Source organism: Oncorhynchus clarkii, unplaced genomic scaffold (assembly GCF_045791955.1).
Source record: "Oncorhynchus clarkii lewisi isolate Uvic-CL-2024 unplaced genomic scaffold, UVic_Ocla_1.0 unplaced_contig_8866_pilon_pilon, whole genome shotgun sequence".
NCBI classification, from domain to species: Eukaryota; Metazoa; Chordata; class Actinopteri; order Salmoniformes; family Salmonidae; genus Oncorhynchus; species Oncorhynchus clarkii.
Genome location: NW_027261151.1, coordinates 410 through 70328, shown reverse-complemented (window position 1 = coordinate 70328; position 69919 = coordinate 410). Strand labels below are relative to the sequence as shown.

At 44.1% G+C, this 69919-nt stretch overlaps 6 protein-coding genes across 9 annotated transcripts; 4 read left to right on the top strand and 2 right to left on the bottom strand.

The window, feature by feature from the left end:
* Window positions 1-5346: 5346 nt before the first annotated feature.
* LOC139405481 (uncharacterized) lies at window positions 5347-11940 on the bottom strand. The gene is made up of 7 exons (XM_071147813.1): window positions 11777-11940; window positions 8796-9116; window positions 8630-8674; window positions 8474-8476; window positions 8119-8247; window positions 7487-7536; window positions 5347-5748 (listed from the first exon to the last, which is right to left on the bottom strand). Exons 1-7 carry the CDS (start codon window positions 11856-11858, stop codon window positions 5347-5349), a joined length of 1032 nt encoding a protein of 343 aa, XP_071003914.1. The 5' UTR covers window positions 11859-11940.
* Window positions 11941-14648: 2708 nt separating this feature from the next.
* LOC139405475 (splicing factor U2AF 35 kDa subunit-like) lies at window positions 14649-25282 on the top strand. The gene is made up of 8 exons (XM_071147806.1): window positions 14649-14698; window positions 15314-15401; window positions 19617-19683; window positions 21462-21511; window positions 22841-22939; window positions 23135-23268; window positions 23914-24006; window positions 25036-25282. Exons 1-8 carry the CDS (start codon window positions 14655-14657, stop codon window positions 25196-25198), a joined length of 738 nt encoding a protein of 245 aa, XP_071003907.1. The 5' UTR covers window positions 14649-14654; the 3' UTR covers window positions 25199-25282.
* Window positions 25283-27032: 1750 nt separating this feature from the next.
* On the top strand, window positions 27033-46546 carry LOC139405478 (cystathionine beta-synthase-like). Of its 4 annotated transcripts, none has more exons than XR_011633880.1 (16): window positions 27089-27171; window positions 32747-33049; window positions 34163-34269; window positions 35116-35250; window positions 35370-35449; window positions 35575-35779; window positions 36287-36378; window positions 37010-37135; window positions 37243-37327; window positions 37599-37704; window positions 38631-38708; window positions 40297-40431; window positions 40813-40921; window positions 41255-41339; window positions 43469-43849; window positions 44757-45563. XR_011633880.1 is itself a non-coding variant. In XM_071147809.1 (15 exons), the coding sequence occupies exons 2-15, from the start codon at window positions 32754-32756 to the stop codon at window positions 43594-43596; spliced, it is 1767 nt and encodes a 588-aa protein (XP_071003910.1). In that variant the 5' UTR covers window positions 27033-27171; window positions 32747-32753; the 3' UTR covers window positions 43597-46546. The 4 variants fall into 4 exon arrangements, 2 of the variants coding, with proteins under 2 accessions (XP_071003910.1, XP_071003911.1); XR_011633881.1 differs by lacking the exon at window positions 27089-27171 and adding an exon at window positions 28539-28770 and having other exon boundaries at window positions 44757-45560; XM_071147809.1 differs by having other exon boundaries at window positions 27033-27171; window positions 43469-46546.
* Window positions 46547-50520: 3974 nt separating this feature from the next.
* On the top strand, window positions 50521-53676 carry LOC139405479 (ATP synthase subunit a-like; the record flags this gene model as incomplete). Its single annotated transcript, XM_071147811.1, has 6 exons — window positions 50521-50545; window positions 50602-50832; window positions 51048-51091; window positions 51363-51667; window positions 51712-51949; window positions 53575-53676. Coding segments are annotated over 6 exons (945 nt in total), but the record flags the coding sequence as incomplete, so codon positions are not given.
* Window positions 53677-53766: 90 nt separating this feature from the next.
* On the top strand, window positions 53767-57279 carry LOC139405476 (alpha-crystallin A chain-like). Its single transcript, XM_071147807.1, has 3 exons — window positions 53767-54170; window positions 55471-55593; window positions 56996-57279. Exons 1-3 carry the CDS (start codon window positions 53973-53975, stop codon window positions 57206-57208), a joined length of 534 nt encoding a protein of 177 aa, XP_071003908.1. The 5' UTR covers window positions 53767-53972; the 3' UTR covers window positions 57209-57279.
* A 5508-nt stretch (window positions 57280-62787) lies between these two features.
* Window positions 62788-65967, bottom strand: LOC139405474 (uncharacterized). Its single transcript, XM_071147804.1, has 5 exons — window positions 65883-65967; window positions 64769-65110; window positions 64225-64432; window positions 63849-63991; window positions 62788-63365 (listed from the first exon to the last, which is right to left on the bottom strand). Exons 2-5 carry the CDS (start codon window positions 65001-65003, stop codon window positions 62788-62790), a joined length of 1164 nt encoding a protein of 387 aa, XP_071003905.1. The 5' UTR covers window positions 65004-65110; window positions 65883-65967.
* Window positions 65968-69919: the final 3952 nt, after the last annotated feature.

Here is a 69919-nt window from a genome sequence, read left to right as displayed (position 1 = left end):
GGGTGTGTGGGTGAATGGGCAAAATTCCAACAAAATGTACCATCTGACTGCACCTCCGGATTCTAATCTGTCTAAATAAAGCTTTGGAAAAAATAGGTAGAACTCCACAAACAATATTCTCCATAGGTCCTTTTCATCAATCAATATTTAAGATTATAAACCATTTGCATTTATAAACTATTAATTGTATGAGAAAAACAGTTGTGTTTTGATGCTGCCTTTTACATGCACTGAAACCACAAAAAGTGTTTTTACAACAATCTCTTAAAAAAAACACCAAGTCATGTTGATGAACCACTTTGGGTCGTTCAAAGTACTTCCTTTCTGTTTTAAAACACATTCTGCGTATTAAAACACTTTCATTGGGTTTACATTCAAACACCTTCCAAACACCAGATCTCAGTTTAGCTGCACTATTTTCCATGGTTTCGTTACACAATCATGCACAGTGTTGAGGCTTTCTATTTTTACAGTGAAGTAGAATGGAGGAACCAAAAGCCGCAGACACTCGGCCCTCCGTGGAATGAGTTTGACACCTGAGCTGTACTGTAAAACAACACAGTCTCAATCCCACCATGTCAGGTGTTCTTCACGACACGGTGGTCAGCCCTGTGTTTCCTGTTCAAGGCCCTGTGTCTTTGTGATGGTTAGGAGATCACAATCACATATAGTAAAGCACACACTCATGCAATCATATAAACCCTCACATCTACTAAATGTGGTTACTTGGAAGTCGGGGGAACGTACGTTTTTGGTTTCCCATTTCTTCTGCGAAGGAAGCCATACATTTCCTGACCAGTAAAACAGAAAACTTTCTGGGAATGTTCATTTTTAGCTTGCAGGGAGGTTCTGAGAACGTTTACTATGGTTCCCTGAATGTTTTGGAATTAATCCACTGCGCCACCAAGATGGAGCTAGCGTTCACAAAACCGTCCATTTTGGTCTATTCAAACAGACCCCATTTTAAAGGAAACAAGCACCCATTGCGGTCAACACACCTGAACACACTTAACAAGATAGAGTACAGAGAGAGTTCTGTTGATGTTGAGAATGGAATGTACATGTTTTTAAATAACATTCTTAGAATGTAACTAATGTTTCCTTGTGCTTTTTATGGAAAGTTTTCTTCGTGTTCTGAGAACATGACTTTAAAGGAAAGATTCACCCATTTTGAATGTTCTGTTGTTTTTGTGTATCTGAGTGATGCTCTATCGATTCCCTGGGTCATTTCATGTGTATCTGAGTTCTGCCAGTATGATGTAGCATTGTGTTAAAGGGTCTCTGGAAGTTAATAGGAATATGACTTTTAGATTGTTAAAATGTCTGTCATACATGTCAGATTCTAATACTGGCCGATGCCATAACACGGAAGGTAGTCTTCTCTCAAATGAGCCATTGATCATATTTTCGCGATATTCCTACCTCGAGAAATGTGTAATTGAACAGAGGGCCTAACACATTTCTCCTATTTGTCTGCCTCTTCAGTCCAGGGTGCATTGCATGGTGTCGTTGTGAATGTCAGACTCCACTCTGTGAGGCATATCAATCTGCAGGTTAAACATGGTGAGATTGTAGACTCCTAAATTGATATTGCATTTTGTTTAGGCAATTATAAAGCTAACTACCTTCTTCACATGCTGATATTGACTTTGGTAGTATTGTGTGTAGCTACGTTTGCTAGCTAGCTACTGGCCAGCAAGCCCATAGAAAGAGCATTGCATTGTGGGTTTTTTAGTCGTCTTGAGCTGCAACAGATTTCCACAATGATTTTCACGTTGCTACCAACCTTATTACAATGACAAAATAAAATAAAATTCACAATATTGTTCTCACATATTAGTGTTATGCAACACTGTAAATTATAGGAATGAGTGGTTTTGGGTGGATTTTTCCTTTAAATAGAAACATGAGGAAACCTGCAGGAAACATTACGCTGAAGTTCTTAGAACATTGTGTGCTAGCTGGGTATCCTGCACCATTCCCAGAACATTGTGGGAAGGTCGTGTGCAAAATAACCATAGGAGAACCACGCTCTCACCAAGGTCTAAGAAATATATGGTTCTCAGAACATTATGTGCTAGCTGGGATAACACATGCACACACACATACAGGAACAGTAGATCAGGCATGAACACACACACACACACACACACTGAAAGCTTCTCACTGCATCACAGGATATGTAACCGTGTGCTGCAACATGTGGGGGTTTTGGTTTGTGTAGCACAGGAAACCTCCTAATCACATCCCAGCACAAGAGGTAAACTGCAAAACACCCTGCACAACGACAGTAACACCTCAACTAAACCCAAGGCCAGGGGATTGTCATCACTCACAGTGATTTCACTGAAACTGGTTGATTACAGTAAGGAATGGAGAAGAGTAATATTGCAGTGAAAATTATACTATAGTAAATCAAATCTGATTATTTGTTTAAATAGGAAACACGCAATCACAGAAAAATGCATTAAACAAAACAATCAATCACAGTTACATTCACAGTCAACTGATTTCCACCTAATTACAGTGCAGTGGAATATTTCATGTAGGCCTCAAGAATCAACCTCTGTAAGAAAGTTGTACCTAAAAGGCCATAGTTAAAACTGACATTATCATTGGTGGAAGTTCAAAGTTCGATGCAGCCAGCTGATCGATTTCTGTAATACCAAGAATGAGTATCTGCAGCCCAATATGGCAACCGAAGTATGGGAGAGTGGGTGTATGGATTATTAGCTAATTGGGCAGATTTGTTGCTACTGAATACCGCTTTACGTGGCTGATTGGGCTACAAGAAGAGTCGATAAGACGGACCAGTGCACCGGGGTGGTATCGACATGCCTGCCAAAGTCCTTCCTACTGGGTATCATGCAGTGGAGGCTCCTCAGAGGAGGAAGGGGAGGAACATCTTCCTCAGTGAATTTCATAAAAATGTAAATAGCAAAATATTTTTAAGAAGTTAGCCTTTTTACATAAAACAAATAATTGATTAAAACACACTGTTTTGCAGTGTTGGTCTACAGTAGCCTAAACAGCACCATGGTGTAGCTTTCATTCATAGTCTAGGTTGAGGAAACCTCATGATGGGTATAGGGAAAATTTGACTATCATGTAGTAGCCTAAACCTATCACTGTTACATTGAACTGGGTGAATGGAATATGAATGACAGTCATCCAATATGCTGTAATAGAAATAAGGCCATTCTCATCCCTCATCGGGGCTCCCGAGTGGCACAGCGGTCTAAGGCACTGCATCTCTGTGCTTGAGGCGTCACCACAGACACCCTGGTTCAATTCCAGGCTGTATCACAACTGGAGGTGATTGGGAGTCCCATAGGGAGGTGCACAATAGGCCCAGCGTCATCCGGTTTTGGCCGGTGCAGGCCATCACTGCAAATCAGAATTTGTTCTTAACTGACTTGCCAGGTTAAATAAAGGTTCAAATAATAAGAATCTTCAATGGCACCGATTGCCACTGGTATCGTGGTCATGTTGCAGGCGGCAGCTAACGTGGCAATGTTTTCTCTCAAATTATTTTATTTAAAAGAGGGCAGCAGCCTACACAAGAAGTAACTAATATTGATAACCATCTAGATGTCACCTTGATACATACAGTACATACAGTCTACTACTCAATGGGGAGGACACGCATGAAAAACAAGAACACCGGGACCCAGTACCGTTCGCTCTCGTATGACAGGCACTACTGTCCAGCAACGGTGTGGGAAGTAGCTATCTAGTAGCCAATATCAGAGTGACAGTCACAGTAATATATCAGGGTGACAGTCACAGTAATATATCAGGGTGACAGTCACAGTAATATATCAGGATGACAGTCACAGTAATATATCAGGATGACAGTCACAGTAATATATCAGAGTGACAGTCACAGTAATATATCAGAGTGACAGTCACAGTAATATATCAGAGTGACAGTCACAGTAATATATCAGTGTGACAGTCACAGTAATATATCAGTGTGACAGTCACAGTAATATATCAGGGTGACAGTCACAGTAATATATCAGGGTGACAGTCACAGTAATATATCAGAGTGACAGTCACAGTAATATATCAGAGTGACAGTCACAGTAATATATCAGGGTGACAGTCACAGTAATATATCAGGGTGACAGTCACAGTAATATATCAGGGTGACAGTCACAGTAATATATCAGGGTGACAGTCACAGTAATATATCAGAGTGACAGTCACAGTAATATATCAGTGTGACAGTCACAGTAATATATCAGTGTGACAGTCACAGTAATATATCAGGGTGACAGTCACAGTAATATATCAGGGTGACAGTCACAGTAATATATCAGGGTGACAGTCACAGTAATATATCAGGGTGACAGTCACAGTAATAAATCAGGGTGACAGTCACAGTAATATATCAGAGTGACAGTCACAGTAATAAATCAGGGTGGCAGTCACAGTAATATATCAGGGTGACAGTCACAGTAATATATCAGGGTGACAGTCACAATAATATATCAGGGTGACAGTCACAGTCACAGTAATATATCAGGGTGACAGTCACAGTAATATATCAGGGTGACAGTCACAGTAGGAACATGCGTACAACCCATAAAGCAACAGTACACCCATCATCAATACTTCAAATTTTGTATTTAATATTTATTTAACTAGGCAAGTCAGTTAAGAACGCATTCTTATTTACAATGATGGCCTAGGAACAGTGGGTTAACTGCCTTGTTCAGGGGCAGAACAACAGATTTTGACCTTGTCAGCTCTGGGATTTGATCTAGCAACCTTTCGGTTACTGACCCAGCGCAAGGCTAGCTGCCGCCCCAATGAACAATCTTCAGTTTTAAACCGGAAAATGTACAATTATTCATGTAATTCTAACACTCAGACTCATCCTCTGGCTTAAAAACAGATGTCCCAACTCTCGCAGTATGGTAGCTCAATGTGAGGTACACTCATAGAAAAAAGGGTTCCAAAAGGGTTTTACGGCTGTCCCCATAGGAGTACCCTTTTTGGTTCTAGGTAGAACTCTTTTGGATTCCATGCAGACCCCTCTGTGGAAAGGGTTCTTCATGGAACCCAGAAGGGTTCTACCTGGAACCAAAGGGGGTTCTTCAAAGGGTTCTCTTATGAGGACAGCCAAATAACCCTTTTTGGTTGATGACAGCACCTAGTTGTGTCACAGTCTGGTTGAGTGTCCACACACCCACTACTTCCCTTTTGACACACCCATTCGCCCATACTCCGGTCGACACTTTGGGACGCAGCGACCCCCTTCTCGTAATCAGGGAGAAACAAAGACCAGTAGGACTCTGGCCCTCTGGGAAGCGGAGTTTTACTTCCTGGTTCCAGGGCTCAGGACACTCGTATGGCTGCGTACTCTGAGCCCTCTACCCGAGGCTGTGCAGGGTGCGCAGTGGCTCGAGGCTTTACCTGATGGTTTAGCGCTGCGTACATGATATCACTCTCTTCCTCTTTCTCCTTCCCGTTGCTATAGGTATTGTCCGTGTCCACCGGGACAGCTACCTGATTGGCTGCAGCTTGGCCGGGTGCCGGATGAGTGCGACGTGGGCCCCTGGCAGGTGCGTTGTCATAGATACAGTCCGGCGGTGGGGTGGGCTGGGCTTGTGCCTGGGCTTGGGGCCGGGGCTGGGCTTGGAGCCGGTCCTGGGATTGGTGGGATCGGATGCTTCCTCTGTGGTGGGATTGTGGGTTGGGTCGTGGGAATGCTTGCTGGGTCATTGGTATAGCCATATACTGCAACAACAAGTAAGCTACTTTAATACTCTGTGTATTTGCAACCCCCACCCTTGATTATAGAGGGCCACACCTGTGTCATGAAGTTGCCCTGTTGGGTGAGGTTTATGACCCCCCCATAAATACCTTTCCCCCTTTTCTCTCCCCTCTACAGAATGGACTCTTGGAAAGCCCTTTGTTAACGTAGAGAGAGTATGGTAACATCAAAAGGTTGGGGAATTTAACAATATTTCTGTAATCCAACCAGTTGAAAGTACTTAAAGAACATGATGTCAGATCAGTTGTTGTCTGGGACATTATTACTGATGACAGGACAACATAAATTGTATCTTGAAAGTCTACACATTCTCGTCTAGACATTAGATTCACATGGAATTGTTGTGCAATTTAAATGTTTAAATATGAAACTGTGTGTGAGAATATTAAATGTAATTTTAGCCTTCTAAATGAGAGAATTGTTTTCAAGTAATTTTATTCTCACTCAGTGGCCACGCTTAAGTGAACAGACATTGGTTGGAGAGGGATGAAACACGCCCTTCTCTTCCCCAGTATAAAGCCCCCGTGACCTAATTCATGTCAGACTAAGCAAACCCCAGTGTGAGCTGTGGTTGCGAATGGCTGAATATTCCCTCTACATAACGAAATTTACATGACAAGATCATGTGGAGGTGACGATCACCACGCTGGAAGGAGGAATTTCGACTAGACCAGCCAGAATACAGCACGAGCTGATTATGGCAACTTGGTATGAACTTTGAACTCCTATTCACTATAGAATAAGTGAGAAATTCTGTACATCAACTTATCAGCTGCAGCTGTAAACGTACGTGGCCTAGGAAAGGACAGACGATCTCCTGAGAACGACAGGCTACTTCAAAGTATCCGCTCTACAACACTACAACCAGAAAGATTCTTCAAAGGACAATGGCGATATCTGCTGGGCAAACCAGTCTTCCATCTTCAAACCATCTATCGAAGCGCAGCTCAGTGTAAATATATATCTTGCATTTTCAATTTCCGAATGGATGATTATTAGAATGCATAGGATTCTATATTTACGGTAGCATAGCTTCTCAAGGTCCGATAGAGACCCAATCCCCTTTGTCCCTCAGTTATCCCGCTCTTTCATTCAAACCCAACCCCCTTTCTTTGGGTAACCAGCCGTCATATCGGTTTCATCCGCTAGGGACTTTTGCTTTTATGACATGATTAGTAATCAATGTATGATCTATCCTGTGTAAATGTAATTCTGTGTGATTATTTAGGTATTTAGTAAATAAATAATTAAGTCAAATTTTGCATTGCTGATTCAACTTGTTAGCCAGGGTTCGTGCAGATAACCAAGAATTTTACGACATTCAGATGAGACTAAATAAGGTGATGATTAACAATTGACTGCTGTTGATTATAAAAGATCTTCAGATCTTTAAGAGTTTATTCGGAAAAGAGCAACTCTATAAACACTCTTCCGTGGTGCCCCAGGTTATTAACGAGTTAATTGTTGCATGGTTTAATTCAATCACGTAATCAAACGTTAGGTAATCGATTTGATAAAATAGCCTGTCATATAATTGAATCAGTCAGAGACACAACACCTGGGACTGACAGACAAGGAGTACACCAAAAGACTCCACCATGTTACATACTGTAAACACATTAAAGACCATCCAGAATCTGTACTAATAGTACTAATACAGGACTAAATGAAAGTTAGATGTGTAGTGTATATCTGTTTGACCTGGTTCTCTGTTTGGTCCTCTTTCCTTGACTTCCTGGCCGGACAGGCACCTGCAATTTCAAGGGAATCATGAACAAAACATTGAAATGAAAAGTCATATCCCAGAAATAAATGTCTGTATTAATGTACTATGGTCCTCATTAGTCTGTATTAATGTACTATGGTCATCATTCGTCTGTATTAATGTACTATGGTCATTATTAGTCTGTGTTAATGTGCTATGGTCATCATTAGTCTGTATTAATCTACTATGGCCATCATTAGTCTGTGTTAATGTACTATGGTCATCATTAGTCTGTACTAATGTACAATGGTCATCATTAGTCTGTACTAATATGCTATGGTCATCATTAGTCTGTATTAATGTGCTATGGTCATCATTAGTCTGTATTAATGTGCTATGGTCATCATTAGTCTGTATTAATGTGCTATGGTAATCATTAGTCTGTATTAATGTGCTATGGTCATCATTAGTCTGTATTAATGTGCTATGGTCATCATTAGTCTGTATTAATGTGCTATGGTCATCATTAGTCTGTATTAATGTGCTATGGTCATCATTAGCCTGTATTAATGTGCTATGGTCATCATTAGTCTGTATTAATGTGCTATGGTAATTGTGAGCATCTTACTTTTACAACCACGCAATGAGAGCATGGATATGGTTATCACCACGATGACAAACACCACAATCCCAGCCGAGGAGTAAACATAAGGCCACACCCACTCCAGGAAGCTGTCACTCTGACTCGCTGTACTGTCTATAAGAGAAAGAGGCCTGATTTCCACTATGAACAGGCAGGAAATGTCCCCCCACCCCACATTTGAATTCATAAAAGCTATTGGCCAAAAAATATACAAATACAGGAAATTAGTTAACAGCAAAATAATTCTGGCTAATTACACACATGCAGACACACACATGTTTTACATCAAAATGACGCTCCTGAATAGGAGGTTTGACTCAACATGGTTACTAGTTTTAACTGGCTGTTAGGGTGTTACTGGTTACCACAGTGTTTCAGAGCTAGGTGTGACATAGCATTGTGTTGTGGTGTGCCTTGAAGTACATTCATACTGCAGCACCTTTATGTTCAGTGTGCAATGCATGCTAAGCTATGAAGAGTCAAAATCTCCTCTTACTTGTTTCATTGTTCTGATATAAATCTGTGGTGTCTTCAATTCTCTCTGAAATACATAACAATTGACACCCATCACAGGGGGTTTGCTTCTACGAATGGGAAAAATAACTAAATGTTTGACTGATTAAACATTTCAAACTGAGAAAATGTATTAATAGATTGCTCACCTGAGACGATAACATTGATAGAATGACCCACAGCCGTGTGTAATTTACACCTGTATAGACCAGCATCACCTCTGGATATGTTTTTGAAAGTCAGAAATGAGATCCATGTAGTGTTTGTCAAATTTGTCAACTGTGTTTGAATGAGAGTTGTTGTGTTGACAGTTAGGCATATGTTTGACTCATCAAACTTACACCATGATGGTGTTGGTGAGTTAGAACAGAAATCAACAGAACAGTTCATCTTCAGTTTTTTCCCAGTTGAAGCTCTCCATACTGTGTTCCGTGTCACTCTAATCTCTGGGAAACAATCAGAATCTTGACCTGCAAAGAATTAAACTGAAGTCAGTCGCTGCCTGACCAATAGGTCCCCATAAGATCACCCATCACCTCTATATCAAATCATACCGTCACAGGTGTCGTTGGAAGTAGACCAAAGTGCAGCGTGGTGAGCGTATATTTTATTTTTTAAATGTCTCCAACAAACCAAGCAACAACCGTGAAGCTTATAGGGCTAAGTGTCACAAACAAAGTTAACTACCAACACTGAAGGAGGGAAAAAGGGCTACCTAAGTATGATTCCCAATCAGAGAGAACGATAGACAGCTGTCCCTGATTGAGAACCATACCCGGACAAAACATAGAAATAAAGGAACATAGAAAACAAAACATAGAAGGCCCACATCACACCCTGACCTAACCAAATAGAGAAATAAAACGGCTCTCTAAGGTCAGGGGGTGACACATACACACACACAAAAAATACTAATATTGCAACAATGGCTACAGGGACAGGCCTCAATCTTTCTTTAGCTGGATCCTAGTTGGTTGAAAATAAGATTTTTACTAAGATGAGAGGTGATTAAAGATTGCAGACAGGTGAAGGAGATTTTCCCCTTCATCAGAATTTCCCCTTGGTATCAGTGACAGTGACATGTTCATGACTAATAGAAGGGGGATACACACAGAGAGATAAAAAAAAAAGACAAAACACATTTCACATCCTAAAGAGTTGGAACTCAATTAGCATAAAACAATGGGACTACAGCTTCTAGGGAACTGAGATTCAACCCCACCTGCACTTATTCAGTGCTGCATCCTGTCTCAGACTAAATAGGACCACCTCATCATACCATGGGGGAACTAAAAGACTTTCAGACTTCATAATCGTCACTAAGGAACTGAGTATATCCAAAATGGTCTCAGTTTAACTCAGTATAACTGACCATCAATGACATTCTGAATGTCAATTAGTGGCATGGAGTGTCAGACTTCCCAGTATCAATGAGAGGACAGTAGAGGTGACAACACGATAGCATCATGTACAACTTTACTGTAGGCCTACCACACAATGGCACACAACTCGATTATACCTTCCAACCACACAGGAAAACCACAGTAGGGCTATAATAAAGATGCACTATGCAGAAATCGTTCCGCTCTTTCCTGGTTGCTAAAATTCTAATAGTTTGTCTAATTTCAGTTTATGTGACAAAAAAAGCAAGTATAGTGTAGAGAATTATTGTACCATCTAAACCGCTATGAAATATATTTTCCATAACCAAAAAGATTGTATTTTCAGCTGTTTGAAACTGGCGTACAAAACCGAAAGTACAAAAAATGAAACTTAAAAATGGGGAGTATAGAAATACCCCCCAAAGAACAAATCTATCGCTTATTAGACTTGCTTTCAATGAGAGTGACAGATCTATAACTCACATTTCTATGTGAATTTTGTTGGGTCGCCCAAAAAGTGACATATCACAGCTTTAAAAGAGACCACAGGTATGTTCACACAGAGAGATCTGACAGATATAGTATGACTCATTGTGATTAATAAAAAGCTACTGAGGAAAAATAGGGCCTGTATTTTCATAATTATCAAGTTATAATAAGTTAATATAACAGTGGACAGCAGGTAGTCTATGTCTTGTTTTGCACGCTTTGTACAAAATAATACAATGCAGTACTACAGGATATTTCTTAACGTAGCTCTTTATTAGCTAGCTACAACTGGCATGTTCACGTATCGCCAACCAGGATCAACTGACCATCACCTAACCAACTAGGTGGTCTTAACCAATCATAGCACAGTATGATACGACGGTAAAATGCATTCAATTGTAATTCAGTATGTCTACACATATGAATATTACAGTCTAGCAGCTAAGAGCGTTGGGCCAGTAACTGAAAGGTTGCTAGTTCAAATCCCAGAGCCGACTAGGTAAAATAATTTGTCGATGTGTCCTTGAGCAAGGCACCTTTCCCTAATTGCTCCTGTTAGTAGCTCTGGATAAGAGCATCTGCTAAATCACAAAAAAAAGTATAATATAAATTAACTCATGAATGTTGTTGTTGAAATCATATAAATTAAAATACATGACACTAGTATTGGTATAACTGAGATGTGCCAAAAAAACTATTCCAGCTGGGTATCAGTAAGCAACAAAATCTCTGTAATGTGTAATTATAAAATATTGATGTTGTTGATGGATTCAAAATGCCATTTTGTGAAATGTGGAGTATTTGCCATTCAGCGGAAACAAAATGGAAGCCAGAAGAGCGATTTGTTTCAACAACAACAACTGGAAAACAGGGAGAAGAACATGAACAACATAAATTATTCATCTTTAGGGAAGAAGATCGGGAAGAAATTAAGATGACTTTGAACAAATGTTCCTACCCCGCTAATCTATTATTTTAAGTCCCTTTATCTTTTTCTACAACAGGATATATTTTTTTCTGTCATCGAGCTCTCACACACAAATAAAAAAAAAAGTGTTTTTTTTTGCCAGGATGACAAAAACTGGAAGTCTTGAATGTGAGGATGACATTTCAGATATTTACAAAAATGTTCACTCAAAGAGAGTTGTTCTTTTATTTACCAGCAACACTTCTCTTACTGTGTGTTGAAACTGAACCAACCACAATACGCTGTAGTTTAATCACATACAAAACGTTTTTTTCCCCTGGGTCTAACTTACCATTGGCATCCCGGTGGAAGAGAAGCACAGCCAGGATGGTGAGAGGTAGGCTGGTCCAGGACCAGCAGTCACGGGGCCCCATGGTGACTTGTAGCCCACCGGCCTTCTACAATCAACTGGTTACACCAGAGGTGGTTTAGGAAGACAGCCACAGCATTGGTAGATGATCATCTCTCTGTGTGTTTGTGTGTGTGTAAGAGTGAGTGAAATACACTGTCTGTTCTCTCTCTCTCTCTCTCTCTCTCTCTTCCTCAATTTTAAATGTCTCTCACATCAGTCTTAACACACCCCAGCATCATAGTGTCGCCGTCACTGCACAAGTGTTTGTGGTAACATTTCTTCCGTTTTACTTCCTTTACCTACTCTCTCTTTCACTCTTTCTCTCCCTCCCCATGTGCTTCATCCTCTCTCATCTACATAAAGTTGGCTGTGGTGATCACTATAGATGAGATTAGGTTTATTAGTCACATGCACAAGGTTGCAGATGTAATAGCAGGGTACAGTGACATTCTTCAGCTCTGAGCTCCAACAGTGCTGGTCAAAGAGAAGTGGATGAAACAATAATAATAATAATAATATACATATTTACAACTGTAACAATTATAAATGTCCATTGGGGGGTGGGGGCAGGGTAAACGTCCGTTGGGGGGGACACAGGGGTAGCAGGTAGCTGACTAGTGGTGGCTATTCATCAGCCTGATGGTCTGGTGGTAGAAGTCTGACAGTTTTTGACATGATGTACCTATACTGCCCACGTCTGAGTGATGGAAGCAGGGAGAACAGGCCATGGCTCGGGTGGGTAAGGTCTTCTTATCACATACGACACCTGGTGTTGTAGGTGTCCTGGAGGGCAGGCAGCGTACACCAAATGGTGTGTTCGGCTGAGCGTACCACCTTCTGTAGAGCCTTGCAGGCTGTGATCTAGCCGACAGTATGCTCTCGATGGTGCTCCTGTAGAACACTGTGAGGGCCCTCGGGAACAGGCAGGATTTCTTCAGCCTCCTGTCAGTGTGGTTTGAAGAGTCGCTGTCGTGATTTCACCATGGTGTCAGTGTGGGTTGAAGAGTCACTGTCGTACTTTCATCACCAGGGTGACAGTGTGGGTTGAAGAGTCTCTGTCATGCCTTCATCACCAGGGTGTCAGTGTGGGTTGAAGAGTCTCTGTTGTGCCTTCTTTACCAAGGTGTCTGTGTGGGTTGAAGAGTCTCTGTCGTGCCTTCTTCACCAGGGTGTCCATGTGGGTTGAAGAGTCTCTGTTGTGCCTTCTTCACCAGGGTGTCAGTGTGGGTTGAAGAGTCTCTGTTGTGCCTTCTTCACCACGGTGTCCGTGTGGGTTGAAGAGTCTCTGTCGTGCCTTCTTCACCAGGGTGTCAGTGTGGGTTGAAGAGTCTCTGTTGTGTCTTCTTCACCACGGTGTCCGTGTGGGTTGAAGAGTCTCTGTCGTGCCTTCTTCACCAGGGTGTCAGTGTGGGTTGAAGAGTCTCTGTTGTGTCTTCTTCACCACGGTGTCCGTGTGGGTTGAAGAGTCTCTGTCGTGCCTTCTTCACCAGGGTGTCAGTGTGGGTTGAAGAGTCTCTGTTGTGTCTTCTTCACCACGGTGTCCGTGTGGGTTGAAGAGTCTCTGTCGTGCCTTCTTCACCAAGGTGTCAGTGTGGTTAGACCATTTCAGTTCCTCTGAGATGTGTACACAGAGGAACTTAAATCTTTTTGACCCCCTTCACGGTGGCCCTGTTACTATAAATCCGCTATGATCATGAACAGATAGATGCAGGATGTGTGACTGGTTATACAGTGAATGAAACAAATGTACATTACAGTAGGCTAAAGTTAAGCACATTATAGTAGGCTAAAGTTATACACATCACAGTAGGCTAAAGTTATACACATTAGAGTAGGCTAAAGTTATACACATTACAGTAGGCTAAAGTTATACACATTATAGTAGGCTAAAGTTATACAAATTACAGTAGGCTAAAATTATAAACATTGGAGTAGGCTAAAGTTATACACATTACAGTAGGCTAAAGTGATACACATTAGAGTAGGCTAAAGTTATACACATTACAGTAGGCTAAAGTTAAGCACATTATAGTAGGCTAAAGTTATATACATTACAGTAGGCTAAAATTATACACATTACAGTAGGCTAAAGTGATACACATTACAGTAGGCTAAAGTTAAGCACATTATGGTAGGCTAAAGTTATATACATTACAGTAGGCTAAAGTTATACACATTACAGTAGGCTAAAGTGATACACATTACAGTAGACTAAAGTGATACACATTACAGTAGGCTAAAGTGATACACATTACAGTAGGCTAAAGTGATACACATTACAGTAGGCTTAATATCTCATACAATATCTGTCAGATCTCTCTGTGTGAACATTCACATAGTCTCTAATATAACCCTGCTGTGGCTTTTCTGTGTGGTTGGAGGGTAATATTGAGTCATGTGCCAACATTGTGTGGTGGCTTTAGGATCTATGCTGTCGTTGTTTTGTCAGCTCTACTATCCTCTCATTGAATGATACTAGGAAGTCTGAAACACCTTACTACTAATTTACATTATGAATGGACGTTATACAATAAAGTAATCTTCTTTCCTTCTTCTTCATTCAGCGTAGCATACAGGCAGAGATTTTCTACAGGGCCCTAAAACAGATGAAAGGGCTTTAGTTATCATAATCTTTGGCCCTATTCATGAAATCAAAATGGATGCAATTGCGCCCCCATGAGAGTATTAAGGGGAAAAAACAGACAAGATAAGAGCGTATGCAAACGACAATGACGAAGAGCACAGCTTTTGCCTCTGTCAAAAAAGCGGCAAGTGTCGAATACATGACGTAGAGCACCATTTAGTTGACAAACCGAAGATGGCGGAGTACCTGGCCTCCATTTTCGGAACAGAGAAAGACAAGTAGGTTATTTCGTCTTTTTGTGAAACTGCTGAAATAATAATGCTAATAAAATGGCTATTCTGTAGAACGTGCACGTTTTAACCCAAAAAGCTACCAGGTTACTTACAAATACGACTGCTACTGCACCCGTTGCTTTTCATTCAGACCTGTGTGGCTAGCTAGCGTAGCTTCCTGACTATACTGTAGAAGGCTAGTTAACTTGCTTGAATGGAGGAGGCGGCGGCTTGGTTTGAAAATGCGGCATGTGCTGCGTCGCGTCAGTATCCCTCCAAATCGGCCAGACTAAGCTAAATCAGTCTTTATTTTCTAGATCAATTTAGTATCAAATGTTTTACGAGTCAGTAGCTAAATGGTTTGCTATTTAGTATAACCTCAAAGTTTGGTTTGCTAAGCTAATCTGCAGCTAACTAGCGTGCTACTGTAGCTAGCTAACTCTTTAGCATTGTCTCGAGACGACTCCAGTGGCTAGGTTGGCTACTGCACAAGTATACACCGAATCATGTTTTTGTTTTCCATTGTAGCTAGCTAGATGCAACAACAAACCTATACAAAGCGAACACTAACCTAGCCATTTATCAACATCTAATTTGTTTACTTTCTTGTCCATGTTCAAGGGTCAATTGTTCATTCTACTTTAAAATTGGAGCGTGCAGACATGGGGACCGCTGCTCTAGGTTGCACAACAAGCCAACTTTCAGCCAGGTAAGCGTACTTCTGTGTCTTGAATATGATTAGCTAGCTAGGGGTTTATGGCAAGCAATTGCCCGATGCTTGTGATATTGCCCACTAGAATGTATCAGGACTTCCTTAGGTTTCTTTGTTAGCTAGCTCGCGTTACTGATTATACTCACATTTGATTGTTTACTTGTTTGTGTGGAGATTGGACTTAACCTTGTGTAGGATCAAATAATCATTCATGAAGTACTGAAACATGCAGTGTTGTCAATTAGCCCTAATTCCATTCACGTGTGCAATGTTGCTTCCATGTTCCAATGGGCCTAGGTACATACTGCAATAGCATCATGTGGAAGAACAGGTTGCTGAGCAGATGTAAAGTAGACCTAAATGTTTGCCGATCTGTTTCCACTAACCCTGTGCACGTTTGCATTTCAGATTCCACGATTGGCTTACCTACAGAAGTGTGTGTGTATATAACATTGTGTTCTGTTGCCTTTCAGAGAACCTGCATTATGATTGATGAGGATAGGCTTGGCAGCATGTCAATGCTTCTCAGTCAATATTTATCATCAGAAGAGAAGCAACTGCTGTTGGTAGGGTGACCACATGTTTAAAATACCCACATGCGGGACAACAGGATGATTTTGCGAGACGTAGGCTATACTGTCCCACGAACGTGAATACATTTTTTTTTGCAGCTGCACCAGGGTAATCGAAGCGCATGAAGCCTACTCTTTTTCCGGGCTCGCACAAAATTTGGTGACGCAAAAGAGACCACATGTGTGGCTGTTATGAAAATCAGGGAATATTTGGCCAAGGAACCATTTCTGGTTTGTCAGAGAATTTAATACAGTTAGGAAGGAAGACTTAAAACGGGATTGAGTGAAGTAGCAGCAATTACGTTGAATGAGCAACATGAGTATGGAGTGCCTTACAAGTGTGACAAAATTACCTTCTGTCAGTCTAATATTTACTCTTGTATTCATCAGAAGCAACATTTTTGTAAGTAGTTTACTCACTGTCAGCAGCAAATCCCGAAAGGATTTGACATGTGATTTTGGTTGACAATATGACATTGGCCTTAGTCTCGTCTTGCGCTGTGCAGAATATCAGAGATCCTCAACGATTGGAGAAGTGTTCAACGTTACCAGTACCACTGCCGTATAATATATCTTGTCAAAAGTGCAACATGACTACAAAAGAGACGGTTAAGAATGTAAATTCTCATCAAATGAATAGGAAATCTGACTTAAATACAGACATCTAACTTTTTTGTAAATTAGTGGTGTTTTAATTGAATTTAAATGTGGGAGTGTCCTGCACAATCCGGGATATGTGGTCACCCTAGCCACTGGTAGGCTACTGCTGATTATGGTATGCATGATGCAATGGCAGATGGCACAACCTTGATGAAAGGAAGTAGTGTTATCTTGAATGGTATATATTTTCCTCCAGCCTGGGTCTTTTGACTATGCTCACATGGACATGAGGCCAACCTGCTCCCCTCCTATAGACGGCTCTTTGGTAGACACGGTGGCAGCTCAGTTCCCCTGTCCTTGTGCTTCATTAAACAGCTCAGCCACTTCATATCGAAAGACTCAATCTGACCCAACCCTAGGTCTCCCAACTCAGGATAGTTGTGCTTGGCCCTATGCGAACCATGAGAAACAAAACAAAGCTTTCTATCAGTAGACTGATTGGATGATTCTCCTCTACCAGAGCATGTGGGCGGAGTTGAGCCAGTCAGAAATCCCACTCATGGAGTGGTGCTTGCGCGGCGATCCAGGTCCTTTCCAATTGCTCTGCTAAAAAACCGCTCCGCAGACACAGAAGAAAAAAAAACAGCCGCTCCATTCGTTTAAATCACAATTTAACAAATAATCCTATAATAATTGAAAGCTTGAAAGAGGTAATATGCCAGACCTATTGAGCCAAAATCAATTATGGCATATTGTATAGATAATAGAACCAAAATTTACAAAACTTAGTTTATAAATACTTTGCTACAATAACACTCTTAGCTAGCTGCCCACCTCGTTCCTTTCTGTTAGCATGTACACGTAGTAAGTTCCCCATCATGCTTTCGGGATTTCTTTCAGATTCCAAAATGATTCTTTTTTGGTGTCATTTTTTTACCCCCTTTTTGTCCCTGATTTCGTGTTCACTATTTTGTCTCGTCACTCGTCCCCAACGAGCTCAGGAGAGGTGAAGGTCGTGTCGTGCGTCCTCCGAAACATGACCCGCCAAGCCGTGCTTTTTCACACCCGCTCGCTTAATACGGAAGCCAGACGCACCAATTTGTTGGAGGAAACCCCGTTCTACTGATGCCCGAAGTCGGCCTGCAGGCGCCTGGCCTGCCACAAGTCACGAGCACGATGAGCCAAGTAAAGCCCCCCCCGGCCAAACCCTCCCCTAACCCAGATGACGCTGGGCCAATTGTTACGCCACCATATGGGACTCCCAGATACGGCCGATTGTGACACAGCCTGAGATCGAACCCCAGGCTGTAGTGACTCCACATCACTGCGATGCAGTGCCTTAGACCTGGGAAGCCGCCAAAATGATTCTTTAGTTGTGGACACTACATCACCGCAGTCTCTCTTGGTCTTTGTAAGTCACCTTGATTATTATTTAAAAACCTTTTTTTTAATGGAAATAAGTAGCATACTTGATGGCAGTAGCTAAAGCAAGGGGCTATAGCAGCACACAGGTAGACTACAAATGCATGCTGGGCTGGGCATGCTCGGGAAGTGAGCGCTATTGGAATCGGGCAAGAAGGCTGACAGCCTTTGGAAACTCGCTGCATTCTCCAGTCAAATTGAGCTCGCTCCGTTCACATTCTGTCCTCTACCCCAACTTCTCTGAAATACAGCCCATAGATTCTAAGGAGAGATTCGACTCCTAAGTCAGTAAACACAATAGCGTATCTACGTCAGTAATCAGGGACCTAGACTCATTTGGAATTTACACAAATTTAATGATTTATCTCTTGTATTCTTGTCATCCCGGCAGACCATCTTGATTCAAAACATCTACCGTAACCCCCAAAACAGTGCACAGACGGCCGACGCCTCTCGCTGTAAGTCCAAAGATCTGTTAGCCTCAGGGGTTCAGAAATCCCTCCTTTCCCCGCTCCTGCTCCCCATATGTAGGTCACGTAGCAGCCGAGCTGTGAGGGACTGCCGAGCTGTGAGGGACTGCCGAGCTGTGAGGGACTGCCGAGCTGTGAGGGACTGCCTCACCTCTGTTAGCAGGGAACCCAACATTACAGTACCTCTCTCACACTTCGGCTACTGTAACTGCTCCTCCCAGTCCCCACCCCGAATGGCAAACCATTACTATCAGATAAATAAACAGGATGCTCCTCAATCTCTTTTGTATCGTCAAATATTTCTGTTTCCTCTGCCTCAGTCTTTGCCCTCTTATACACAATCTCTCAGCCACTCAAAACAAAAACATATTCCGTTCTGCTATAGGCTATATTGACCAATTTATATCCCAAACTACCTTGAGCACTATAAATGGGTAGACCTAGTTGCAACCCTCCACTGTGTGAGCAGTACCCAGTGTTGAGCCCTGTCTTACTAGAGCTGACGCCTTTCCTCTCACACAGGTAGGAATGGCTGTGGACTCTCACAGGAGACTCTGTCTGGGCCACGGTTCTGTTCTCTTCTGATGACTGACTTTCCAAACAAGGACCTCAGAACTAGCCAAACACCTCCCTCCCTCCATAGCCCAGAGATGGCTTCACATGTGCTTACTTAGATGACTTTTGTACTGTGGCCTATTCACAAACAGCTATTTCCTTTGGGAAAATGTGTTGGATTGAATGATCAACACATGAATATACCAGAGTCCTTGCTACTTCTCCAGTAACACTTGTCAGTAATGTCTCTTTTTAACTGGCATTACTTTGATTCGTTCTGAGTTCCTTGTGATTGCAGCCTCCTGTGAAGCCCTGGCAGAGACGTCTGTGGTCAGGAGACACGCCGTTACCTTCTCTTTCAGCATTTCAGATCACACCATGCACTCTATGGTTCAGAGCAGAGTTCCATAGAGGGGACTAATGAGGCTAGTTATGGCTTCAAATGTGTCCATTGAGGAAGTATTAGCTGACCCAGTGTGTTCTCTTCAGGGCCTGTTGTAAGGAGCATGATACTTTATCTAATTTAACTTTCTTCCCCCAAAACCCCATTTCTGCTTGACATGTATCACAAAAATGTACGTTTTGTATTTCAGACCATTGCCCTGTTGAACATTTACCGTAACCCTCAAAACACTGCCCAGTCTGCCGATGGTATACGCTGTAAGTTCCCCCTACATTTGCAAGGCCCTGCGGCATGGACTGCTCATTATATTATAGTTATCTGGTGTACACCTACCCACACTACAACAACACCCCCATTATATTATACTGTTATCTGGTGCACACCTACCTACACTACAACAACACCTCTATATTATACTGTTATCTGGTCTACACCTACCTACACTACAACAACACCCCCATTATATTATACTGTTATCTGGTGTACACCTACCCACACTACAACAACACCCCCATTATATTATACTGTTATCTGGTGCACACCTACCTACACTACAACAACACCTCTATATTATACTGTTATCTGGTCTACACCTACCTACACTACAACAACACCTCCATTATATTATACTGTTATCTGGTGTACACCTACCTACACTACAACAACACCTCCATTATATTATACTGTTATCTGGTGTACACCTACCTACACTACAACAACACCTCCATTATATTATACTGTTATCTGGTGTACACCTACCTACACTACAACAACACCTCTATATTATACTGTTATCTGGTGTACACCTACCTACACTACAACAACCCCTCTATATTATACTGTTATCTGGTGTACACCTACCTACACTACAACAACACCTCCATTATATTATACTGTTATCTGATGTACACCTACCTACACTACAACAACACCTCCATTATATTATACTGTTATCTGATGTACACCTACCTACCTACACTGAAACAACACCCCCATTTGCCAGGAAACAGTAACAATACCTTTTTTTCCTGGGAAACATTTAGTTTGTTTTTAGTAGCCTGGACCTGAATTCAATGTGCCCAGACAACACCCAGATGCTATTATATTCCTATTAGCTGAATCCAAACATGTACACTGTCATCCCTGGAGGCATCACTGATGTGAGCCTGGTGTGATGGGCTCAGTGTGGTTAGCTTTCCCCATGGCACACAATAATGCTGTTGCTCATGCGAAATATAAATGAAGTAGTGTTTGTGTCATGGAGAAGGCCAGACATGTCACTTGATCAATAGCTCTGAAAAGCATACCATTCCCACAGACCCCCTCTGACTGGCAAGATATCAGCTATATATTTGCCTAGGTTCTTATGTCGATTTAGTATGAGTAAATGTATCATGCTTGCATTATATTGCTTCTTGCATGAGGGTCATTCAGTTAAATACCAAGACCACGGGCAAGGGAGAAATGGGGAGCCGTCTGTCCTGTCCTTCAGGTTGAACGTTATGGGTAAAATACTCCTGAAATGCAGTGAATGTTTCTGTATATTTCTAGACTTTCAACTTCTAAAATTTACTAGTTTGCATGCATTTCTTGCTCATACTAGCTTCATCGGCACTCATTTTCAGCTCCACTGCCAGTGTTCTCAAACGCCGTCATTGGAGCTGGCTGGTGCTGAGACACTGTCATTAAGGTTGTTGTTCCAAAGTGGTGTCATCTTAATGTATACACGAACTTGGCTTAATTGATACAAATCTAATAGCTCACTGGCCTGATTTACTAAGCTGTTGCACCATTGTAATGTTTATCTGGGGATTTCCAAGGGGTATGAATTAACAGGGAGTTAAAATGGTGGCTATAGGACATGTGTGAAACGTACACAAAGTTAACTTGTATGTTAGTTTCATGGTTCAGCTTGGTATGTTGTCTATATATTCTCATAAGTCGTTGGATGTGAAATTGCACTGATGCAGATGCTTAGTGACTCTGCCTCCTCCGCCTAGCTGCTTTCTGACTGGTTATTTGTTCATGGTTTTAGGTGCCGTCAGCGATGTGGAAATGCAAGAGCACTATGACGAGTTCTTTGAGGTGAGTGACCTCGGCACGAGATACTTGTGATGTTTCGCCTCATCTCTTCCAAACCTGCCTGTTGCGCACCGGTCTCTAGATAGTCTAATGATATTGGATCTCTAAATAAAGTGTTGGTTCCATGAGCTGAAATAAAAAAATCCCAGGAATGTTCCACACGTACACATTTGTGTACAATTTCGTTTACATCCCCGTTAGTGAACATTTCTCCTTTGCCAAGATAATCCATCCACCTGACTGGTGTGGCATATCAACAAGCTGATTAAACAGCATGATCATTACACAGATGCACCTTGTGCTGGTGACAAAAGGCCACTCTAAAATGTGCAGTTTTGTCACTCAACACAATGCCACAGATGTCTCAAGTTGAGGGAGTGTGCAGTTGGCATGCTGACTGCAGAAGATGTCCACCAGAGCTGTTGCCATAGAATTGAATGTTAATATCTCTCATTAGCCACCACTAATATCGTTTTAGAGAATTTGGCAGTACTTCCAATCGCAGACCACGTGTATGAGGTCGTGTGGGCGAGCGGTTTGCTGATGTCAGCGTTGTGAAAAGAGTTCCCTATGGTATGGGCAGACATAAGCTACAGACTACTAACACAATTGCATTTTATCCATGGCAATTTGAATACACAGCGATACGTGATAAGATCCTGAGGCCCATTGTCGTGCCATTCATCCACCGCCATCACCTCGTGTTTCAGCATAATGCACTACCCAATGTCACAAGAAGCTGGACACAATTCCTGGAAGCCGACAGTGTCCCAGTTCTTCCATGGTTTGCATACTCACCAGACATGTCACCCGTTCAGCATGTTTGGGATGCTCTGGATTTACGTGTACGACAGCGTATTCCAGTTCCTGCCAATATCCAGAAACTAAACTTTGCACAGCCATTGACGAGGAGTGGATCAACATTCTTCAGGCCATAATCAACAGCGTGATGAACTCTATGCGAAGGAGATGTGTTGCGCTGCATGAGGCGAATGGTGTTCACACCAGATACTGACTGGTTTTCTGATCCACACCCCTACCTTTTTTTTTTTTTAAAGGTATTTGTGACCAACAGATGCATATCTGTATTCCCAGTCATGTGAAATCCATAGATTAGGGCCTAATGAATTTATTTCAATGACTGATTTCCTCATGTGAACTGTAACTCAGTAAAATCTTTGAAATTGTTTGCATGTTGCATTTCTATATTTTTGTTCAGTGTAGTTCTTAGTGGATCTTTTAAAGTGGGTCTCCATGGTGCTGCTTTACTTATCAATCAGTGATTGTTTTGTCAATGACCCTAACCCCATCTTCTGACCCTAACCCCTACAGGAAGTCTTCACAGAGATGGAGGAGAAGTACGGAGAGGTGGAGGAGATGAATGTGTGTGACAACCTTGGCGACCACCTGGTCGGCAACGTCTATGTGAAGGTGAGGGTCAGAGATCCCATGTCAGCCATGTTAAATTCTCCCTGCATCCATCTTCGGTGTGATTGCGTTAATCTGTCTGGAGAAACAGGAAAAAGTCATGTTTTTTATAGTAGCTTGTCTTTGGGTTCATCGACCTTCATCGGAGCATAAATCTGTCTAAAACATGGCCTCTTCTCTCTCTCTCTGTGTGTATAGTTCCGTCGGGAAGAGGATGCGGAGAAAGCGGTGATGGACCTGAACAACCGCTGGTTCAACGGTCAGCCTGTCCACTCAGAGCTCTCCCCCGTCACTGACTTCAGGGAAGCCTGCTGTCGGCAGTATGAGATGGGGTCAGTGTCGATCTCTCTTTCTGATGAATGTCTCTATACACTGCTGTGTGTGACAGTCGGTGTACCTGCAACAATAACCAGGCGCCTTGTTTCACCACTGCATTCCACCATATTTTTACAGTTCCACCATGTAATCAGTAGTCCTAAAACTATTTTCAACGTAAACCATTTACACCAAACGGAAAACGTTTTACACCCGAAAACTATAGTTTCTATTGGACAAATTCAGAATCCTCCCTGTTTTGTTCCATTTTCTTCCAAATGAATACACCCTTGGCTTAAGTTGCCACCTCTTATCTGACAGGAAGAATGTAGTCTTGTTTCCCTGCAGCATATATTAACTCAGGCTGTGTTGGGAAATGGCATCCTATTCCCTATGGGCCCTGGTCAAAGTAGTGCACTATATAGGGTGTCATTTGGGATGGTGCCTCAAGTGTTTTTCCATTGCAACACCCATCGTTTGCTTAAAGGCTACAGTTGAACTGTTTGGCTAACTCCAGCAGGAGAGATACATGTAGCTAGCTAGGCCTCTGCTTTGGAGTGTAGGGTGGTAAACGTGATAGTCAGTGGATACAGGTGGAGATTGGAAAAGCTTTTCTCACACGCGGTAACAGTATTAACCCCCTGCTTGCCTACCATCCACAGAGAGTGCACCAGAGGAGGCTTCTGCAACTTCATGCACCTGAAACCCATCTCCAGGGAACTCCGCCGGGACCTGTATGGACGCCGCAGAAAAGGGTAGGACGCATTCTAGGGAATGTTTGTATTCCAGGAAGACCTTGTTCTGTGTCACGGTCAACTGTTTCATGGGATTGAATGGTGAAGCATCCAATATTGTACTTGGCAGTGGTGTAAAGTACTTCAGTAAAAAATACTTTAAAGTACTACTTAAGTAGTTTTTTTGGGGGTATCTGTACTTTACTATGTGTGTATTTGATTGCTTTAACTTTTACTCTACCACATTCATAAAGAAAATGATGTACTATTTCCTCGTGATATTTTCCTTGACACCGAAAGGTACTCGTTCCGTTTTTAATGCTTAACGGGACGGGGAAATTGTCTAAATCACGCAAAGAGAACATCCCTGGTCATTCCTACTGCGTCTGATCTGGCGGACTCACTAAACACAAATGCTTTGTTTGTAAATGATGCCCGAGTGTTGGAATGTGCCCCTTTCTATTTGTAAATGTAAAAAAAAAAAAAGATTGGTGTCGTCTGGTTTGCTGAATATTAATATAAGGAATTTGAAATGATTTATACTTTTACTTTTGATACTTATGTATATTTTAGCAATTTACTTTTGATAATTATATTTAAAACCAAATACTTTTAGACTATTACTCAAGTAGGATTTTGCTGTGTGGCTTTCACTTTTACTTGAGTCATTTTCTATTAAGGTATATTGTACTTTAACTCAAGTATGACAATTGGGTACTTTTTCCCACCACTGGTACTTTTTCCCACCACTGGTACTTTTTCCCACCACTGGTACTTTTCCCACCACTGGTACTTTTCCCACCACTGGTACTTTTCCCACCACTGGTACTTTTTCCCACCACTGGTACTTTTTCCCACCACTGGTACTTTTTCCCACCACTGGTACTTTTTCCCACCACTGGTACTTTTCCCACCACTGGTACTTTTCCCACCACTGGTACTTGTGTAGTTGACTAAAGTAAGAGCCTCATTTTTAGTTGAGGTTTTTGAGTATTCTCTAGGCTGGTTAAGTTGTGCTGTGGTTCAAGCATTTTATTTCTCCCTTTCTAGCAAAGGAGGAGGAGGAGGAGGAGGACACCGCTCTCGCTCGCGATCCCGGGAAAGGCGTTCTCGCTCCCGAGACCGTGGCCGTGGTGGCGATGGTGGAAGAGGTGGCGGACGAGACCGCGAGAAACGGAGGTCCAGGGACCGGGAACGTTCTGGAAGGTTTTAAGATGAGCCAAGACCTAATTATCCCCCTCTTCCAACCCCTTGTCCCCCCTCCTCCTACCTCTCTCTCCTGTGATGAAAAATGTGTGTAACATGTTGGAATCCTCGTTAATTTCATTTCTTTTATCCCTTTTTTTAAAGACACAAATACAAGCTTCCGTTGCTTTCTCAATAAAACAGACTTTGTAGTGATTCTCTGCTGTGTCCTCTTTCATTGGTTGGTGTTGGAGTTACAATCTAGCAGGGATAAGACTGGGTGAAAGGGTTTACTGCACGGGCCAGGGCTCTCCAACCATGTTCCTGGAGCGATACCCTCCTGTAGGTTTTCGCTCCAACCCCAGTTGTAACTAACAGCTTATCAACCCAGAGGATGGTAGCGCTCCAGGAGCAGTGTTAGAGAGCCCTGGTATAGGCAATGAGCTTAAGAAATCCTTCTGCATTTATCACACGTTTGAATGTAATGTATGCAAGTGTGGCCGATGTGAAATGGCTGGCTAGTTAGCGGTGGTGCGCGCTAATAGTGTTTCAGTCGGTGATGTCACTCGCTCTGAGACCTAGATGTATAGCTTCTGTCCCTCTCCTCGCCCCAACCTGGGATCGAACCAGGGACCCTCTGCACACATCAACCACAGTCACTCACAAACTTGTTGTTCCCCTTGCTCTGCAAGGGCCGCGGCTTTTGTGGCGAGATGGGTAACGATGCTTCGTGAGTGACTGTGGTTGATGTGTGCAGAGGGTCCCTGGCTCGAGCCCAGGTTGGGGCGAGGAGAGGGACGGAAGCTATACTGTTACACAGGGTTTCCCCAAACTCGGTCCTGGGGCCCCATCTGGGTGCATGTTTTGGTTTTTATCCTAACACTACACAGCTGGACAGAGTTTGTCTGTTGGTTTTGGGGTTTTCCTTTCAATTAAGACCTAGACAACCAGGTGAGGGGTGTTCCTAATTAGTGACTTAATTGATCAAGTACAAGAGAGGAGGGAAAACCCGCAGACACTTGGCCCTCTGGAATGAGTTTGACAGGTAGAGTAAAGCTACTGTCACTGGGCATTTAAGAGCTGACCTTAAGCTTACTGACGTCATGATTTGACTTATTTTTCAGAGTTCCCAATTTTGAATGGAGCATTTGAACTTGGAAAAATACGAGGTCAAATCATGACGTCATTTGGAGCTCTAGAAAACGGCCTGAGATCCGGGGTTGGCTCGCCCCCCCTCCAAGTTCCCAGTTATTTGAAGTTATTTAAGTGTGTCGTGAGTTGTACAGTTGCCCGGTTCAAAACAACTGGGAACTCGGTGGGGGGGGAAACGAACTCCGACTGGGAAAAATCTTGTGAACGGTCACCCAACTCGAACTTCAGCCTCTTTCTAGACTCCGACCTGAAGGTCACTGACGTCATGATTGAACCTATTTTTCCGAGTACCCAGTTGTTTTGAACTCAGCAAATGTAATGACCGTGTACCCAAATGTATCCATCCGTATTATGTCTAATGGTTACGCATGGAAATGACCTTGGACAACCAAGATCAACAGTTGGAAAAATACAGTCCTCACAAAGAATAGTGACCTAAAAAAAAAAACATTTACGACCATAAACCATGCGTGAAAGGCACGTTAACGCATTGAATGGCACACTGGGATGCGCGAGTTGCGTATAGGCTCCGATGTTTCTGAAACTAATATTTGAAAAGGTTCTTTACTTTTTGGAAATTAATATAAATAGATCCCTGGTAAACTTCCATACGTTTTCGCCGTGTACTATTTGTTTCACCAAATCTGCATCTCTTATTGGAGGAGGGGCAGAAATAGACTCCCTTGCTGCAGCCAATCAAAGTGCGCCCTAAACATGCATTCTTCCCCAACGATTGGCTAACCTCCTCGCGCTGATAGTCATCTTTATTATCCAACTGTTGTAAGTCTCTTTCTATCACCGGAGGAAGATTCTTTACCTCTCCAGATTCCCAGACCATCAGATACATAGGTAAGTTGAAACTGATCGACCACTTGCATGATGATGTTAGTGCAACTTTTTTTTAATGCACATGTATTTTATGATGCCATGTTCCATTCATCGAAATAAGGTTCTGTGTCCTTGTAAAGTTGTGTAATTATGCTGTACCTACCTTCTGAGTCATGGCAATCAAAATAATAGTAAGAGGTGGGTACTACAATGACCGTTCGTGTTTTAAACAAGCACATGGGTTTATTTCCGGGGTCCATAAACCCCCGACCATATGGGGTCATGGCTAGAAGGGATGCAACGTTTGTCAAATTAACGTCAGATTTGACTTTTCGTAGTACAGTAGGTTAGGAGTTATTGTGTTTTTGACTACGCTTGTTTATTCCATGTGTAACTCTGTGTTGTTTGTGTCGCACGGCTTTGCTTTATCTTGGTCAGGTCGCAGTTGTAAATGAGAACTTGTTCTCAACTAGCTTACCTGGTTAAATAAAGGTGAAATAAAAAGGAACATGATGGTACATTTAGGAAACGGGTTTGGGTTAGCAAAGGCACACACAAACATCTGCCTTTGACCCACCATATGGGACTATTTCTGGGTCCTACTGTCTATCATCAGTTACCTGAATACAAGATCGCTTTGTGTTGAGAAATGAAGTTATAATTTATACCTGTGAATCCTCCATCACACTTGTTGTCTCTTTCTGTTCTGGTGACTGAGGGCTGCAGGTAATGAATTTGAGCTGCACCATTAGTTCATTTTGCCCACCACAATTTGCCATAGTTGAGTGCACTCTTGTGCCATGACTAAACAAAATATATGTTTCTAGTATGGCCCTAAAAAGACATTGCCTGTCATAACTATTCAGAGGCAGAGCCCATCTAGTCAGAGCTCGATTCCACAGAGTCGTCAAACTTCCTTCACCATGGTGTTTAATCCGCTATTTTATTTTACGTTTACTAGGCCAACGCTCTAACCGCTAGGCTACCTGTCGCTATGGCCTTCATGGCTCTGAATATAACTATTCAGGCGTTATTGGACACTGTCTTGGTAGGGCAGTTATATGTATTATTATATGGTTGTGATTTACAACTGACCTGTCCTTTTTGTTATTTACCCTTGTTTTTAGCCAGGCTATATATCATCGCACACTATCGTTTAATTCCACTTTTGGGAATTCTGAAAGAGATTTTAAAAATAACATACTTTGTGGTAGAAGGTATTGAGAATATCTGTTGAGAGAAGCTCCAAGGGCAGTTTATCTCATGTAGTAACTTTTACAACCGGTGGGTTGCATCTGGAGGGTGTCAGCTCAACTGATTTGGTTACACAAGCAAGGCCAGCTGTGACGTAACACAACCCTCTGAACATTTCAGCCTCATTGCCACTCAGTGAACCTGTCTCCAAGGGGGATCAGATTGCAAATGAACCTACCCAAGGAACACTCAAACCTCTGCTCCCATATTTGCCATAGCAGTAGTTAGACAGACGCTGTAACAGCAGTAGCATGACCAGCAGTAGTAGTTCCATTAAGAAATGCGCTGGCTCAGGAGGGAACGTTTCCTTTGGTCTCTCTCTGTCTCCAACCCTACGTTGTTTTCCTAAGGACACAATGCTCTCCGGTGGGTTTATTGTGTGCTGGTCATTTGGTGTCAAGCCACTCAGGCGAGGTTTGTGTCTTCAGTGCAGTTCAGAAAGAGGTCCATTTGAACAGCTGCTTGGAAGTGTACACTGCCTATTAGTATTAGACAGGAGCAACACAACAGACTGAACTCTCTGTCTGGGAATCCAAAGAATTAGTACCATTTTAATACGTTAGGGACAGTATGTTGTCTTATTAATATGTTAGGGACAGTATGTTGTCTTGTTAATATGTTAGGGACAGTATGTTGTCTTGTTAATATGTTAGGGACAGTATGTTGTCTTGTTAATACGTTAGGGACAGTATGTTGTCTTGTTAATATGTTAGGGACAGTATGTTGTCTTGTTAATACGTTAGGGACAGTATGTTGTCTTGTTAATATGTTAGGGACAGTATGTTGTCTTGTTAATACGTTAGGGACAGTATGTTGTCTTGTTAATATGTTAGGGACAGTATGTTGTCTTGTTAATACGTTAGGGACAGTATGTTGTCTTGTTAATATGTTAGGGACAGTATGTTGTCTTGTTAATATGTTAGGGACAGTATGTTGTCTTGTTAATACGTTGTCTTGTTGATACGTTAGGGACAGTATGCTGTCTTGTTAATATGTTAGGGACAGTATGTTGTCTTGTTAATATGTTAGGGACAGTATGTTGTCTTGTTAATATGTTAGGGACAGTATGTTGTCTTGTTAATACGTTAGGGACAGTATGTTGTCTTGTTGATACGTTAGGGACAGGATGTTGTCTTGTTGATACGTTAGGGACAGGATGTTGTCTTGTTAATATGTTAGGGACAGGATGTTGTCTTGTTAATATGTTAGGGACAGGATGTTGTCTTGTTAATACGTTAGGGACAGGATGTTGTCTTGTTAATATGTTAGGGACAGGATGTTGTCTTGTTAATACGTTAGGGACAGTATGTTGTCTTGTTAATATGTTAGGGACAGGATGTTGTCTTGTTAATATGTTAGGGACAGTATGTTGTCTTGTTGATACGTTAGGGACAGTATGTTGTCTTGTTAATACGTTAGGGACAGTATGTTGTCTTGTTAATATGTTAGGGACAGTATGTTGTCTTGTTGATACGTTAGGGACAGTATGTTGTCTTGTTAATATGTTAGGGACAGTATGTTGTCTTGTTAATACGTTAGGGACAGTATGTTGTCTTGTTGATACGTTAGGGACAGTATGTTGTCTTGTTAATATGTTAGGGACAGTATGTTGTCTTGTTGATACGTTAGGGACAGTATGTTGTCTTGTTGATACGTTAGGGACAGTATGTTGTCTTGTTAATATGTTAGGGACAGTATGTTGTCTTGTTAATATGTTAGGGACAGGATGTTGTCTTGTTAATACGTTGTCTTGTTGATACGTTAGGGACAGTATGCTGTCTTGTTAATATGTTAGGGACAGTATGTTGTCTTGTTAATATGTTAGGGACAGTATGTTGTCTTGTTAATATGTTAGGGACAGTATGTTGTCTTGTTAATACGTTAGGGACAGTATGTTGTCTTGTTGATACGTTAGGGACAGGATGTTGTCTTGTTGATACGTTAGGGACAGGATGTTGTCTTGTTAATATGTTAGGGACAGGATGTTGTCTTGTTAACATGTTAGGGACAGGATGTTGTCTTGTTAATACGTTAGGGACAGGATGTTGTCTTGTTAATATGTTAGGGACAGGATGTTGTCTTGTTAATACGTTAGGGACAGTATGTTGTCTTGTTAATATGTTAGGGACAGGATGTTGTCTTGTTAATATGTTAGGGACAGTATGTTGTCTTGTTGATACGTTAGGGACAGTATGTTGTCTTGTTAATACGTTAGGGACAGTATGTTGTCTTGTTAATATGTTAGGGACAGTATGTTGTCTTGTTGATACGTTAGGGACAGTATGTTGTCTTGTTAATATGTTAGGGACAGTATGTTGTCTTGTTGATACGTTAGGGACAGTATGTTGTCTTGTTAATATGTTAGGGACAGTATGTTGTCTTGTTAATATGTTAGGGACAGTACTTTGTCTTATTGATACGTTAGGGACAGGATGTTGTCTTGTTGATACGTTAGGGACAGTATGTTGTCTTGTTAATACGTTGTCTTGTTAATACGTTAGGGACAGTATGTTGTCTTGTTAATATGTTAGGGACAGGATGTTGTCTTGTTGATACGTTGTCTTGTTGATACGTTAGGGACAGTATGTTGTCTTGTTAATATGTTAGGGACAGGATGTTGTCTTGTTGATACGTTAGGGACAGTATGTTGTCTTGTTAATACGTTAGGGACAGTATGTTGTCTTGTTAATACGTTAGGGACAGGACGTTGTCTTGTTGATACGTTAGGGACAGTATGTTGTCTTGTTAATACGTTGTCTTGTTGATACGTTAGGGACAGTATGTTGTCTTGTTAATATGTTAGGGACAGTATGTTGTCTTGTTAATATGTTAGGGACAGTATGTTGTCTTGTTAATACGTTAGGGACAGGATGTTGTCTTGTTAATATGTTAGGGACAGGATGTTGTCTTGTTGATACGTTAGGGACAGTATGTTGTCTTGTTAATATGTTAGGGACAGTATGTTGTCTTGTTAATATGTTAGGGACAGTATGTTGTCTTGTTGATACGTTAGGGACAGGACGTTGTCTTGTTGATACGTTAGGGACAGTATGTTGTCTTGTTAATATGTTAGGGACAGGATGTTGTCTTGTTAATACGTTGTCTTGTTGATACGTTAGGGACAGTATGTTGTCTTGTTGATACGTTAGGGACAGTATGTTGTCTTGTTAATATGTTAGGGACAGTATGTTGTCTTGTTAATATGTTAGGGACAGTATGTTGTCTTGTTAATATGTTAGGGACAGTATGTTGTCTTGTTAATATGTTAGGGACAGTATGTTGTCTTGTTAATATGTTAGGGACAGTATGTTGTCTTGTTAATATGTTAGGGACAGTATGTTGTCTTGTTAATATGTTAGGGACAGTATGTTGTCTTGTTAATATGTTAGGGACAGTATGTTGTCTTGTTAATATGTTAGGGACAGTATGTTGTCTTGTTAATACGTTAGGGACAGTATGTTGTCTTGTTAATATGTTAGGGACAGTATGTTGTCTTGTTAATACGTTAGGGACAGTATGTTGTCTTGTTAATATGTTAGGGACAGGACGTTGTCTTGTTAATACGTTGTCTTGTTAATTTGTTAGGGACAGGACATTGTCTTCTATAACCCTGGGTCTTTAGGCAATACAAATTAGCTGGACACACACAATTACCTCCATTAATGATTAGCCCTTCTGAACAGGAGACATTTCATTCAATTGTAGCGCCTCACACCTAGCAACTCAGGTATAGGAGCCAATCTCACATTTGACCTTTCACATATTTTAAGTGATTGTTTTGTTCATTGACCTGAGGATGTTCACTGACTTTAACATCAAACGTGTTGAGGTAGTGCGTCTGCCTGAGTAAGTTGTACCTGAACTGTGGGGCTCCCAGTACCACTCCCAGGGACGTACAGCATGGCATGGTGGTGTCAGGTGTGCAGGTTAATATGCACCTCACTAGGCCTCTTGGGGTCAAACGTTTTAGAATTTTTTTTTGTGTCATTTTTGTCAGGAATGTTCTTAATGGTTTCCTGACTGTAATTAGTTTGAAGTCGTCAGTCTGTCCAGCAGTGTGTATAGTATGAGACAGACAACAGCAGCAGCTCCTCCATTCCCTCAGATATTCTGAAGAGTGGCCTTCTGCTGCTCCTGTCCCTCAGACCGCTAGGTGGTGTTGAAACGTTGTCTGGACGTTGGACTAAACCCCAAACCACTGATACAGGGTCAGATCACTTATTGTCCAGCTAACGGTTACAATTAGGACTGGGGTAAGGGGAATATGATCCTAGATCTGTGCTTACGAGCAGGACAGAGGCTACGTGCCATTTACTAGCCCATGTGCCATTTAACTTCCTAGGTGAGACATGCCTGCGGTCCCCTCCCTTAAAGACAGCAGCGTCCTGGGCCCTGTGTGCCCGCACGCTGCCAGGCTACGCGTCACCAACGGCAATGGGGACGCCAACGGATCCTCCAAGATCCAGGAAGGGCTGTTACAACTCCCAACCAAGGGGGGCGTCAGAGACAAGCTAGAGGTGGAGGACGTGGCTGGAACCATCCAGGCGGTGGGGGAGAGGAAGTGGATCCGTCCCGACCTTCCCAGCCGGTGCACCTGGAGACTGGGGGGCAACCACGCCGACTCCCCCCACACCCATCCTCAACAGTAAGACTGGTCACCCTAACCGTAACCCTCAACAGTAAGACTGGTAACCCTCAACAGTAACACTGGTAACCCTCAACAGTAAGACTGGTCACCCTAACCGTAACCCTCAACAGTAACAATGGTAACCCTCAACAGTAAGACTGGTGACCCTCAGCGGTAAGACTGGTAACCCTCAACGGTAAGACTGGTAACCCTCAACGGTAAGACTGGTGACCCTCAGCGGTAAGACTGGTGACCCTCAGCGGTAAGACTGGTGACCCTCAGCGGTAAGACTGGAAACCCTCAACAGTAAGACTGGTAACCCTCAACAGTAAGACTGGTAACCCTCAACAGTAAGACTGGTAACCCTCAACGGTAAGACTGGTAACCCTCAACGGTAAGACTGGTAACCCTCAACGGTAAGACTGGTAACCCTCAACGGTAAGACTGGTAACCCTCAACGGTAAGACTGGTAACCCTCAACGGTAAGACTGGTAACCCTCAACGGTAAGACTGGTGACCCTCAAAGGTAAGACTGGTAACCCTCAACGGTAAGACTGGTAACCCTCAACGGTAAGACTGGTAACCCTCAACAGTAAGACTGGTAACCCTCAACAGTAAGACTGGTAAACCCTCAACAGTAAGACTGGTAAACCCTCAACAGTAAGACTGGTGACCCTCAACGGTAAGACTGGTGACCCTCAACGGTAAGACTGGTGACCCTCAACGGTAAGACTGGTGACCCTCAGCGGTAAGACTGGTGACCCTCAGCGGTAAGACTGGTGACCCTCAGCGGTAAGACTGGTGACCCTCAGCGGTAAGACTGGTGACCCTCAGCGGTAAGACTGGTGACCCTCAGCGGTAAGACTGGTGACCCTCAGCGGTAAGACTGGTGACCCTCAGCGGTAAGACTGGTGACCCTCAGCGGTAAGACTGGTAACCCTCAACGGTAAGACTGGTAACCCTCAACGGTAAGACTGGTAACCTTTTATGTTATTCCTTCCATCTGTCTCCTCCTCTACTCATTTCCACTTTATTCCATTATCCATCTTTTAGTCAGATTCATGTCAATGTGGAATGAGCATTTCATCAACGTCGAGTTAGTCAGTGACATCATAAACTCCCCTCTTCCAGGACCAAAGCTCCTAAAATCCTCACCAACATCCTCCGGAGGATCGGTGACACCCCGCTGGTGCGCATGAACAAGATCCCCAAGACCTTCGGCCTCAAGTGTGAAGTCTGTGAGTTTATCAGGGAGTCTTTTCTCAGAACCCTTTTGAGATGAATGGTTGAACCTTAACTTGCTACATGGGTGCAAATGTTTCCCACTCAATGTTTCAGCCTTGTTTGTGTACTTTTCTCACGGAAAGTTACCAATTTATTCGTGCCTCCATGATAAAACCTATCCCTGAACCTTGCATTATCTGCCAGTTAGACATAGTCCTGAGAATACTGTTCAGACAGTATTCAAGGCTGTCTTCCCCCTCCACGTCTCTTTCTGTTGAGGCAGACAGTCCTGAGAATACTGTTCAGACAGTATTCAAGGCTGTCTTCCCTCCATGTCTCTTTCTGTTGAGGCAGACATAGTCCTGAGAATACCGTTCAGACAGTATTCAAGGCTGTCTTCCCTCCATGTCTCTTTGTGTTGAGGCAGACATAGAACACAGGCAGTCAAAAACCTTTTTCATTGGTTGGCTTAAGAAGTCGTGTGAATTTGGATTTACTTTGGGGCGTCTGTGTTCAGCTGACTTCTTTGTAGATTTCTTTATGCTTGACTCCATAATCCCATTCGGGATTTATTGACAGTTATATTGTATCGAATGTTACAGTTTAATTATATTGTTGGCTTAGGACTTTTGCACAGAAAATGACCCCACTTGTGATCCATACATTTTATGGTACCATTGGAACCAATGGAATAGCTACAAAAGTGCAAACTCTAAACTAAACGAGATGAACATGTTTGACCCAGGTCTGGTTACATTATCAGATGTTTTCAGACAAGGTGCTATTTTAATTCAGAATTAAAAACATTTTAATCTGTGTGTGTGATCCAGTGTGTACCGTTCTGTTTTGTCTCTGTGCAGTGGCCAAGTGTGAGTACTTCAACGCGGGCGGCAGTGTGAAGGATAGGATCAGTCTGCGTATGGTGGAGGATGCAGAGAGGGCAGGACATCTGAAACCAGGAGACACCATCATAGAGCCCACCTCAGGCAATACAGGTAACTGTGTGTGTCTCAGTAAATGAATAGGAATGTGTCTCACTAGTGGTAGATTCACTGAATTGTGTGTGTGTCCCTGTGTGTGTGTGTGTCCGTGTGTGTGTGTGTGTGTGTGACAGGTATCGGTCTGGCTCTGGCTGCAGCTGTGAAGGGTTACCGCTGTATCATTGTCATGCCTGAGAAGATGAGCATGGAGAAGGTAGGACTGCTGTACGCCTGCCTCATCAATCTCCCCTCCGGGAATTTGACAGGACCTCTTTGATTGTGAAGTCTGCACAAATGATCATGAAAACGCTGCCTGTCTGTGTGTCTGCATGCACCCAGGTGGATGTTTTGAGAGCCCTGGGCGCAGAGATCGTCCGTACTCCCACCAGCGCTCGTTTCGATTCACCAGAGTCTCACGTGGGCGTGGCTTGGCGCCTGAAGAACGAGATCCCCAACTCTCACATCCTGGACCAGTACCGTAACCCTAGTAACCCCCTGGCCCACTATGACACCACAGCAGAGGAGATACTGGAGCAGTGTGATGGTGAGACAGACTTCCTCTCGGCTCCTTCCCTCTATTCCTCCCTCTCTTGTTCTCTCTTTCCTTCTCTCTTGTCTTGCTGGTATTCTCTCTCTCTCTCTCTCTCTCTCTCTCTCTCTCTCTCTCAAAATACTGTGATTGAAGAACATTTGTTCAGAGATTAAGTTATTTAGAAATGTAAATTCATAATTTCTATACACTTTCTACCTGGTTTAGGTTCAGACTGGAGTATTTTTTTCATAGAATAAGTAATAATAAAATATATATAACAAAAACACGTATTTTTGTATTATTACTCAGACACCTGCTACCCATTCAAAACCTTGTCGTCATCCACTAGCTGAGAATCACTGTTATACAAGCGTGTGTGTTTGAATAAGGTTTAACTCATGGTTTTGGTCAACAGCAAAGCATTGTCTGAGCAGTTGTGTGGGCTTGTAGCCCTCATAGAGACACTGTTCATGATCTGTATGAGCTAACCTGACACCCTCCACGTCTGTGCCCTGGCAGGGAAAGTGGACATGCTGGTGGCAGGCGCTGGCACAGGCGGCACCATCACTGGCATTGCCCGCAAACTGAAGGAGAGGTGCCCAAACATCCAGGTGAGTGAACTCTGGGTGTCCACCTGGAATCAATTCCCATCCCCAGGTGGCTTCTGACTAGGGTTGTGGACAGTTCAATTGAAATTGCTATTCAAGTATGGAAAGATCCATACAAATAGAATCAGTCTCAACTTGGATCTTCACATCCACTACTTCAACATGACGGAATAGAAACGGTTCTGGTTCTGATCACAGGCTATGGCCGTCCTTACTGGGTGTTAACTTGTGTCTGACGTGGTGTGGTTCAGTCTGTTGTGGTTCTGTGTGGTGTGGTTCTGTCTGGTCTTGTCTGGTGTGGTTCTGTCTGGTCTGGTGTGGTTCTGTCTGGTGTGGTTCTGTCTGGTCTGGTGTGTTTCTGTCTGCGCCGGTTGTGGTTCTGTGTGGGTGGTGTGGTTCTGTCTGGTCTTGTCTGGTGTGGTTCTGTCTGGTCTGGTGTGGTTCTGTCTGGTGTGGTTCTGTCTGGTCTGGTGTGTTTCTGTCTGCGCCGGTTGTGGTTCTGTGTGATCTTGTGTGATTCGGTGTGGTTCTGTCTGGTCTGGTGTGGTTCTGTCTGATCTTGTGTGATTCGGTGTGGTTCTGTCTGGTGTGGTGCTGTCTGGTCTGATGTGGTTCTGTCTGTGTGTGTGGTCAGATCATCGGTGTGGACCCTGAAGGCTCCATCCTGGCTGAACCAGAGGAGCTGAACAAGACAGACAAGACCCAGTACGAGGTGGAGGGCATCGGATACGACTTCATCCCCACTGTACTGGACCGATCAGTGAGTCAGATGGACACACACACACACACTTAAACACACACACACACACACACACACACACACACACACACACACACACTACCTCACCAGGGTGTATCTACCTGTAGGTGGTGGATAGCTGGTACAAGTCCAACGATGAGGAGTCCTTCAACATGTCCCGTATGCTGGTCAGAGACGAGGGCTTGCTGTGTGGTACGTTTGTCACCGTTCTGTTTCTCTGTCATTCATCTCACTGTCACCAGTGGTGACTCTGTGGCCGTGTTGCAGGTCATCCGTATTGCACATCAAATGAAGGTGGTTCCTGAGACATTCAGTACTTCTCCAGGGGACTGGGATATCTGCACATTCCCACTTCAATAAAGACCACCTGGGACGCCACCTATGTCATGTTCTGATTTGTGGGTTGACCTGGCCACGGGTCGTCATGCCAACCAGTGTGCCCGTCTCTTGTCCCCTGTGCCAGGTGGCAGCTCGGGCACGGCCATGGCAGCGGCGGTGAGGGTGGCCAAGGACCTGAAGGAGGGCCAGCGGTGTGTGGTCATCCTGCCAGACTCCATCCGCAACTACATGTGAGGAACCAGGGACTAGAATATACTGTTATAATATGACTATAATATACTGTAGTCCTATAGTAAATCTAATGATCTGTCAGCGTTTAGCTTAGCCTGACCCCTTGTGGCCATGTCTGAATATTGCCTCTTGGGAATCACTGATTCATGATCCCCTCTTTAATCTGAACCTTTTAACAGCTGTTCCTAGTGGATGAAGTAACTAACAACCCTTCTCTTTAATCTGAACCATTAACAGCTGTTCCTAGTGGATGAAGTAACTAACGACCCTTCTCTTTAATCTGAACCTTTAACAGCTGTTCCTAGTGGATGAAGTAACTAACAACCCTTCTCTTTAATCTGAACCTTTAACAGCTGTTCCTAGTGGATGAAGTAACTAACAACCCTTCTCTTTAATCTGAACCATTAACAGCTGTTCCTAGTGGATGAAGTAACTAACAACCCTTCTCTTTAATCTGAACCTTTAACAGCTGTTCCTAGTGGATGAAGTAACTAACAACCCTTCTCTTTAATCTGAACCTTTAACAGCTGTTCCTAGTGGATGAAGTAACTAACAACCCTTCTCTTTAATCTGAACCTTTAACAGCTGTTCCTAGTGGATGAAGTAACTAACAACCCTTCTCTTTAATCTGAACCATTAACAGCTGTTCCTAGTGGATGAAGTAACTAACAACCCTTCTCTTTAATCTGAACATTTAACAGCTGTTCCTAGTGGATGAAGTAACTCACAACCCTTCTCTTTAATCTGAACCTTTAACAGCTGTTCCTAGTGGATGAAGTAACTAACAACCCTTCTCTTTAATCTGAACCTTTAACAGCTGTTCCTAGTGGATGAAGTAACTAACAACCCTTCTCTTTAATCTGAACCATTAACAGCTGTTCCTAGTGGATGAAGTAACCAACAACGACTCTTCTCTTTTTTTCAGGACCAAGTTCCTGAGTGACAAGTGGATGTTCCAGAAAGGCTTCCTGAAGGAGTCAGACATCATGGTAAACAAACCCTGGTAGGTCTGAACAAACCCTGCTTGGTCTGTGTCTCTGAATAAACCCTGGTGGGTCTGTGTCTCTGAACAAACCCCGCTGGGTCTGTGTCTCTGAATAAACCCTGGTGGGTCTGTGCCTCTGAATAAACCCTGGTGGGTCTGTGTCTCTGAACAAACCCTGGTGGTCTGAACAAACCCTGGTAGGTCTGAACAAACCCCCCTGGGTCTGTGTCTCTGAACAAACCCTGGTAGGTCTGAACAAACCCCCCCTGGGTCTGTGTCTCTGAATAAACCCTGGTGGGTCTGTGGGTCTGTGTCTCAAACAAACCCTGGTGGGTCTGTGTCTCTGAATACACCCTGGTGGGTCTGTGTCTCTGAATAAACCCTGGTGGGTCTGTGTCTCTGAGCAAACCCTGGTGGGTCTGTGTCTCTGAGCAAACCCTGGTGGGTCTGTGTCTCTGAACAAACCCTGGTGGGTCTGTGTCTCTGAACAAACCCTGGTGGGTCTGTGTCTCTGAATAAATCCTGGTGGGTCTGTGTCTCTGAATAAACCCGGGTGGGTCTGTGTCTCTGAATAAACCCGGGTCGGTCTGTGTCTCTGAATAAACCCGGGTGGGTCTGTGTCTCTGAATAAATCCTGGTGGGTCTGTGTCTCTGAATAAACCCGGGTGGGTCTGTGTCTCTGAATAAGCCCGGGTGGGTCTGTGTCTCTGAATAAGCCCGGGTGGGTCTGTGTCTCTGAATAAACCCTGGTGGGTCTGTGTGTCTGAATAAACCCTGGTGGGTCTGTGTCTCTGAATAAGCCCGGGTGGGTCTGTGTCTCTGAATAAGCCCGGGTGGGTCTGTGTCTCTGAATAAGCCCGGGTGGGTCTGTGTCTCTGAATAAGCCCGGGTGGGTCTGTGTCTCTGATTTAAACCCTGGTGGGTCTGTGTGTCTGAATAAACCCGGGTGGGTCTGTGTCTCTGAATAAGCCCGGGTGGGTCTGTGTCTCTGATTTAAACCCTGGTGGGTCTGTGTCTCTGATTTAAACCCTGGTGGGTCTGTGTGTCTGAATAAACCCTGGTGGGTCTGTGTGTCTGAATAAACCCGGGTGGGTCTGTGTCTCTGAGCATGTCTTCATCTAGTGCTTCATTGTCTATTTGTTTGTAGTTTTCTCTTAAAGGTGCAATATGAAGCTCTATGGGCGACCTGACCAAACTCACATAGAAATGTGAGTTATAGATCTGTCATTCTAATTGGAAGCAAGTCTAAGAAGTAGTAGATCTGTTCTATGTGCTATTTCTGTGCTTCCTGTCCTTAAGTGTAGTTTTGCGTCTTTTGACTTTCGGTTTGGTACACCAGGTTTAAACAGTTAAATTCTATATATTTAGTTAATTGAAAATATGTTTCACAGCGGTTTAGATGGTACAATGATTTTTACACATTGCTTGTTTTGTCACAAACTGATATCAGGTGTAAATTGTAGAATTTTAGCAACCAGGCAATTGTGGGGTGATTTCTGTGTATTATGCCTTTTAAAGGTTGTCTTTTGTTTTTATTTATTTAATTGGTTGTCTATTTCTCTCTCTCTCCCTCCCTCTATTTATCTCTCGCTCTCTCCCTCCCCAGGTGGTGGAACCTGAAGCTGCAGGGGTTGAACCTCTCTGCCCCTCTGACCGTCCTGCCCACGGTCAGCTGTCAGAAGACCATCAAGATCCTGAAGGAGAACGGCTTTGACCAGGCCCCTGTAGTGGACGAGGCTGGGTGGGTGTCCTCCTCCACTGTCTCATCTCCTGCCTCTTTCATTAACCAGAGGACGTTTCCCAAATGGCACCCTATTCCCTTCAGAGGGCACTAATGTTGACCATGTAGGGAATAGGGTGCCATTTTGGACATGTCCATTATCTTTGTGTCGCTTACTAGTTCACGGTGAAGAAATTAAATGGTTGTAGAGAATCTGAAGATATCTTCCATTGAAATAACCCTGGAATTAAATTCATTAGTATTGTTGATTTGTAAATGTTGTAGACCCATGTTCCACCTGTGGACACTGACCATCTGATTCAAGTCATTCAACTGTTCTGGTGACATTATCCATGGGTTAGTGTTGTTCTGCTGCTAAAATAACTGTGTGTGTGAGTGTAGGCTGGTCCTAGGAATGGTTACTTTGGGGAACATGCTGGCCTCTGTGCTGGCTGGGAAGATCAAACCCTCAGACCCAGTCAACAAGGTGATCTACACCCAGTTCAAACAGGTCAGTCTCACACACACACACACACACACGTGTTTGCAGGCACACTTTTTCTGTAAGTAGTGCAAATAGGTCTCACACACACTGAAATCACCCATGTTTGTTTATATAATGAAACGGTCCTCTCTATCTTACGTCTGACTGATAACCTCACGTCTCATCCTATTCTCAGATCCGTCTGACTGATAACCTCACGTCTCATCCTATTCTCAGATCCGTTTGACTGATAACCTCACGTCTCATCCTATTCTCAGATCCGTTTGACTGATAACCTGACGTCTCATCCTATTCTCAGATCCGTTTGACTGATAACCTCACGTCTCATCCTATTCTCAGATCCGTCTGACTGATAACCTGGGGAAACTCTCTCGTATCCTGGAGACGGACCACTTTGCCCTGGTGGTACACGAACAGATCCAATGTAAGTCTTTCTGCCTGCTATAATGGTGAACATGTTGCGATAAGAGGAGTGAAGGTTCGTTGACCTTTTTCTGAGGGCAGTAACAAGGTGGTAAGGTGGCTGGTCTGAACCCATTTAAACCAGTCTGGTTTAATGTCTGCTGTGTGCATGTGACTGGTATACAGCGCATTAGGAAAGTATTCAGACCTCTTGACTTTTTCCACATTTTGTTACGTTACAACCTTATTCTAAAATGGATTAAATAAATAAAAAAGTCTCATCAATCTACACACTATCTCATAATGACAAACTGAAAACTGGTTTCAAGAAATTTTAGCACATTTATAACAAACAAAAACATACCTTATTTACGTAAGTATTCCACATTTATAACAAACAAAACATACCTTATTTACGTAAGTATTCCACATTTATAACAACAAAAACATAGATTATTTACGTAAGTATTCCACATTTATAACAAACAAAACATAGCTTATGTACGTAAGTATTCCACATTTATAACAAACAAAAACATACCTTATTTACGTAAGTATTCCACATTTATAACAAACAAAAACATACCTTATTTACGTAAGTATTCCACATTTATAACAAACAAAAACATACCTTATTTACGTAAGTATTCCACATTTATAACAAACAAAAACATACCTTATTTACGTAAGTATTACGAATTTTTGCTATGAGACTCGAAATTGAGCTCAGGTCCTTGCTGTTTCCATTGATCATCCTTGAGATGTTCTACAACTTGATTGGAGTCCACATGATTTGGAATGACACACACCTGTCTCTACGTAAGGTGCCAGAATTGACAGTGCACGTCAGAGCAAAAACCAAGCCATGAGGTCGAAGGAATTGTCCGTAGAACTCAGACAGGATTGTGTCAAGGCACAGGTCTGGGTAAGGCGACCAAAAAATGTCTGCATCATTCTTAAATGGAAGAAGTTTGGAACCACCAAGACTCTAACTAGAGCTGGCCGCACGGCTGAACTGAGCCTTGCCAGGGAGATAACCAAGAACCCGATGTTCACTCTGACAGAGCTCCAGAGTTCCTCTGTGGAAATGGGAGAACCTTCCAGAAGGACAACCATCTCTACAGCACTCCATCAATCAGGCCTTTATGGTAGAGTGGCCAGACGGAAGCCACTCTTCAGTAAAAGGCACGTGACAGCCCGCTTGGAGTTTGCCAAAAGGCATCTAAACAAGATTCTCTGGTCTGATGAAACCAAGGTTGAACTCTTTGGCCTGAATGCCAAGTGTCACGTCTGGAGGAAACCTGGCACCATCCCTAAGGTGAAGCATGGTGGTGGCAGCATCATGCTGTGGGGATGTTTTTCAGCGCAGGGACTGGGATCGAGGGAAAGGTACAGAGATCCTTGATGAAAACCTGCTCCAGATCATTCAGGACCTCGGACTGGGGCGAAGGTTCACCTTCCAACAGGACAACGACCCTAAGCACACAGCCAAGACAACGCAGGAGTGGCTTCGGGACAAGTTTCTGAATGTCCTCAAGTGGCCCAGCCAGAGCCCGGACTTGAACCCGATTGAACATCTCTGGAGAAACCTGAAAAAAGCTGTGCAGCGATGCTCCCCATCCAACCTGACAGAGCTTGAGATGATCTGTAGAGAAGAATGGGAGAAACACCCCAAATACAGGTGTGCCAAGCTTGTAGCCTCATACCCAAGAAGACTCAAGGCTGTAATTGCTGCCAAAGGTGCTTCAACAAAGTACTGAGTAAAAGGTCTGAATATTTATGCAAATGTGATTTAAAAGAATAACATTTCTAAAAACACTGTTTTTGCTTTGTCATTAGGGGGCATTGTGATGTCATTATGGGGTATTGTGATGTCATTAGGGGGTATTGTGTGTAGGTTGATGAGGCGGGATAAAACTATTTAATACATTTTAGAATAAGGCTGTAACGTAACAAAATGTGGGACAAGTCAAGGGGTCTGAGTACTTTACAAATGCACTGTATGTGCCAGTCTCAAAGTCCTCAGTTGTTTGGTCCCAACATTGATTTGGGCCTGCAACCAACCATAACCCCACCCTCCACTCGTCCAATGATGGCTGTAAGAGGGAGCTAATGCCACCCTCTCTATCCTTCCCTCTCTCCTACTCTCAGACTTGACGGACGGCTCCCCCAGCCTGAAGCAGATGGTGTTTGGTGTGGTGACGGCCATCGACCTGCTCAACTTCGTCACGGCCAGGGAGAAGAGGGAGAGGTCCTTCTCTGAGTGCAGTGACCTGTGACCGTGTCCCCGTGACGGCTGGGTCATGTGCGCACAAACACTTTGTGTACATACACACACATGGAACACGTTAATTACACCTACAGCCCCACAGCCAAACACAAACACACTGTGATATTAACGACAATATAAAGAATATGAGGTCGTATGAACTTGATTGGTGGACAAACTGTTGTTGCTGCTTTCTCATATGACATGTGAGTCATTTAGCAGATGCTCTTATCCAGAGCGACCTACAGATAGTGAGGACATCCATTTTCATACTGTTCCCCCCCAACTGGTCCCCCGTGGGAATCCAACCCACAACCCATTTTCATACGGGTCCCCCGTGGGAATCCAACCCACAACCCATTTTCATACTGGTCCCCCCCAACTGGTCCCCCGTGGGAATCCAACCCACAACCCATTTTCATACTGGTCCCCCGTGGGAATCCAACCTACAACCCATTTTCATACTGGTCCCCCCCAACTGGTCCCCCGTGGGAATCCAACCCACAACCCATTTTCATACTGGTCCCCCGTGGGAATCCAACCCACAACCCATTTTCATACTGGTCCCCCGTGGGAATCCAACCCACAACCCATTTTCATACTGGTCCCCCGTGGGAATCCAACCCACAACCCATTTTCATACGGGTCCCCCGTGGGAATCCAACCCACAACCCATTTTCATACGGGTCCCCCGTGGGAATCCAACCCACAACCCATTTTCATACTGGTCCCCCGTGGGAATCCAACCCACAACCCATTTTCATACTGTTCCCCCCCAACTGGTCCCCCGTGGGAATCCAACCCACAACCCATTTTCATACTGTCCCCCCCCCCAACTGGTCCCCCGTGGGAATCCAACCCACAACCCATTTTCATACTGTTCCCCCCCCAACTGGTCCCCCGTGGGAATCCAACCCACAACCCATTTTCATACTGGTCCCCTGTGGGAATCCAACCCACAACCCATTTTCATACTGTCCCCCCCCCCAACTGGTCCCCCGTGGGAATCCAACCCACAACCCATTTTCATACTGGTCCCCCGTGGGAATCCAACCCACAACCCATTTTCATACTGTTCCCCCCCCAACTGGTCCCCTGTGGGAATCCAACCCACAACCCATTTTCATACTGGTCCCCCGTGGGAATCCAACCCACAACCCATTTTCATACTGTTCCCCCCAACTGGTCCCCCGTGGGAATCCAACCCACAACCCATTTTCATACTGTATCCCCCCAACTGGTCCCCCGTGGGAATCCAACCCACAACCCTAGCGTTGCAAGCGCAATGCATTCATATGAAAGTCTTAAATCTTTGCTATAGTTTGCGATCTTGATCATAGAATGTAGACACTGCCTACAGAGGGAATTCCCATGTTGCTTTGTAATGTGTATTTAAATGATCAGACCCCATCCCATGTACTGAACCAATAATTGTGAAACCAATCTTTACTGAAAAAAAATATGGTTTTAATTGTGAAAACATCAATCAACGCATTTCAACGCTATGCATAATGACACAACCCTGCACAATTACAACAGGTTTGGGAAACAGACCTGTATGTTGATGTGTTTTTTAAAGGTCCAATGCATCTGTTTTTATCTGGATATCAAATCATTTCTGGGTAACAAATAAGTATTTTACTGTGATTGTATTCAATTAAAACAAGTAGTTTTTTAGCAAAGAGCAATTTCTCAAGCAAGACTTTAGCTAGGACAGTTTGGGTGTGGTCTGGGTGGGGAGGGGAAAACTCAAAACTAGCTGTTATTGGGAAGAGAGGTATGGAACATTTTGCTGTTGGTCTATTAAAAAAAATGTATTGCATGATGTCACAATGGAAAGTCTAACCTCCCGCCCATACAAACCTGCTGATTAGAAGGCCCTGTGTAGATTGCATTTTCAACCAGCAACTATCAGGAAATAACACTGTCAGTGTCAGTTTCATTAGCTGTATGATATTAAACACAGGAAAAACAGAATTTTCAGAGTGTTTTTTTCTGTGTTTATATGCTGTCGCACCAAAACAGGCTGTGATTTCAAGGGCATCAGAATGTTCGCGATTTACATTCAAGTTATTTAGCAGACGCTCCTATCCAGAGTGATTTACAGTAATGAGTTATTTAGCAGACGCTCCTATCCAGATTGATTTACAGTAATGAGTTATTTAGCAGACGCTCCTATCCATAGTGATTTACAGTAATGAGTTATTTAGCAGACGCAACTATCCAGAGTGATTTACAGTAATGAGTTATTTAGCAGACGCTCCTATCCAGAGTGATTTACAGTAATGAGTTATTTAGCAGACGCTCCTATCCAGAGTGATTTACAGTAATGAGTTATTTAGCAGACGCAACTATCCAGAGTGATTTACAGTAATGAGTTATTTAGCAGACTGCTCCTATCCAGAGTGTATTACAGTAATGAGGGCAGACTTTTTCAGTCAATCTAATGTATTTATAAAGCTCTTTTTATATCTGCAGACGTCACAAAGGACTTATACAGAAAACTCAAAGAGCAAGCAATGCAGATGTAGAACATATTAAATGTACCGTACTCTTCAACGATGAAAAATCTGAGGTTTTGTTCTGGAATGGTCAAATATGTCTATCTAGTAACTACCAAAATATAATTTTTTTTAAAATATGTCTATCTAGTAACTACCAAAATATAATTTTTTTAAAAATATGTCTAGCTAGTAACTACCAAAATATAATTTTTTTAAAAATATGTCTAGCTAGTAACTACCAAAATATCATTTTTGACAAGATCATATGAAATAGAATGATTGATATGCCAGTATAATACAAAGTCAGAGTTAATTTGGTATGCCAACAATGTATTTGTACGGTTGTTTATGCTTTTCACTTTGGATGTATCAGAGTAAAAAGTCCTATCGGGATTTGTGTGCTATAAAATCACATTATAATCTTATGAAAAATAAAGTTGTTAAAACATCTCTGAATTTATATTTGCTATGCTATCATTTTGTTTGTGTGTAGAATGTGTAAAGTGCAGCGCCAGCTGTGCCATCAGAGACAGAGTCAGAGACTCTGGGTTCGCCCAGACCCTAAGCCATTACCTGTTTAGAATGTACAAAGTGGCTGCGTGGCCGAATTCTCTGGACATCTCTTCTCGATAGCTAAACAACCGAACCTTCTGTGATAAAATGTGTAGCCGAGCTGTGCATATGAATAACAGTATCAGCAGTTACACCACCCTACCACTAGGCGGCAGTGAAAGAGCATAGATTTGGTTGGTCTAACATTCTATGTATGACTGCTCTCGAGTCTGCTTGGGCTTGCAACAATTTAATTATTTAAGGTACTGTTTAGGGTTTTAAAGGGTACATCCATTTTTGGACTTTTAATTAATTACATTTCTTGAATACAACTTATAAATGCCCCATGAGCTTAGTTCAACTGACACTCTACCAGGGGTATCCAACTCTTACCCTACGAGGTCCAGAGCCTGCAGGTTTTCTGTTCTACCTGGGAATTAATTGCACACACCTGGTGTCCCCGGTCTAAATCAGTCCCTCATTAGAGGGAAACAATGAAACAATGCAGTGAAACTGGCTTTGTGGTCCAGAGTTGAGTTTGAGGGCTCTGTATCATTCAAACATGGTTAAAACCATAATATTGATAACATGGATAGTGAGTCCTCGCATAATTGTCAGTCTTGTAGGATAGAAATGTCCTTCAACCATGCAAACAGCAGGCTGTTTAGTTATTACATGTTAACACATTATGACCAATCCAAATCACACTTAAAATAGCAATGGAACATATAAGCTCATTGATCATTTCAACCATTGAAATATAGACCACTCATTGAGTTTTGAATAACAGTGACTTATTAATGCCTAAACTAGTCAATTCCGGAAGTATTCTAGCTACTGTACAACTAGCTATAGTAAGGGTAGGCAACACTGCTCCTGGAGTGACACCTTATAATGTTGATTTAACCAGCCTGGAAGATCAGCTGTGTTGAAGTTAGGCCATCACTGAACTGATCGATTTGCTCAGTTGTCCAGGTGTGGTGAAGTTAGGCCATCACTGAACTGACCAATTAGCTCAGTTGGCCAGGTGTGTTGAAGTTAGGCCATCACTGAACTGACCAATTAGCTCAGTTGGCCAGGTGTGTTGAAGTAGACCATCACTGAACTGACCAATTAGCTCAGTTGGCCAGGTGTGTTGAAGTTAGGCCATCACTGAACTGACCAATTAGCTCAGTTGGCCTGGTGTGTTGAAGTAGGCCATCACTGAACTGACCAATTAGCTCAGTTGACCAGGTGTGTTGAAATTAGGCCATCACTCAACTGACCAATTAGCTCAGTTGGCCAGGTGTGGTGAAGTTAGACCATCACTGAACTGACCAATTAGCTCAGTTGGCCAGGTGTGTTGAAGTTAGGCCATCACTGAACTGACCAATTAGCTCAGTTGGCCAGGTGTGTTGTAGTTAGACCATCACTGAACTGACCAATTAGCTCAGTTGTCCAGGTGTGTTGAAGTTAGGCCATCACTGAACTGACCAATTAGCTCAGTTGGCCAGGTGTGTTGAAGTTAGACCATCACTGAACTGACCAATTAGCTCAGTTGGCCAGGTTTGGTGTCAAGCTGGAACACTATCCTGCAGTGCCTGCAGCCCTCCAGGAACAGGGTTGCTTACCCCTGAGCTAGAGCAAGCACACAGGCCCTAAGCAAGGCCTCTAACGGCTTCCTTCCTTCTATCCTTCTATCTATCCATCCTTCCTTCTTCTCTCCTTCCATCTTTCCTTCCTTCCTTCCATCCTTCAGTAGTGGTGGTTCAATGAATCACACTTGTGTGGTGAATAACCTTTCCAGAGGTCCAAAACCCCCCAATTTAGCTCAGTGTGCTAAAACAGTCTTGTTGTGCACAGGATACCTGGATTCAAACCTTGTCTACCACATTTCCTTCCTGTCCTATTTCACTATCATTTTGTGATCACCTAAAGGAAGGAATACAAATCAGACTGTAATGGTAACGTACACAGTCGGCATGTATAAAAGGTGCAGTGAAATGCTTCTGTGCTAGCTCCCTCAACATTCCAGTACACAAATCAATATCCCCAACACCCTCAGGTTAGCCCCAGGTTAGCCTCAGGTTAGCCCCAGGTTAGCCTCAGGTTAGCCCCAGGTTAGCCCCAGGTTAGCCTCAGGTTAACCCTAGGTTAGCCCCAGGTTAGCCTCAGGTTAGCCCCAGGTTAGCCCCAGGTTAGGTTACACACCGCTGTTCCAACCAGAGCTGACGATGAATAGCCTGACCTGTCTAGCATACTGTAGGATATACACAGACCAGGGCTTCTATTGTCTGGCTCATTGATAAAACCCTCTCTGCCCCTGAACCTGCTGACAGGGCTGTAACAAGGCCCAACCCCCGCTACGTCCGGCACCCCTATCCTCTCCCCCATCCCCCTCTGGCCTCCATCCAGCCCCACAACGTCCCCTAGGCGCTCGGCCCTGGCCGAGGCCGGTTGGTCTTGGCGGGTGCGTCTGTGGGCTGGAAAAAGGGCCTGGCCGGTGCTTTGTGTAAGCCTCTGTGCTGGACCGGGTGAAAGCCCAGCGGGATTAGGTTAATACAGCAGGGGGCGAGGCCCGGAGGGAAGTCACCGGGAGAGGGATCAGAGCCATGGGAACTGGGGGTGGGTGCAATGGGCGTGGATGGGTCTGTTTGGGTGCATAGCTCCTCTCTCTGAGTTCTTAGGCTTTAATACACACACACTGGTTCAGACACAAACACACACAATGGTTCAGACACACACACACACACACACACAGGTTCAGACACACACACACTGGTTCAGACACACACACACACACACACACACACACACACACACACACACACACACACACACACACACACACACACACACACACACACACTGTTGCTTTAGAAACAATTTTGCACGCTACTTCACACAAACACAATGATACAGACACACACACACACACATACAGTGGGGCAAAAAAGTATTTAGTCAGCCACCAATTGTGCAAGTTCTCCCACTTAAAAAGATGAGAGAGGCCTGTAATTTTCATCATAGGTACACTTCAACTATGACAGACAAAATGAGAGAAAAAAAATCCAGAAAATCACATTGTAGGATTTTTTATGAATTTATTTGCAAATTATGGTGGAAAATAAGTATTTGGTCAATAACAAAAGTTTATCTCAATACTTTGTTATATACCCTTTGTTGGCAATGACAGAGGTCAAACGTTTTCTGTAAGTCCTCACAAGGTTTTCACACACTGTTGCTGGTATTTTGGCCCATTCCTCCATGCAGATCTCCTCTAGAGCAGTGATGTTTTGGGGCTGTTGCTGGGCAACACAGACTTTCAACTCCCTCCAAAGATTTTCTATGGGGTTGAGATCTGGAGACTGACTAGGCCACTCCAGGACCTTGAAATGCTTCTTACGAAGCCACTCCTTCGTTGCCCGGGCGGTGTGTTTGGGATCATTGTCATGCTGAAAGACCCATCTACGTTTCATCTTCAATGCCCTTGCTGATGGAAGGAGGTTTTCACTCAAAATCTCACGATATATGGCCCCATTCATTCTTTCCTTTACACGGATCAGTCGTCCTGGTCCCTTTGCAGAAAAACAGCCCCAAAGCATGATGTTTCCACCCCCATGCTTCACAGTAGGTATGGTGTTCTTTGGATGCAACATTCTTTGTCCTCCAAACACGATGAGTTGAGTTTTTACCAAAAAGTTATATTTTGGTTTCATCTGACCATATGACATTCTCCCAATCTTCTTCTGGATCATCCAAATGCTCTTTAGCAAACTTCAGATACGGCTGTTTCCCTGCTGTTTCCCCTGCTGTTTCCCCTGCTGTTTCTCTGCTGTTTTCTCTGCTGTTTCTCTGCTGTTTTCTCTGCTGTTTTCTCTGCTGTTTCTCTGCTGTTTCCCCTGCTGTTTCCTCTGCTGTTTCTCTGCTGTTTCCCCTGCCGTTTCTCTGCTGTTTTCTCTGCTGTTTCCCTGCTGTTTCTCTACTGTTTCTCTGCTGTTTTCTCTGCTGTTTCCCCTGTTGTTTCCTCTGCTGTTTCTCTGCTGTTTCCCCTGCTGTTTCTCTGCTGTTTTCTCTGCTGTTTCCCTGCTGTTTCTCTGCTGTTTCCCCTGCTGTTTCTCTGCTGTTTCCCCTGCTGTTTCCTCTGCTGTTTCTCTGCTGTTTCCCCTGCTGTTTCTCTGCTGTTTTCTCTGCTGTTTCCCTGCTGTTTCTCTGCTGTTTCCCCTGCTGTTTCTCCGCTGTTTTCTCTGCTGTTTCCCTGCTGTTTCTCTGCTGTTTCCCCTGCTGTTTCTCTGCTGTTTCCCCTGCTGTTTCTCTGCTGTTTCCCCTGCTGTTTCTCTGCTGTTTCCCTGCTGTTTCTCTGTTGTTTCTCTGCTGTTTCTCTGCTGTTTCTCTGCTGTTTCCCCTGCTGTTTCCCCTGCTGTTTCTCTGCTGTTTCCCCTGCTGTTTCTCTGCTGTTTTCTCTGCTGTTTCCCTGCTGTTTCTCTGCTGTTTCCCCTGCTGTTTCTCTGCTGTTTTCTCTGCTGTTTCCCTGCTGTTTCTCTGCTGTTTCCCCTGCTGTTTCTCTGCTGTTTCCCCTGCTGTTTCTCTGCTGTTTCCCCTGCTGTTTCTCTGTTGTTTCTCTGCTGTTTCTCTGCTGTTTCTCTGCCGTTTCCCCTGCTGTTTCCCCTGCTGTTTCCCCTGCTGTTTCTCTGCTGTTTCCCTGCTGTTTCTCTGTTGTTTCTCTGCTGTTTCTCTGCTGTTTCTCTGCTGTTTCCCCTGCTGTTTCCCCTGCTGTTTCCTCTGCTGTTTCTCTGCTGTTTTCTCTGCTGTTTCTCTGCTGTTTCCCCTGCTGTTTCCCCTGCTGTTTCTCTGCTGTTTTCTCTGCTGTTTTCTCTGCTGTTTCCCCTGCTGTTTCCCCTGCTGTTTCTCTGCTGTTTCTCTGCTGTTTCTCTGCTGTTTCCCCTGCTGTTTCCCCTGCTGTTTCCTCTGCTGTTTCTCTGCTGTTTCTCTGCTGTTTCCCTGCTGTTTCCCCTGCTGTTTCCTCTTCTGTTTCTCTGCTGTTTCTCTGCTGTTTCTCTGCTGTTTCCCCTGCTGTTTCCTCTGCTGTTTCTCTGCTGTTTCTCTGCTGTTTCTCTGCTGTTTCCCCTGCTGTTTCCCCTGCTGTTTCCTCTGCTGTTTCTCTGCTGTTTCTCTGCTGTTTCCCCTGCTGTTTCCCCTGCTGTTTCCTCTGCTGTTTCTCTGCTGTTTCTCTGCTGTTTCTCTGCTGTTTCTCTGCTGTTTCCCCTGCTGTTTCCCCTGCTGTTTCTCTGCTGTTTCTCTGCTGTTTCTCTGCTGTTTCTCTGCTGTTTCCCCTGCTGTTTCCCCTGCTGTTTCCTCTGCTGTTTCTCTGCTGTTTCTCTGCTGTTTCTCTGCTGTTTCTCTGCTGTTTCTCTGCTGTTTTCTCTGCTGTTTTCTCTGCTGTTTCTCTGCTGTTTCTCTGCTGTTTCTCTGCTGTTTCTCTGCTGTTTCTCTGCTGTTTCCCCTGCTGTTTCCCCTGCTGTTTCTCTGCTGATTCTCTGCTGTTTCTCTGCTGTTTCTCTGCTGTTTCTCTGCTGTTTCCCCTGCTGTTTCTCTGCTGTTTCTCTGCTGTTTCTCTGCTGTTTCCCCTGCTGTTTCTCTGCTGTTTCCCCTGCTGTTTCTCTGCTGTTTCTCTGCTGTTTCTCTGCTGTTTCCCCTGCTGTTTCTCTGCTGTTTCTCTGCTGTTTCTCTGCTGTTTCCCCTGCTGTTTCTCTGCTGTTTCTCTGCTGTTTCTCTGCTGTTTCTCTGCTGTTTCCCCTGCTGTTTCTCTGCTGTTTTCTCTGCTGTTTTCTCTGTTGTTTCTCTGCTGTTTCCCCTGCTGTTTCCCCTGCTGTTTCTCTGCTGTTTCCCCTGCTGTTTCTCTGCTGTTTCTCTGCTGTTTCTCTGCTGTTTCTCTGCTGTTTCCCCTGCTGTTTCTCTGCTGTTTTCTCTGCTGTTTTCTCTGTTGTTTCTCTGCTGTTTCCCCTGCTGTTTCCCCTGCTGTTTCTCTGCTGTTTCCCCTGCTGTTTCTCTGCTGTTTCCCCTGCTGTTTCTCTGCTGTTTCCCCTGCTGTTTCTCTGCTGTTTTCTCTGTTGTTTTCTCTGTTGTTTCTCTGCTGATTCTCTGCTGTTTCTCTGCTGTTTTCTCTGCTGTTTTCTCTGCTGTTTCCCCTGCTGTTTCTCTGCTGTTTTCTCTGCTGTTTCCCCTGCTGTTTCTCTGCTGTTTTCTCTGCTGTTTCTCTGCTGTTTTCTCTGCTGTTTCTCTGCTGTTTCCCCTGCTGTTTCCTCTGCTGTTTCCCCTCTACTTTACATTCCATACGGGTCAATCGGACAAATACCCATCCTCACAATGTTTGACCGCTGCTGTTGTGATGTTGACCTCTCCACGCCCTCACACAGCCACCCCCAGACTGTATTGTGACTGAAGTCTGCTCTTCATCCCAACAAAGTACCAGAACAATAGTGTGTTTGTGTGTGTATGTGTGTGTGTGCGTGCGTGTGTGTGTGTATGTGTGTGTTTGCGTGTGTGCTTGTGTGTGTATGTGTGCGTGCGTGCGTGTGTATGTGTGTGTGTATGTGTGTGTATGTGTGTGTGTGTATGTGTGTGTGTGAAAGACAGAGAGAGAGGATGAGCATGTCGGTGCTCCACACCCAGACAGGTTTAATTCCCATCCCCCGTATCCAGTGTCAGAAACCCCACCAACCACAGGAGGCTGCTGAGGGGAGGACGGCTCATGATAAACCATGTTTTTGATTTGTTCAATACCATTCTATTTATTCTTTCCAGCGATTACTATGAGCCAGTCCTCCCATATTAAGGTGCCACCAATCCATTTCTTTTCACCCCTGACCTCCTGATTCTCTCTCCGTCTCCCCCTTTTCCTCACCCTCTTCCTCACCCTCTTCCTCACCCTCTCCACAGGCTTGTTTTGTCAGAGCCTTGTCGTCCGGTTGGCGCTGGCACAGGTCCCGCCACGTTACGAGGGCCAGGCTGTAGCTGGACGGGCCAGCGGGCACTCCACCCACCGATTCTGCTGACTGAGCCCGTCCCACCATGAGATAATGCCATTCCACAGAGATCCGCACTAAAGCCCCTCTTTTCTGCCCCACAGGTATATAAAGAGGGGGCGGCTGCAGAGGAGAGGACACGCACCACTTGGGACCCCTACTCCTCTCTACTAGTACTGCTACTACTACCTCTAGTCCTCCCTCACGCCTCTCTCTCTCTACTCCTAACAGAACACAGGCACTAGCGAGCCGAGCTAAAGCAGAGCAGCAGGAAACCGTCTGTATTGAGTTTGGGCCCGTCGAGCTAAAACCTAACCTACACTAGTATGGATATTGCCATCCAGCATCCCTGGTTCAGACGTGCCATGGGCTCCATGTATCCCGCCCGTCTCTTTGACCAGTTTTTCGGGGAGGGCATGTTCGACTATGACCTGTTCCCCTACGCTGCCTCCACCATCAGCCCCTACTACAGACAGTCGCTGTTCCGCAACTTCCTGGACTCCACCAACTCTGGCATGTCTGAGGTAACAACTAACCTGTTCAACCTGACTGATTGATCACTGTGCTCAGCATTGGAAGTGTTCAGTCTGGATTACCAGGCTAACCTGCTCCGTCCTCTGGGGAAGAATAGGATCCACTAAGACCTATTCATTCACCATCATTCTAAATCTGTAGTCCCTTTAGTTTAGTTCAAACTACCCAAATGTATGATTTGCATGTTTCTTGTTGTCTAGCTTTATGGATAGAAAGCAGACTTGGTTGTCAGTATTTGATGGGGAAAGATGTTATTAGTGCCATGATGCATTGGTTACATCCTCTACAGTTTCATTGGTTGAACAGTATGCTGTTTCCTATAAAAAAGAGGATTTGCAAAATGGACTGAGATTGGACAGATTTGACTCGTACTGTAATGGGCCCTAAGGTGGTCTATGTGTACATATCTTTCACAGAGAAACTCAATGTATTTAATCTAGGAGGCCTTCACTGAATTCATTACTAATACAGGGAGATGTAACAGTTATAGAGAAGAGAAAGCTGAGTGGGGGAGACAAGGACATGACCCTGGGGAAGTCGCTATACTAAATCAGAGAGAAGCAGTAGCACTAGCCAGATCTGTTATTGAATGGCTATGACAGCAGTAGCACTAGCCAGATCTGTTATTGAATGGCTATGACAGCAGTAGCACTAGCCAGATCTGTTATTGTATGGCTATGACATCCTGCTATCCTATACCGCTGTAGTAGATGTTGCTGATTGTCATAAGAGAGTACAGAGAACAGAGAACAGGGAGGTCAAATACCCCTACTACTGGAGCTGTAAACAACGATCAGAAGTGCATTTTGCAGTTTGCAAGACTATTGAGAGTATGTTGAAAATGAGCGGCAAATGGAATGCACTAATCTTGAGTGATTCTCAGCAGGGAAGAGCTCAGAGACTGCTGCAGTGTTATCCACCAAGTCTAAACCAAGTCTAAACCAAGTCTAAACCATGCTCTGTCCTGCCCATAATATACGGACTCATTCCATTACTAGCTCAAACTGCATTTCAACGTGGGTTAAATGCCAGGATATCAGAATTCCGATGTCCAAACAACATCTAGTGTTTTGGTGACTAGTGACACACATTTTGTTTTGCAGCATCTATACTCACTTCAGAAATGGATCATCGTCTTCATATCTCTCTGAGATATGACTCCATTACAACATATAGAACTGAACTGATATGGGGAAAAAATACATTTCAGAAGATGAGCATCACTGTGGTTACCAGGTTCCCGCCACCCGTGACCTTTAACCTTCAACCCCTTTCCCTCTATCTCTCCAGGTGAGGTCCGACAGGGACAAGTTCTCGGTCTTCATGGATGTGAAGCACTTCTCTCCTGATGAACTCAACGTAAAGGTGACTGATGACTATGTGGAGATCCAGGGAAAGCATGGAGAGAGACAGGTGAGACCTCCCACCATCTGGTGACCCCTGGTTGGATGGGTTAAGATTCCATCCCATCTAAGCAGCACACACCCTAATCTCTCTGGACGGACAGGCTGAGCTAGCTCAAAACTACCACTGTGACTTGTGGTAGTACACCCACTCCTGAGTTCAAACACAATCCCTCTACTATGGCTTGGAACACCAACGCCTGGTTTCTCACATGTGCACATATATATCAGTGGGGGCTGCTGACGGGAGGACGGATCATAATAATGTCTGGAACTGAGCCAATAGAATGGAATCAACACCATGGAAACCATGGAAACTATGTGTTTGATGTATTTGATACCATTCCACTGATTCCACTCCTGTCATTACCACGAACCCATCCTCCCCAATTACCAACCTCCTGTGACATACTGTCTATACTGTACATGTATAGTGTGAGTGCCTGCACGCCTGTCACATGGAAACACCCTGTGGCAGTAGTTGAAGCAATAAGCGCACCAGATACTGTCATCACTGTGCTTTCCAGGTCAGTGCATTCATCCTTAGGCAGGTTGCTCCTTCCAGCTACCTAGACAGAGCCACTGCTACAACAACCAGCTTTAACCAGCCACGTCCTCAAAGAGATGCTAACAAGATGTGTTATTAGATTCAACATGTTGAGTCAGAGGAGAATTTCTCAACCTAATTAATGTGTGTCGAGCACACCCACCCACAGCTTTGTTTTGTTTATTCTGGGAATTGGTCGGCTTACGCGCATTGCCCCTCATATGTATTAAATTCGACCCTTTTCTAGGCCCATGTTCAGCCAGGATGAAGTCAAACAACCAAGCAGTTACGTGTCCTCAGATGAAACTATACACACTGACACACTTTGCTGGGAAAAACATCTCCAATGATAGGGATTCCTACATAAACAATGGGACACATTGTTTGGGATCATTTCATTTTCTGGGGCCACACGGTGACACAGAACAAATGTGATGTATGTTAGTCATAAAGGTGAACGTGACCCACAATGTTTTGAGTTTTCCTTTGTAAGAGTTAAGAGTCATTAAATTAGATTACAATATGCTACTTATCTCTCTCTTTTCTCTCTCTCTTCTCTTTCTTTCTCTCGTCATTTATTTTCATTCTGGATGTTAGTGGCCTCCAGGGACAGGCTGAGTGGGGGAGCCGTTGTAACTAAGGAACGTTTTGCTTTCTCTCACGTCCTTTCTGCGTCATTCCCAGCAGCCGCACATGTTTTTTTCTTAGAGTGCTGAATTCCTATGGTTAGGCCTGTATCTGACAGTGTGAAGGGATAATGATTTAAAAAGCACCATAAAAAACGTTCATCATTTTCCATCTAAAGTGTTGAACGTGGACACTACATCGTTACTCTCATCCTCATTTGTCTCTCTCTTGTCCCCAGGACGACCACGGTTACATATCACGTGAGTTCCACCGCCGTTACCGCCTCCCCTCCAGCGTGGACCAATCGGCTATCTCCTGCACACTGTCCACCGATGGCCTCCTGACCCTTTGTGGCCCAAAGGTCACCGGTGGCGGTGGCGACCTCGGCCGTGGCGACCGCAGCATCCCCGTCACCCGCGACGACAAGACTAACGCCGCCCCCTCCTCTTAAGAAGATGGGCGTGCTGCCGGCTGGGTGGCACTGGGGATGCGGGGGGTGTCGAAGGGCGGAAGGGGGCATGCAGGGGGGGGCTTCTCTTCCAAATAAAGCAGCCGTGTGGCTGGGGCAGGGTGCGGGGGGCTGAACAACACATTCCTTTACCCCCAAAGTCTCCCCACCCCCTCGCCCCTCCCCTCACCTTACCACCCTACCCCAATCCCTCTCTCCCTGACTCCACACTTAGAAGATATCAGTGTATTTCTAGTCTAATATTTTCTCCTTTTTTAGACTACGCTAGACTATTATGGCAGTGTTAATATTCTGGCTCTGATTATGACTCATGACCCATGAGGATGGATAAAGAGAGGGATGGTTGGGGCTTGGGGGGGACAACAAAAACAAAAGGATTTAAGAGAGGGTCACATGACTTAACCCTGGCTTTCTACTTCCTGTGTAAACAAACAACAAATCGGTCACCCCAGGGGTACCGTGGGTAATATTTCACCCAGTGAGGAAGCTGCCGTCTTTCTCCTGGCTGTACTGAAGGGCTTTACTGAGCAACTCTTTCTCAGAGAAAGAGAGGGAGGGAGGGAGGATAGGGGGGAGTTAGGGTTAAGTACGTACCATTGTCTGGTCCTATAGGACTGCTGTAGTACTGAAAAGGGCTTCCATCATTGGGCTTATACCACCACCTGGCTTTTTTCCATTCCTGTGTCGCGACTTTTTCCAAACCCTTCTCTCTTGTCCTTGAGTATTTCCTGTCCTGTAGCGTTAGCCCTGTTCAGCTGATATCTGCTCACTTCCTGAGAAGTAGAAACAATAAAACTGTAATATTAACCAAGATGCAACCCCTTGTCTGTACTTTCTCTGTTTCATCAAGTATTCATTGGATGTGAACGTATCCGTTGCGCAGGTCAACCACAAAGCTACTGAGCAAAACTAGACCACATATTCATTGTAATAGAGGTGAGTGTTTACTCTCTAAGAGCTGTGATTAATCTTATCCTCTTCTTAATCAGTCAAGTGGCACGAGGGCAAAAGAGTAAGACAGAGAGACTGAGACAGAGAGAATGAGACAGAGAGAGAGTGAGACAGATAGAATGAGACAGAGAGAGAGAATGAGACAGAGAGAGAGAGAGAATGAGACAGAGAGAGAATGTGAGAGAGAGACTGGGAAAGAGAGAGACTGGGACAGAGAGAAAGAGAGAGAGAGAATGAGAGAGAGAGACTGGGACAGAGAGAATGAGACAGAGAGAGAGAATGAGACAGAGAGATAATGTGAGAGAGAGACTGGGAAAAAGAGAGACTGTGACAGAGAGAATGAGACAGAGAGAGAATGAGACAGAGAGAATGAGACAGAGAGAATGAGAGAGAGAGACTGGGACAGAGAGAGACTGGGACAGAGAGAATGAGAGAGAGAGAGAATGAGAGAGAGAGACTGGGACAGAAAAACAGAGACAGTGAGAAAGAGAGACAGAGATAAAGATAAGGGAGTGAGAGGAAAATAAATAGCAGAGCCAGGGTCAGTGGTGCCAGTGGTGTTAAAGTACTACTTAAGTCGTTTTTTGGGGGTATCTGTACTCTACCTTACTATTTATATTTTTGACAACTTCTACTTTACTACATTCCTAAATAAAATGATGTACTTTTTGATCCCTGACACCAAAAGGACTTTTACATTTTGAAAGCTTAGCAGGACAGGAAAATGGCCCAATTCACACACTTATCAACAGAACATCCCTACTACCTACTACCACACACACACACACACACAAAACACACACACACACACACAAAACAACAAAAAGGATGTGTATGTGATATAAAACAGAGAGGTCTACTTTCTTGGGGACCTGAATATTGACTGGTTTTCATCAAGCTGTCCACTCAAGAGGAAGCTTCTCAATGTAACCAGTGCCTGCAATCTGGTTCAGGTTATTAATCAATCTACCTGGGTGTTTACAAACACTACAGGAACAAGATCATCCACATGTATCGATCACATTTGTACTAATACTGTAAAACTTTGTTCTAAAGCTGTAAATGTGCCCATTGGATGCAGTGATCACAATATAGTGGCTATATCCAGGAAAGCCGAACAGCTGGGCCTAAAATAATGCATAAGAGATCATACACAAGATTTTGCTGTGACTCTTATGTGGATGATGTAAAAAACAAAATTGTTGATCTGATGTGATTAATGAGGAGCATCCAGACGCTGCACTTGATGAATTTATGAAATGTCTTCTTCCAATTATAGATAAACATGCACCTGTTAAGAAACTGACTGTTAGAACTGTTAAGGCTCCATGGATTGATGAGACATTTAAAAACTGTATGGTTGAAAGAGATGGGGGCAAAAGGAGTGGCTAATAAGTCTGGCTGCACATCTGACTGGCTGACTTACTGCACATCTGACTGGCTGACTTACTGCACATCTGACTGGCTGACTTACTGCACATCTGACTGGCTGACTTACTGCACATCTGACTGGCTGACTTACTGCACATCTGACTGGCTGACTTACTGCAAATTGAGAAATGATGTGAATAAACTCAACAAAAAGAAGAAGAAACTGTATTATGAAGCCAATATCAATGATATAAAGAAGCTACTGAGGATGGTAACTGACTCTAAACCACTCCTATCTGTCATATCTTTAATCTGAGCCTAGAGGAAAGTCTTTGTCCTCAGGCCTGGAGGGAAGCCAAAGTCATTCTGCTACCCAAGAGTGGTGAAGCAGTTTTACTGGTTCTAACAGCAGACCTATCAGCTGGCTGCCAACAATTAGCAAACGGTTGGAAAGAATTGTGTTTGACCAAATACAATGCTATTTCTCTGTAAACAAATTAACAGTCTTTCAGCATGCTTATAGAAAAGGGCACTCAACATGTAAATTGATAATAAGAAGATTGTGGGAGCTGTAATGTTAGATGGCAGTGCAGCCTTTGATATTATTGACCATAATCTGTTTTCAACCTCTGCCATATTGTGGATTCAGAGCCATCTATCTAATAGAAGTCAACGGGGTTTCTTTAATGGAAGCTTCTCTAATGTCAAACATGTAAAGTGTGGTGTACCGCAGGGCAGCTCTCTAGGCCCTCTACTCTTTTCTATTTTTACCAATGACCTGCCACTGGCATTAAACAAAGCATGTGTGTCTATGTATGCTGATGACTCAACCATATATGCATCAGCAACCACAGCTAATGAAGTCACTGAAACCCTTAACAAAGAGTTGCAGTCTGTTTTGGAATGGGTGGCCAGTAATTAACTGGTCCTGCATATCTCTAAAACTAAGAGCATTGTATTTGGTACAAATCATTCCCTAAATTCTAGACCTCCGCTGAATCTGGTAATGAATGGTGGGGCTGTTGAACATGTTGAGGAGATTAAATTACTTGCCGTTACTTTAGATTGTAAACTGTCATGGTCAACATATAGATTCAATGGTTGTAAAGATGGGGAGACGTCTGTCCGTAATAAAGAGTTGCTCTGCTTTTTTGACACAACACTCCACAAAGCAAGTTCTGCAGGCTCTAGTTTAATCTTATCTTGATTATTGTCCAGTCATATGGTCAAGTGCTGCAAGGAAAGACCTAGTTAAACTGCATCTGGCCCAGAACAGAGCGACATGTCTTACTCTTCATTGTAATCAGAGGGCTGATATAAATATAATATATAAATGCATGCCAGTCTCTCTTGGCTAAGATTTGAGGAGAGACTGACTGCATCACTTCTTCTTTTTAGAAGAAACATTGTGTTGAAAATCCCAAATTGTTTGCATCGTCAATTTACACACAGCTCTGACACACACACACTTACCCCACCAGACATGCCACCAGGGGTCTTTTCACAGTTCCCAAATCCAGAACAAACTCAACAAAATGTACAATATTATATAGAATCATTATTGCATGGAACTTGTGTTGTCTCTTCCGCATTTAACCCAACCCCTCTGAAACAGAGAGGTGCGAGGGGGGGGCCTTAATCAACATCCACGTCATCGCGCCCGGAGAACAGTGGGTTAATTGCCTTGCTCAGGGGCAGAATGACTAATTTTCACTTTGTCAGCTCGGGGATTTGATCCAGCAACCTTTCGGTTACTGGCCCAACGCTCCTGCCCACCAGGCTACCTGCATTAGGTCATTAGGGCTAGGCGTTAGGCTCTGCTTCTTCAGGGGAACTCTCTGCCAGAGCAAGGCTCAATCATTCCAATAATAACAAACTACAGGCAGTGAGGGAGGTATAGCAATACCAACCCCCTGACTGGAACCAAAGCAGAGCCAGACAGGTGGAGGCTGGGCTGGTGGTGGTGGGCCAGCTGAAAACAGACAACCAAAGCAGAGCCAGACAGGTGGAGGTGGGCTGGTGGTGGTGGGCCAGCTGAAAACAGACAAGTCATACAGAGCCAGACAGGTGGAGGTGGGCTGGTGGTGGTGGGCCAGCTGAAAACAGACAACCAAAGCAGAGCCAGACAGGTGGAGGTGGGCTGGTGGTGGTGGGCCAGCTGAAAACAGACAAGTCATACAGAGCCAGACAGGTGGAGGTGGGCTGGTGGTGGTGGGCCAGCTGAAAACAGACTACCAAAGCAGAGCCAGACAGGTGGAGGTGGGCTGGTGGTGGTGGGCCAGCTGAAAACAGACAAGTCATACAGAGCAACAGCAATAAACAGTAAAGACCAGTAATAGCTTTTTTCATTCCTTTGTTATTAAAAAAATGATCCAACAACGTATGAAAAAGTATTCAACTACAAATCTCAATTTACAATGTTCGACAAATACAAAAAACGTATTTCAGAGAGGTTTGTTGAGTCTGGTCCACTCAATACAATAGTCTTCTTGTTTGTTCAAAAGGCACAAGGCGGGTCTGAATTCAAACTGCATGAGAAAACACTTATTTTAAGTCGTCTTCCTCATGCCAACTGCACTGAATCAAAGACAGTTTATGGAAGACGACAGGGAGACAACAACTACCACTTAACCGAGTTTGTAATAGGATAATAGGAGAATACTGGGAGTTGTGCTTCCTGGAAAAGACTGCTGTCTCCTCAGTTATTGGTATTTTCAGTTCCCATAACAACAGACATGACAGCACATGATCAGAATTGCATTATTTTAAAAAAAAAGTAGAGTCATTTAGCAGACACTTTTATCCAAAGTGCATTCATATTAAGATAGCTAAGTGAGACAATCACATATCACAGTCGAAGTAAATACATTTTTCCACAATATAGAGGAGTTATCAGCTAAGCCAGTGCTAGTAGGAAAAGAGAAGTGCAAAGAATTTAAGACAATGTTTGAAGAGGTAGAGTTTCAGTTGTTTTCGGAAGATGGGCAGGGGCTCTGCTGTCCTAGCTTTAGGGGAAGCTCATTCCACCAATGGACTCACAGTCCATCCTAAGGAAGGTCCCACTGATGTCATCCATCTTTATTAACGTCCACTGTTGCCAGAGCATCGTGGCATTGAGTCATTGGGGACATCAGTCTGAGGCCCAGTTCCACTTCTCCAGTCTCTCTCTCTGAGTCCTAATGTTAGCCTTGAGACCGTTGCTGTCCAACAGCTGCTAGGCCTGTAGTCCTGGGTGCTTCCTACGGTCCGTACGCAGGATCCATTCTCCCTACTGGGCATGGAGGCAGACGTGGCTGGCGCTGGAGCTGGGGCCGCCTGGAGGTCTGGGAGTGGGTATAGAGGTGGTGGTTGGCCCAAGGCCTTGGCTGAGGCTGGGGGTCAGAGTGGGAATACAGTATCTGAGGCTGAGACTGGGGGTCTGGGTAGTTGTGGGGGTGGGAGTGGGGTTGCTGTAGCTGAGACTGGGAGTCTGGGTGGTTGTGGGGGTGGGAGTGGGGTTGCTGTAGCTGAGACTGGGGGTCTGGGTAGTTGTGGGGGTGAGGCTGCAATAGCTGAGTCTTGAGGTCTGGGTGGTTGTGGGGGTAGATGTGGGGGTGTAGTAGTTGAGACCGGGGGTCTGGGTGGGGGTGTAGTTGTTGAGACAGGGGTTCTGGGTGGGGGTGCAGTAGCTTAGGCTGAGACTGGGGTTTCGGGAGGGGGAACTGGGGCTGAACAGGGAGGTGAGGAGCGTCAGGGAAGGGTGGGGTGTGGTTCTCAACCCGAGGAGAGCTGATATGGAGGTGGGTCTCCAAGAGGTGGCCAGCCGACGCCACCATGGCTGAAGAAGAGAAGGAGGAAGAGGAGGAGGAAGGGGATAAGTCTAGCGGTTGCTCTGAGCATAGAGATAGGTAGGATTGTGGTTGTGGATGTGTCTTTTGGTGTAGCTGTGAGTGTAGCTGTGAGTGTGGGTGTAGTTGTGGTTGTAGTTGTGGCTGTAGGTGTAGTTGTGAGTGTAGCTGTGAGTGTGGTTGTAGTTGTGGGTGTAGTTGTGACTGTGGGTGTAGTTGTGGCTGTGGGTATAGTTGTGGGTGTAGTTGTGGCTGTGGGTGTAGTTGTGGGTGTAGTTGTGAGTGTGGGTGTAGTTGTGAGTGTAGTTGTTGGTGTAGTTGTGTCTGTGGGTGTAGTTGTGAGTGTAGTTGTGGCTGTGGGTGTAGCTGTGAGTGTAGTTGTGGGTGTGGGTGTAGTTGTGGGTGTGGTGAGTGGTTCTGTTGAAGGGAGGGTGTGAGGAAGTCATGTGACAGTGTGTGTGTGGAGAACAGACCAATGGGAGGACGAGGAGGAGCGGGAACGTTAGGAGGGACGGGAGGAGACAGGAAGAGGTGTGGTGGCGGGGAGGAAGACGTGGGGTGGCGTGGAGGAAGAGGTGTGGTCGGGTGGAATTGGCACAGTGGAATCTGGATCACTCTGGGGGAAGACACAGAGAAGAGTCAGTAGAACAACAGGTGTCTAATATTTTCAAATACTTGGGGTGCACTTCTTTTAGTTTGCTCCAATACAATGGAACCGGTTGCAGGTGCAACGTCCAAGACAAATCAAGCAAATGTTTAAAAGCTTTTGACAAATGTATTTAACCCACATCAAAATGGCTTGATAATAATTTGAGTCACAATGATAAGAAACAAAAGGGTCTGCCTCACTTCTGCTGCTGGAAGCCTTCCTCTGACAGTGGTGTGGTGGGGACACAGTGGGACAGGTCTCGCACCCCCCAGGCAGGTGGGCAGGGTGCAGAGCCAGAGGCTGGGGGGGACCACCCGTGCCGGACCCCGGGGCTATTCATCTTGTTCAGTCCCAGCAGGCCCTTGGCGCTGGCCTCCATCCTCAACTTCTGGCGGAACACCCTCAGACCTGGAACAGAGGTCAAAGATCACGACATCATAAACCTTCATGAAAGCCACCAAGAATAGATCTATAACTAAATTTTTTATAACGGTTACAGAATGATGTTCATTTTAGAGAGTAGTTTGTGTGTGCAAACTGACAGGTATCTTAATATCTTGTGGAGTTCCTCAAGGATCCATTCTAGGACCTTTGTCGTTTCTGATCTACATCAAAGATGATTAAAACTCAAGAGATGTATCCAATGTGTAACACAGGAGCTAATGACAGTATACATAAGAAGGTTTTCTTCTTTCCATCTGTCATACTTGATCTGTGCTTTAATTTTGAAGTGGTCGTCCATACCTTGTGTTAGAGCGCCGGTGTCCATGTCGGAGGCTCGGCGGCCCTCCTGGAAGCTGGGTACGGGGAGGCTATCCTGGGGAGGGGGCTGCAGGGTGGACGACAGGGCCAGATGACCGGTAGTGACCAGTAACTGATAGGGGCCGTCAACAGTGCTGGGCACGGTAGAGGACAGGGCCAGGGGGGACTCTGTGGGGCTATAGGTCCCAGGGCCATCCACAGTAGTGACAAGTAACATATAGGCGTCCTCAATTGGGCTGGACAGGCTGGGACTGGCAGAGAAGGAAGAGGAGGAAGAGGAGAAACTATCTGAGGAAGCTTGGTCGGATGAGTTTACCACAGCACCTGTAGATGAGGAGAGAGTAGGGAACTTTAGCCCTGTAACTTGGTGACAATGTGAAAGTGGGCTATGTATAGTGGTGTGTCTATAGTGGTGTGTATAGTGGTGTGTGTATAGTGGTGTATCTATAGTGTTGTGTCTATAGTGGTGTGTGTATAGTGGTGTGTTTATAGTGATGTGTCTATAGTGGTGTGTCTATAGTGGTGTGTATAGTGGTGTGTCTATAGTGGTGTGTCTATAGTGGTGTGTGTATAGTGTGGTATCTATAGTGTTGTGTCTATAGGGGTGCGTGTATAGTGGTGTGCATAGTGGTGTGTCTATAGTGGTGTGTCTATAGTGGTGTGTCTATAGTGGTGTTTCTAGTGGTGTGTATAGTGGTGTGTCTATAGTGGTGTGTCTAGTGGTGTGTCTATAGTGGTGTGTCTATAGTGGTGTATCTATAGTGTTGTGTCTATAGGGGTGTGTGTATAGTGGTGTGCATAGTGGTGTGTCTATAGTGGTTTGTCTATAGTGGTGTGTCTATAGTGGTGTGTGTATAGTGGTGTGTCTATAGAGATGTGTCTATAGTGGTGTGTCTATAGTGGTGTGTCTATAGTGGTGTTTCTAGTGGTGTGTCTATAGTGGTGTGTGTATAGTGGTGTGTCTATAGTGGTGTGTGTATAGTGGTGTGTCTATAGTGGTGTGTCTATAGTGGTGTGTCTATAGTGGTGTCTATAGTGGTGTGTCTATAGTGGTGTGTCTATAGTGGTGTGAATTTTTTTATTAATTTTATTTCACCTTATTTTAACCAGGTAGGCTAGTTGAGAACAAGTTCTCATTTACAACTGCGACCTGGCCAAGATATAGCAAAGCAGTGCGACACAAACAACAACACAGAGTTACACATATATAATAAACAAAAGATACAGTCAATAACACAATAGGAAAAAAAGTCTATATACAGTGTGTGCAAACGAGGTAAGATAAGGGAGGTAAGACAATAAAATAAGCCATAGTTGCAAAATAATTACAATATAGCAATTAAACACTGTGATAGATGTGCAGAAGATGAATGTGCAAGGAGAGATACTGGGGTGCAAAGAATAAAAATAACAGTGTGGGGATGAGGTAGTTGGATGAGCTGTTTACAGATGGGCTATGTACAGGTGCAGTGATCTGTGAGCTGCTCAGACAGCTGGTGCTTAAAGTTAGTGAGGGAGATATGAGTCTCCAGCTTCAGTGATTTTTGCAATTCGTTCTAGTCATTGGGAGTAGAGAACTGGAAGGAAAGGCGGTCAAAGTAGGAATTGGCTTCGGGAGTGACCAGTGAAATATACCTGCTGGAGCGCATGCGGGTGCAGGTGGGTGCTGCTATGGTGACCAGTGAGCTGAGATAAGGCGGGGCTTTACCTAGCAAAGACTTGTAGATGACCTGGAGCCAGTGGGTTTGACAACGAATATGAAGCGATGGCCAGCCAACTAGAGCGTACAGGTCGCAGTGGTGGGTAGTATATGGGGCTTTGGTGGCAAAACGGATGGCACTGTGATGGACTGCATACAATTTGCTGAGTAGAGTGTTGGAGGCTATTTTGTAAATTACATCGAAGTCAAGGATCGGTAGGATGGTCAGTTTTACGAGGGTATGTTTGGCAGCATGGGTGAAAGATGCTTTGTTGCAAAATAGGAAGCTGATTCTAGATTTAATTATGGATTGGAGATGTTTAATGTGAATCTGGAAGGAGAGTTTACAGTCTAACCAGACACTTAGGTATTTTTAGATGTCCCCATATTCTAAATCAGAAGCGTCCAGTGTAGTGATGCTGGACGGGCGGGCAGATGCTGGTAGCAATCGGTTGAAGAGCATGCATTTAGTTTTACTTGCATTTAAGAGAAGTTGGAGGCCACGGAAGGAGAGTTGAATGGCATTGAAGCTCATCTGGAGGTTAGTTAACACAGTGTCCAAAGAAGGGCCAGAAGTATACAGAACGGTATCGTCTGCGTAGAGGTGGATCAGAGAATAACCAGCAGCAAGAGTGACATCATTGATGTATACAGAGAAAAGAGTCGGCCCAAGAATTGAACCCTGTGGCAACCCCATAGAGACTGCCAGAGGTCCGGACAACAGGCCCTCCGATTTGACACACTGAACTCTGTCTAAGAAGTAGTTGGTGAACCAGGCGATCCAGTCATTTGAGTCTGCCGATAAGAATGTGGTGATTGACAGAGTTGAAAGCCTTGGCCAGGTCGATGAACACAGCTGCACAGTATGGTCTCTTATTGATAGAGGTTATGATATCGTTTAGGACCTTGAACGTGGCTGAGGTGCACCCATGACCGCCCTTTAAAAAAGTTTGAAATATCCAATAAATGTCGTTCCACTTCACGATTGTGTCCCACTTGTTGTTGATTCTTCACAAAAAAATACAGTTTTATATCTTTATGTTTGAAGCCTGAAATGTGGCAAAAGGTCGCAAAGTTCAAGGGGGCCGAATACTTTCGCAAGGCACTGTATATATGCGAAGAAAAAAAGATATAAAAATATATATACACGGGACATGACAAGATGAAGACAAAAGACGCCGGTCTGCTATGCCATCTTGGATTCTATGTGGTGTGTCTATAGTGGTGTGTATAGTGGTGTGTCTACAGTGGTGTGTATAGTGGTGTGTCTACAGTGGTGTGTATAGTGGTGTGTCTAAAGCACATATGTCAGAGTCAAGGCCCGCGGGCCACATCCGGCCCGCAAGAAGGTTTTTTACGGCCCCTGGGATGATCTTGATTTATTATTAGAACCGGCCCGCAGCAAGCCGGCAGCCCGCAGATCTTTTACACGCACCAATACTACATTTCCCACAATGCAAAGGTGACGCACCGAGCAGTAGGCTGCTTCATTTCAATATTTATTGGCACAGCAGTCGTCAGCATCACAGTAAAATTAACTTTCAGATACCCATCAAAAATGGCAAAACGGAAGGTGGATACTGAGAACCGGGGGTTTCAAACAAGGTGGGAGTCGGAGTATATGTTCACGAAGGTAGCTGGAAAACCTGTGTGTCTTCTGTGTGGAGAAAGTGTGGCGGTACTGAAAGAGTATAATCTGAGACGACATTATGAAACGAAACACGCGGACACACACGCGGACGCAACTGTCAAGGCCAGTTTTATTTTGGCAGAAGAGATCGCTAAATCAGCCCGGCCATTTACGGAGGGGGATTTCATCAAAAACTGCATGATTAAAGTTTGTGACGAAGTTTGCCCAGAAAAAAGGCAACTCTTTTTAAATGTGAGTCTGAGCAGAAACACCATTGCCGAGAGAGTAGACCAGTTGTCCATCAATCTAAAAGAGCAGCTTGTGAAAAAGGGAAAAGATTTTATTGCATATTCCTTGGCTGTGGATGAGAGCACCGACATTTCTGACATTGCCCAGTTGTCAATTTTCATCCGCGGAGTGGACTCCAACCTAAGCGTGACAGAGGAGTTTTTGGCTTTACGTCCTATGCATGGCACAACTACGGGGCATGATTTGTATGAAGAGGTGTCAAGATGTGTAAATGAGATGGAGCTGCCTTGGGAAAAACTCGTGGGTTTGACAACCGACGGAGCACCTGCGATGTGTGGACACAGGAGCGGACTGGTGGCGAAGATACGGGAAAAGATGCAAGAGGAAAACGCGACAGGTGAGCTGACAGCTTATCATTGTATCATACACCAGGAAGCGTTGTGCGGTAAAGCCTTGAAAATGGAGCATGTAATGAGCATCATCACGCGCACAGTTAACTTTATCAGAGCCAAAGGTTTGAATCACCGCCAGTTCAAGGCATTTCTGACGGAGTTAGAAACGGAGCATGGTGATTTGCCTTATCACACAGAGGTGCGATGGCTAAGCCAGGGAAAGGTGCTTCAAAGATGTTTCGAGCTTCGTGAGGAGATTTGTCTGTTCTTGGACAGCAAAGGGAAAGACACAACACAACTCCGAGACGAAATGTTTCTGTGTGAAATGGCTTTTCTGTGTGACATTACGAGTCATCTGAATGCAATAAACTTGCAGCTGCAGGGTCGGGATCGTGTCATCTCTGATATGTACAGTACAGTGAAGGCATTTAAAACCAAACTGACTCTGTGGGAGACGCAGATGCGGAAAGAAAATTTGAGCCACTTTCCCAGCTGCCAGACCATGAAAGAGAAGCTCTCTACCAGTGCGTTCCCGAGCACACAGTTGGCTGATAAAATAGGTATGCTTGCCGCTGACTTTCGACGCCGATTTGCTGACTTTGAAGCACAAAAAAGCAGGTTGGAACTGCTCGGTAACCCATTTGCTGTTGACGTGGAAAGCTCACCACCAAACCTCCAAATGGAGTTGATTGACCTCCAATGCAATGATGCACTGAGGGCAAAATATGCGGCAGTGGGTGCTGCGGAGTTCGCCCGTTTCCTCCCCGGCACAATGCCCCAGCTGCGCATCCAGGCTGCTCAAACGTTGTCTATGTTTGGCAGCACATACCTGTGTGAACAACTGTTTTCTTTGATGAACCTGAACAAAACATCACACAGAAGTCGACTTACTGCTGAACACCTCCACTCAATTCTGAGGATTTCTTCAGCTCAGAGCCTTACCCCGAACATTGATGAACTTGTGGAAAAGATGGGACACCACCAAGTATCACCCTCAACCTCAAACAAGTGAACATTACTGTGCAATCACATATTTAGAGTTTTTACTCAGTTCAAGTTTAAAAGTTAAAATTTAATATTTGTTTTCACTGCATGTTACTTCTCCTTAAACAAAGTGTTGTTTTTGATTAATAGATTTTTGCACTTTATTTTTTTGTATTTCA

Bases quoted from the DNA above. Each gene is read 5' to 3' on its own strand.
- LOC139405476 (XM_071147807.1), top strand. From the start codon at position 53,973: ATGGATATTGCCATCCAGCATCCCTGGTTCAGACGTGCCATGGGCTCC. The intron at 54,171-55,470 runs GTAACAACTAAC...CTATCTCTCCAG, and splicing joins CCAACTCTGGCATGTCTGAG to GTGAGGTCCGACAGGGACAA. The intron at 55,594-56,995 runs GTGAGACCTCCC...TCTTGTCCCCAG, and splicing joins GAAAGCATGGAGAGAGACAG to GACGACCACGGTTACATATC.
- LOC139405478 (XM_071147809.1), top strand. From the start codon at position 32,754: ATGCCTGCGGTCCCCTCCCTTAAAGACAGCAGCGTCCTGGGCCCTGTG. The intron at 35,780-36,286 runs GTGAGACAGACT...GTGCCCTGGCAG, and splicing joins GATACTGGAGCAGTGTGATG to GGAAAGTGGACATGCTGGTG. The intron at 40,922-41,254 runs GTCAGTCTCACA...TCCTATTCTCAG, and splicing joins TCTACACCCAGTTCAAACAG to ATCCGTCTGACTGATAACCT.
- LOC139405475 (XM_071147806.1), top strand. From the start codon at position 14,655: ATGGCGGAGTACCTGGCCTCCATTTTCGGAACAGAGAAAGACAA. The intron at 14,699-15,313 runs GTAGGTTATTTC...TCCATGTTCAAG, and splicing joins TTCGGAACAGAGAAAGACAA to GGTCAATTGTTCATTCTACT. The intron at 21,512-22,840 runs GTGAGTGACCTC...TAACCCCTACAG, and splicing joins ACTATGACGAGTTCTTTGAG to GAAGTCTTCACAGAGATGGA.
- LOC139405474 (XM_071147804.1), bottom strand. From the start codon at position 65,003: ATGTTACTTGTCACTACTGTGGATGGCCCTGGGACCTATAGCCCCACA. The intron at 64,433-64,768 runs GTATGGACGACC...CCTCTGTTCCAG, and splicing joins CACCGGCGCTCTAACACAAG to GTCTGAGGGTGTTCCGCCAG. The intron at 63,366-63,848 runs GTCTGTTCTCCA...TCTCTTCTTCAG, and splicing joins TCCTCCTCGTCCTCCCATTG to CCATGGTGGCGTCGGCTGGC.
- LOC139405481 (XM_071147813.1), bottom strand. From the start codon at position 11,858: ATGGGGCCCCGTGACTGCTGGTCCTGGACCAGCCTACCTCTCACCATC. The intron at 8,675-8,795 runs GTGAGCAATCTA...TATGTATTTCAG, and splicing joins TATCAATGTTATCGTCTCAG to AGAGAATTGAAGACACCACA. The intron at 7,537-8,118 runs GTAAGATGCTCA...TTGAAATTGCAG, and splicing joins CTCATTGCGTGGTTGTAAAA to GTGCCTGTCCGGCCAGGAAG.